At 38.9% G+C, this 72,089-nt stretch overlaps 1 protein-coding gene across 1 annotated transcript; it reads right to left on the bottom strand.

The window, feature by feature from the left end:
* Positions 1 to 28,009: 28,009 nt before the first annotated feature.
* On the bottom strand, positions 28,010 to 69,158 carry PUS7 (pseudouridine synthase 7). The gene is made up of 17 exons (XM_044679950.1): positions 68,978 to 69,158; positions 64,358 to 64,793; positions 61,400 to 61,484; positions 61,167 to 61,268; positions 56,497 to 56,641; positions 51,274 to 51,291; positions 49,590 to 49,701; positions 49,179 to 49,256; positions 46,465 to 46,593; positions 45,898 to 46,023; positions 42,684 to 42,745; positions 41,231 to 41,391; positions 39,409 to 39,535; positions 38,256 to 38,357; positions 35,451 to 35,580; positions 34,311 to 34,402; positions 28,010 to 28,465 (listed from the first exon to the last, which is right to left on the bottom strand). Exons 2-17 carry the CDS (start codon positions 64,759 to 64,761, stop codon positions 28,329 to 28,331), a joined length of 2,010 nt encoding a protein of 669 aa, XP_044535885.1. The 5' UTR covers positions 64,762 to 64,793; positions 68,978 to 69,158; the 3' UTR covers positions 28,010 to 28,328.
* Between the last annotated feature and the right edge of the window lie 2,931 nt (positions 69,159 to 72,089).

Genomic DNA, 72,089 nt, shown 5'->3' with positions numbered 1-72,089 from the left:
GACTCAGAAACCATCCAGCACTCCTTATGGCTCAGAGATTCTATGCGTTATGCATTTAATGATTATAAACACTGTATCTCCAGGACATAGGAAAAACAAATTTGAATCATCAAAAGTCTAGAGGCATTGTATTTTCTGTTGATGGCCTATATCTTAGTAATTACTTCTCCCATGTAGTGCGGAAGAACTCATCTCTTCCCCTTATTTAGTTCTCAGTGGAGAGATTTCTCGATATAGTTACAAACAACCAGATGCATATATTTAAAAAATAACACGTTCCTTACTACAAGTTTCTCTGATTTACATATTCGTTAAAAGCCTTTGGAGTAGTGACCCAATTCTGCTTTCATTTGATAGAAAGTCACAAAGAGTAGGAAACTTTCTCCTTCTATTTAGACAAAAGAAAAGCCAATCAGAACTACACAGTTCTCATTATGAAAATCATCAGTATAAATGAAAGTCTATTGAATTCCTACTGTGGAATCGACCTTGTCCTGAACCAGGTCAACTTGTACAATTGATTATCTGCAGACAGGACATTCTGTCTTGACATTATACCTCTCAGTAATATGTTCCATGGAGAACAAGTGGTCACAGAGTGTGACCATAAAATGGCTACACTTGTAAGCCCAAAGTACACGGTGAACTCAGAAATAGATTTCCCTTCCACCTGGCTTAGTTGGTGAGAGAGGCTGAAGAATAGTTTCCATTCCTTTCCTGCACACTGCCTCTGATTGAAACCATAGCTCTGCTCTGAGAAGGGGAAGGGAAGGGAAGGAAAGCGAAAGGAGGGAAGGGAAGGGAAGAGAAGAGAAGAAAGACAATTTGGATCTTATAATTTCGGAAGGTGTGTGTTGAAAATTGTTATGTGTAATTGGGAAAATAAAACATCTTTGAATTAAAAACATTTTTTAAAGAATCTCTAGATCTGTATCACAATAGAAAGCATCAGATACAGCAAGGATGCTATTACTGAGGAACTTGTAATTTGAACAAATATTAGGGTCATCTCTGGCTAAATGGTTCATACAGAGAGATAAGTGACTCCTGTAATGGTGGCATTGACAGAGATAGATGATGCTTCATTTTAAAAAATATACCAGGCATATGATGCTCATTCTTCTGTGAACCCACTACTGAACTCTCCCTCAGGCTCCTGGTATTAAACCTTCCAAAACTTGCCAAGTCCTTCCCATTCATGCAATTATAGACCATCTAGTTCAACTTCCTCACTTTGGAGAGAAGGTTAAGTGATTTACCCAAACACACAGAGAAGGAAAGTGTCAGAGGTGAGAGTTGAACCCAGAGGCCTCCTAGGCCTCTTTAGAGGTACTCCATCAATCATGTCACATCTTGTTCAGCCATTCTCCCACTTCCTAGAGATCTCCTCTATCCATGATATTCTTTCCAAGGTATCATGACATTTTCTATCTTAGAAGCATTTAGTGCTTTTAATCTATACCTATAGCTCATGCTCTAGATTCACTAAGGCCTTATCCAAAAGATAAGGCACAGGAAATTAGCACTGTTTGGTAAAGCTAAAAAGGAGCTTTTATTTTGAATAGTTCAGTCTGGATGATGTTCACATATTTTTCACCAATGGAAAAATGGTGAGATTGAAGGCATGAAGGATAGCAGCTCTATTTCTCTCCTTTATTCTATCCATTTTTAGCATCTGCCAGGATGTACAATGGTGCCTTTGGTTGAGGTTTATAGTCACTTGGTAAATAGACTCTCCTTTTTAAAATTCTTTTAAAAAAATTATTATTTTTTTGCATACAAAAAACTTTTGAATTCCAAATACTTTCCCTCCTTCCTCTCTCTCCTCCACTCAAGAAAAAGCAATATAATATCAATTATACATGTAAAATCATACAAAACATATGTCCATATTAATCATATCATAAAAAAGCAAGAAAAAAAAGAAAGTGAAAAATTAATTATACTTCAGTATTCACTCATAGTCCATTAGTTCTCTCTCTAGAGGAAGATGACTTTTTTTTTGTCACTAGTCCTTTGGAATTGTCTTGGACCATTGTATTGATCAAAGAAGTTAAATTTTTCACAGCTGATCAGCATTACAATTTTGTTGCTATGTATAATGATCTCCTGTTTCTACTCACTTCACTTTGTATCAGTTCATAAAGGTCTTCCTATGTTTTCCTAAAACCATTGCCCTTGCCATTTTTATAGCACGATAGTACTCCATCAAATCATGTCACATTTTGTTCAGCCATTCTTCCCACTTGATAGAGATCTCCTCAATTTTCAATTCTTTGCCACCTTGAAAGAGAGGCTATAAATATTTTTGTACATATAGGTCCTTTCCCTTTCTCTTTGATTTTTTTTTAGATACAGACTTAGTAGTGGAATTGCTAAGTCAAGAGTCTGCATAGTTTTATAGTCCTTGGGCATAGTTACAAATCGCCCACCAACAATTCACTGGTGTACCTCCTTTCCCCAGATCCCCTCCAGCATTTGTTATTTCTGATAGATGTGAGGTGGGATCTCAGAGTTGTTTTAATTTACATTTCTCTATTCATTAGTGGTAATATATTCTTCTGAGTGGGACAGATCACTTCCAGGGGATTAGAAGGTGCCAGAGTCACGACCACACAAGATGCCCAAGACATATAGCATAGCTTACTTCTAGGCATACCTTCTCAGTTGCCCAAGAGTGATTGGGACTGAAGTTGTGCTGGCTCACTTCATCAAAGATGTAGTTTTTAAACATCCAAGTTTAATGACTTTAATTATTAGTATTTAAAATGCCAGATTCATATCTAATGATTTATGAGGAGACATAATACTAGAGGAATTAAATGATAGATACCATAGTGGATTCCTTGCTACAAAAGAAGATAGCAGACAAGGAAGTTGCAGTTATATTGAAAGATGAGTTACAGGAAGTGGTTTCATTACACACCCCAAACCAATAAGAAACAGTCCTTATTGAGACATTTGGTCATCTCATCTTGCAATCCTTATGATAAACGTAAACAAATGACCAGCACAAAATGCAGCAGAAAATTCTCCTACAGTTAATGAGAGAATTCAATAGTATTCTAAGACTGCTGCTGCTGCAAGGACATGACTGGAACTCACTCACTAGTTGCAACTTTCCCATCTCTGGCCTTTTTATAAGCTGTTTTTAATTCCTGTAATATGTCTCCATCTACCTTCACCTCTACCTCTTGGAATCCCTAGCTTCTAAGGTTAAATTCTATTGCTATCTCCTATAACAGGCCTTTTCGGATTTCCCAATTATTAGTTTGTATTTACTTCATATATATTTACTTTTCTATGTACATGTTGTTCCCTACAGTAGAAAGTAAGCTCCTAGAAGGTAGAGACTGATTTCATTTTTGTCTTTTTATCTCTAGAATCTAGGGCAAATAAGAGGCACTTAGAAAGTACTCGTTGAATTGCATTAATTGCAAAGGCAAAAAAGCCTATGCCCTCCCCCCCCCCCAGGCTGCTACTGTAGTGAGAGCAAAAAGGCTGTTGTGAATATGAATTTAGCACCTTTCCGTGAATTAACTAATGAATCTTTTCTTTACTGGGAAATGAGACTACCATATTTGCATTTAATCATCTGAATATTCCATGTGCTCATTGAGAAAGAATTGTCACAAAGACAGGAAAGACAGCAAGAACAAACCAAATGCAACAGAAAAATTCTGGGGGTGGGAGGACTAAGATAAGGGAGTTAGTTATACAATCCTGAAATCATTTAGCCTTTTATGAGATATTTGAAAAAAGGGGAAGATACTGAAGTCTGAGGGAGGAAGAACAGGGAAGGATCATGGAAAGTAAAATGAAGTCTTAAGTTGAACACAATTAAGAGTAGTTTTATACTGTTAAAAGTGTCGAGGTGAGGTGGAGTGAGCAGCTGGGTGGCTCCGTGGATTGAAGGTCCTAGGTTCAAATTTGGCCTCAGACACTTCCTAGCTGTGTGATCCTGGACAAGTCATTTAACCCCTATTACCACTCTTCTGCCTTGGAACCAATACACAGTATTAATTCTAAGATGGAAGGTAAGGGTTTTAAAAAAAAGTATGGAGCTTCTGGTGTCTTTTTAACAAAACAAAAAGTTTACAAATGTGATTGCCAGAACTCTTTTGGGTTGTTTTTTATTGTCTCATTTTTCTATAATTTGAGTGTATGTTCATATCTAGAAACTTTAAACATTTCTAAAGAATAAATTCAACTCAAAGCAACAAATATGTATTAATAAACAGCTCATGTATAAGGCATTATGCTAAGCTATAGGAATATGAAGATGAAAAAATATAACCTTTGCCCTCAGTAAATTTATAATCTAATAGAAATATATCTTTAGCACCTTCCCACCTATAGTTCAATCCTCAGTTCTTAGATATCCAGTGGTCTCATTATATACTAAGCTACCCACAGTGGAGCCCCACTAAGACTTGATTTATCTTTCAATTGTTTTCTATTCCCCATTACCTTTTTACTGTCTCCACCAATCAAAACTTTCTTTCATTCTGTGCCTATCTGATAGGTGTAAGAAGAAAGGTAATCACATTAAACTGATTCATAATAATGTGTAAATGAGTGCTTACACTTTATAAATGATGTTTGCTAACCAAAACGAATCTCTGTTTAGGAGAATTTTAGATTACTGAATAAAAGTATAGTGAAAAAAAATAGGAGGTGAGAAAGGGAAGGAGGGTCACCCTTTATCTGAGCCAGACATCTGCTCCTAGGATCAGCTTTTTCACAGATTCTTCCTTTCTATTTCTAAGCCTAAGGGTTCTCTAAAAGCTTTAAGAATTCTTCCTGTTGACTTTCATGAAAGAAGCAAAGGAGTGTTGGGGGTGGGTAGAGTTGCAGTGAAGAGTTGGGGGTAAGTCTGGTGACCAAGTTATGTATGGAATGATGATGGATTGTTTGTAAGTCTGAGACTGCTGGTTTCTGAAACCCAGGATATTTAACTTCCAAAATAGGAGTATGACTTGTTTATTTGGGTTTTGGTTTTATATGATTATTCACTTACAAAAATGAACAATATAGAAATGTGTTTTGCATGAAAATACATATATAACCCAAATCAAATTACTTGTCAACTTTGGGGGAAGGAGGGAAGGAAAGAAGGGAGACAATTTGGATCATATAACTTTGGAAAACTTACGTGGAAATTTGTTATTACATGTAATTGGTAATAAATAAATAAATAAATTCAAAATAGGAGTGTAAGGAAGAGAAAGAAATAAGTACTTATTAAGTGTCTACTTTGTGCCAAGCACCGTGCTAAGTACTTAACAAAGATTCTCTCATTTGGTCCTCAAAACTATCCTGGTAAGTGGTAAATGCTAGTATGATCCCTATTTTATATTTCAGGAAACTATAAGATAGAAGTTAAGTGATTTTCTCAGAATCCTACAGCTGGTAAATGTTTCAGACCAAATTTGAATTCAGGTCGTCTAGTCTCTAGATCTGGGACTCAATTCATGGCACAGCTTACCTGCCTAAAAGTAACCATGATCAGGATGAAAGAATAGATGACCTATGATATTAGCCTAGGGCCCTGGTATTTAAAATTTTAAATTTAAAAGATATTTAAAGTGTTTCTCTGGCATTAACTACCTAAGTGAACCTGGGCAATTCACTCTCATTTCATAATCTGGACCTATATGTAAAATGGCTTGACAATGCTATTCTGTGACTCAAATGAGATAATTTGGGTAACGTGTCTTGCAAACTCTTAAAACCCTACATAAATGTCAGCTGCTATTATTATTAATGGCAATAGCATACTGGATACATTTACTACACTCTACACATAAAAAATAAGCCACAAATATGTAGAGAATTTACCATCCAGTAATGAAAGAAGAGCCTTAATCTTCAGAGAGGGTCTTGTTTTGATTCCTACCAACTCCTCATTTTGTCTTCTTTAATTCCAGGCCAGATAATGTATCTACCAATCATAAAATTGGCTATGGTAACCTTAATAGCAATTAGATAATGCACATAGGAACAAATTGAACAGCAAAATGCTCCTGCCCTTCCAAGTCAAGCAAGAATTATATGTGTATACTCTTCCTAGGATTGTAGATGGGCATAAATGTTTTAGAGAACAACATATTGATAAATAGGAATTCTCCAAATGGATCATTTCAATATGATGAAGAGTGAGCAGAATCAGGACTAGTTATATAATGACCCCAAAAATGTAAAGGAAAAGAAGTTGGAAAGATTACAGAACAGAACTCTCAGATCAATGAGCCGATCAATTCACTGACCAATTATGACTTCAGCCAACTAGGAATAAAACCTATCTCTTGAGAAAGAAGTGAGAGACTCAAGATGTAAACTGTGACCTATATTTCCAGATAAGACCTGCGTGTTGATTTGTTTTGTTGAATTGTATTTATTTTTACAGTGAGGGATTCCATTGAGGAAGTAGAGTTAATGGGTAGAGATAGAGATTCAAAAAAGAAGGGAAAAAAGCATCTATGAAATATTTTTAAATACAAGAGAAACCAAAAAGAAGTTCAGAGGACAACACAAAGAAAGAGGGCAATTCTGTTACTTCCATACTAAATTTAATAGAGACTTTTAAAAAATGTACATAAAAGAAACACACTGGTTTGAGTCTTTTTGTTCTTTATAAGTTAAAATGTTCATATTTTTGATTGTTAAATTTATAATAAAAAGAAACTTTAAAAACTGACCATGCCTTTAAAATGCTTTTGATTTTATCCTAAAAATCTCATATATGTGAAAAAAGGACATATCAGTAAAAACATGTAAAGTTGCCCTATTTGCAATTATTAAAACATTTAAAATTACTTATGTATCTAATAGAAAATAAATTAAATACTTTTGCTATTTTAGTGCGATGCCATAGTACTAAAAAAATAATGAGTATGAAGACCAGAGAGAAATATGGAAAGTTCTATAAAAAGTGAAGAAAAGGAAATTCAGAGATAGAATTGTATACACTTTAGCTATGATTATGTAAAATATAGAGAATAAGGCCAAAAGTAAAATCAAAACTGTAACTAGGATGAAGTCACCAGGGTTTTTCCCCCAAGATGCCCATATCCAGAAGATTTTCCTTCCTGAAAGTGGTTGAGAGACTTCCAACCCAAGCCTCACATATCATAGTCCTTTGTTGTCCTGCACTACATGAATCAGCCCTATTCCCTTACTTGCCTCAGCTATCACCTTCTTATTCATTATGGCAAACTATTTCTTGGAGTCTGCATTTATATATCACATTTGTAGTGGCACCAGCCAGATTCATTAAAGGACTGGGTCCCCTCCTCCCAAGGTAACTGTATTAGTGCTCAGACTATCCTCTGGGCCTCTCACCCCAATTGTTTTTGCAAGTGAAAGGATTCCTAATTATAACTCTGAGTAAAGTCTTCAGATAGACTTGGAAGGGTATATAAAGTAAATAGATAGTTTTGTTCCATCTTGTTAAATTCTAAGAGTTTTTGTGAAAGAATATATTTCTTATTTGGCATGCTTATTTGTTTTTGTTTATGATCATTAAGTTTGTAATTATAAAATTTCAAAAGTAAATCTTTATTGAGCACAAATAGGGAATAGAGAGCAGGGTGTTAGGTACTTAAGATATATACCTAAAAGAACAAAACACTAGATATGGGCTCTAGTTTAAAAGGAAATTTGAAATCCTGTGAATCATAAAAAAGCTTATCTATACTTATGTTATGTGTATATAACAGACAAAGTTCATTCAGTTTGCAGGTATCAGGAATGGCAAACTGAAGAGTAAAGCTGGACCTAGTAGTAGCCAAATCTTATGCTTATTCTCTGATTGGAACAAAGAATCTAATGGGGAAACAGAGAAAATCCTTCAAGCATGTTCTAAAACTCAAACAAAAGAGAGTTGAACTAAATCTTTTATATAGCACTTGTATGTGCCATCTATATTATACACCTAAACAGAACCCAATAAGTAAATAAATAAATAACATTCCTACAACTACTAAACCTGTCTACAAATAAACAAACTAAAAGTTACTGAAAAATCATATGGGTAATTAAGTAGCTTGCAAAACATATAGAAACCAATTTAGAGGTGAAGAGTACTCACACACATGATTGTGGTCAGAAAATAAGCTGTTCTTGGATATACAAATACCATAGTGTTAAGTCTAGTATGGCAACATTTATCAAATTGTAAATGTCTTTCAAAGTTGTTTTAGACAAGAGTACTAAAACCTATAGTCCCAACTGCCCTAGTTATAATAGGCTCTAAATGCCAATAGCTTCAGAAATCTCAAGTTGCTGCAGCACCTTGGACAGTGGATGTGGAGGGTTTCACTCCTATTAGCAAGCAGGACAATATTTCATGCTTGGGAATTTTGGCATAGTATCCTGCCATCATGCAATTTCAATTCCTAATAATTTTTGAAGCCAGGGATACATAAGAAAACTCTGTATAGGATTTACTCCTGAATCTTTTGTTCAGATGTTTAGATGTTAGAGGATTTTGAAGGGTGGGGATATAGTCATAGAAATATATGTTTTAAAGGTAACAAAGATCACATTTCTTCATTATTTCAAGTAGACAGAATATAATGGTAAGATCTGTTTTCTCACATCATTCTACTCTGTGGTTACTCTTCCCTTTTTACTGAACTAATGTCCAGCCTCTCCTTATTTAAAAGCATTTTGCAATTATTCATGTTTCATGCCTACTGTCATGTGAGTCTGATACTCACGCCTGCAAGACAACTCTCCATTGAGTCTATAACCTCTCCATTGAAAAAGATTATTTCCTTTAAAGATTTCTACTAGGTATTTCCAATCTAGCTCTTATTTTTTTCTCTTTCATCAAATCCTCTTCTATATGCCATACCACAATCTTACTCTCCTTTTAAAATCTCTAGTCCACTCCCCTTTGGAAAGCTCTCCCTTATTTGTAGAACCATAGCATCAAATTTATTCTTACACATTGCATAAATTATTGTTTAAAGATCTAGGAACTCTAGAAAACATCTCATAAGAAAAATTGTCTCACCTTTCAATGTTTGCCATGATTCCTTAAATTCTAACAATAGATACTCATCTCTGAGTTTAGACATAACATTCTTAGGACACATTGAAAATATCTCTCAAAGCCATTATCAATTATTAACACGTTTTAGCCTGCTTCTCCAAGATATAGAAGATGTTTCAAAAGTATTAGCGCAGGTTGAAGCTATTAAGGTTTAAATTATTAAGGCTTAAAACTTTCCCAAAACTTTTGGGACATGTTAGAGAGGAAGTTAACACAAATGTATGTGAATATGAGCCATTCCTGAATGGATATATAGTCAAAAGCTATGAGCAACTATTTCTTAAAAGAAGAATCCTAAATTATTAATAACTTCCTGAAACACTGAATCATTAATAATATAAATTGTAAATCAAAATAATTCTGCACCTTTATCCCATACTCAGTAAAATATAAAAAAAGATAGAGGAGTATAGAAAGTGTTGGAAGAATTATGAAAATAAACTATGAAAATAAACATACTAATATAATGTCAAGTGTATCTATGATTTGGTCCGGCCATTCTGGAAAGCAATTTGGAATTTCATATATGTATACGCACACACACACAGATATTTTAAAATGATTCAAATATTATACTCTTTGATCCACTGCTAGGCATATTCCCTTCTTTTGTCCAGGAAGTCAATGACAGAAAGATCCCACATATACAAAAATATTCATAGCAGCACTTTTTGTGTCATGAAAAAAGTGGAAACAAAATATGTGCCCATTGATTATGGGATGAATAAACAAAATGTAGTACATGAATGCAATGAAATATTATTTTCTCCTAAGGAATAATGAATATAATGAACTGAGAAAATCACGGGAAGACTTACATGAACTGATTCAGAGCAAAGTAGGCAAAATCAGGAAAATATTCGTGACAACTACAATAATATAATTTTTTTTAAATTGTGGCCTATATAAATTATAATGACAATACTTGACCCTAAAAAAGAGATGAAAAAATAATAAAGTTTTAGTTGTAATGAATTTTTTTTCTCTTTTAAATTTTTATTGCAGAGGATGACTTATTGGGGGAAAGATGGATTTAGACAGATTTGGAAATGAATAGTATGTAATAACAAGTAGTATCAATAAGAATAATTTTTTCAAATGATCAATACTTTAAAGATGATTAATTTATTAAACTACTAGATGAAAGGGCTGAAATGTGTCATAAGCTTTGGTGGGAAGTGGCCTGATGTAGAAGAAAGATCCCTAGATTTGGAGTCGGATAACCTGAGTTCAAATTCAGGCTTTATTAGTACTTCTATGACTAAGCCATTTAATGTAACCATAGGCTTTAGTTTCCTTATCTATAAAATAAGGAAACTAAGCTAGATGATTTCTAATGTACCTTCCAGGATCAAATATTTTGATCCTTTAGGGGTGTGCTGCAGCCAGTTCAAACCAACTCAGGAGAGTTGATTGTTAACTTTTGATGTGAGCCTCAGAAAAGAGGCCCACAAATCAGTGCTTTATTTGTTGTTTTGATTATCTAGACTTAAGGAAGTGATGGAGAAAATAATCATAATGCAGATTAAACTTAAAAAATGTAGATCACATACATTTTTCTCCCAGTGAGCTGGTTGTTAAATATTTACCAGCACATTCCTGTCTATAGATCTCAAATATCCACAATAAAAGGTGTTGCCCAGGAAGGACAAATCTAAAATGTAGCACCACAGTATAAAGCTCTGGATCTTGCAGTAAAGTTATATAGTTTGTAGAAGAAAATAGTTTTGTGGTTTGTAGGACAAAATAGTATCAAAAAGGGAAATGGGGCAAAGACAATTTTTTGCCTAATTCACCATTTTATTTAGAACTATCACCAGATTGCCAGCACAATCTCTAACCTTCATCACATTTGTTAAGTGTCTTATACATCTACAAACGAATTTTGCTTCCCTTCTCTAACCTAACAATTTATTAATATCTTGAGAATGGAAACCAAAGCATATATCCTACTCAAGTATCTCATATAATAACTCTGTGCCCATGTAGTTGATAAATATTTATTTACTGACATATGATTATTTAAAATCTCTTATTTTGTTTTCAATTATTTTAGAATTATAAAAAATGTAATTATATTATACAAAAGCTATAATTCTAAAACATTTTACTTTCAAATCTATTTTTCTTTTTCTCTTTTTCCTACCCCAATTAAAAAAAAGGAAAGACAAAACCTTTCTAACAAATATACAGTTAGACAAAATTAATTCCCACATTTGGCCATGCCCCCAAATATATGTTTTATTCTGTATTTTATTTAAAATTCTTTTTTTTCTGATTTCTTTTTTTAACCCTTACTATTTATACTAAGTATTCTTTCTAAGGTAGAAGTGTGGTAAGAACTAGACATTTGGGAGTAAGTGACTTGCCCAAGGTCACAGAGCTAGGAAGTATCTAAGGCCTGTTTTTTTTTTTTTTTTTTAAGGAACATAAAAGACTCCCTGAAAATACAAATGCCCATAGAGAATTCTTGTAGGATGTCAGGCTTATCATCCTTCACTCTTTCAAAGAAAGGAGATATATAGATGGGCACTAAACACTGAGCATTTCTCTGTTAGGGATCATTATCCATTAATTCAATCCCACCTTTTGGAATCTCTCACAACTTCAGTCAGGAGTTAAAATGTGCAAATTCATTTTTCTCTTCTCCAATCTGTCCTCCACACAGCTGCCAAAATAATATTCTTAAGGCCCAACTTTGCACATTAGGTGGTTATCTACTTGCTCAAAAACACTGGATACCTTACACAGACCTCTACAGTTAATTCCAATCTTCCTTTCCAATTTTATTTCACACTCTTCTTCTTCACACACTCTTCCAATCAGACTGAATTGATCGATATTCTCAGATCTTGGCCTACTTTGTCCTATCTCTGAGTTTTTGGATAATTTGTCCTCTTAGAATATATTTCTTCCTTAACTTTGCTTTAAAACAACAACAACAACAACAATTCTTACTTTCTGCCTAAATAACAACTCTAAGAAAAAAGGGCAATGGCTAGGCTTGCCCAAGGTCATACAGCTAGAAATGTCTGAGACCAAATTTGAACTCAGGACCTCTTGACTCCAAGCCTGGCTCTTTATCCACTGTATCACATAGCAGCCCCCTTTACTTTTACTTTTTGAAAATTCTCTCTTCCTTCAAGGCTCAGTTTAAATTCTACCTTCTCCAGAAATCATCTCTGAAATACTTGAGGGTAAAGGCAATCTTTGATCAAAATTTCTTGTACCTTTTCTGAGCCCTTTCTTTGCCGTCTTAGGTCTAACTTATGTCATATTTATTTCTGCATATATATCATACTCTCAGGATTAAATTGTTACTGAAAAACAATAGTCCGGATGTGGCCTCATGAGGACCACTAGGACCAAGAGGGGCCATCACTTCCTTAATCCTGGAAGCAAGGCATCCCAAGAGACGTTTAGATGGATGCTATTTAGGGCAATGAGGTGGCTCAGTGGAGCACACAGTCAGAAAGACTTGAGTTCAAATCCAGCCTCAGACACCTTCTAGCTGGGTGACCCTGGGCAAGGTGTTTAACTCTGCCTCATTTTCCTCACCTGTAAAATGAGCTGGAGAAGGAAATGGCAAGCCACTCCAGTAACTTTACCAAGAAAACCCCAAATATGATCATGATAGACATGATTGAAAAATGACTAAACAAAAAAAAAGAAAAGAAAAAAGAAAGATAAAAAGTAAAATGAATAGTATGGAAATAGGTATTGAGCGATAATATATGTATAACTCAGTGGAACTGCTTGTTGGTTCTGGGAGGGAGGTGGGGAAAAAGGGAGGGAAAGAACATGAATCACATAACCATGGAAAAATACTTAAATAAAAAATGTTTTTAAATGGCTGAACAACAAGTGAATATCCAATTTATCTGTTCCTTTCAGAGTAGAATAGGCTCTCACATACACATTCATTCCAAAACCAAATATAAATGATGTTTGGATTATTTATGCCTTCTCCTTACTACTCTGACATTTTCCCCAAACCATCGTGGTTAATACTGAGTTCCACTTATGTCCCCTCTTTGAAATATATCTCTTTCAATATGGAATTATATACACATGTACATATCTACATATAAACACATACATATCAGCCCAGTCCCATGACATTATTGGTGGAGGGAACTTCTGGCATGAAAATTCCCTCCCCAGAAGGTCAGAAATACACACATAACTTAGAATTACACACAAAGTTTCTTGGGGGCATCGAGGGGGAAATTCTGTTGCAGAGGAGGGAGCCGAGTCCAGGCTGTTCTGATTCCAAGAAGGCCAGCCCTTGATCCACTACACTGTGTTGCCAGTTTAAATGTTCTGTGTTGACTATATTGGGTTTTTTTAACTTAATGAATAGTTTGCTTTGGTTTGAAATAAGACTTTTCTAGCTTTGCTAATAATGGGATGTATTTAACCAAGGATAGCATGGAAGGAGATATTTAAAAACTGTTAAGCTATTTTAAAAACAAAATATGCACTTTTAATACTTGGATTTAAACATGACATCATACTCTCTAAAATAACCTTTTCTTTTTCATCAGAAGCATGTTAAACTAAAGACTATATTAGGTAGAAAAAATGATTTTTTTCCTCAAATTCCCAACTGGCTTATGTGAAATTCCTTGAGAAATATCATCATTACAATACATTTGGTAGGTGACAGCTTAGGATAGAATATGTTCACTTTCTTATTTTGATGACTAAAAAATAGCATACACTATATATATTTCATTGTCCATTACAGGCTGGCATGGTTGCCTGCTAAAAGGTATATATCTCCCTCTGGTGGCTGCATTTACAAAGTGATAAAAGCTACATTTTTTAGTAGTTGACATTAAAGTTCAAGGCCATCATCAGTGGGACTCACATTTGTAGAAGGAAAAGTTTGCTAGCTTAGGAAAGGAAAACAAACAAATACAAAGAAACTAGAAAGAAACAAAATTAACCCATAAAAAGTTTACACATAGACATACTCATCGGCCAAAATGATGTATTTTGGTTGAATTATTTAGATAGTTTCCTCTGTTATCTTCTGTAGATAACTGGCCATAAACTGTAATATTTTTATGGAATTTGAGGAAAAAGGAACTAAACAAGTCTCAACTCAGCACTAATCTTCTAACTAGTGATTAAAAACTAAGGGAAAAAAGTATCATATCCATAGGAATATATAGCCACCAGTAAATAAAGGGCACTTGAAAAACTGGAATGAAAAACAATTAAGGTGAATATATGGAATTCCAAGAATTCATTGTATATTGTCCAGTTTTCTCTTTACTGGTTAAATGAAAGGATAAGATGTCAATATAAATAAATAAAATGTTTGATTGGCTAGTTCAGGGACAAAGTCTTTTCCTCTGTTGACATGATTTTGTTACTTAAATCACTAAATGTAATGACAGCAAATATGATTTGGGAAGTCTTGTTAGGGGTCACTTAGAAAGTTGTGTAACTTCCTTGCTAAAAGTAAAAAAATGAACTGGTTTTATTTTTGTTTTTTATTCTTTGTTACAAAGTATGGCTTCCTGGGTAGGTGAAAAGGGATAGATATATTTGGAAATTAATTCGATGTAAAAAATGAAATCTATTAATCAACACTTAAAATTTAATTAAAGGGGTTTCAAAAATAATAAAGTAAAACAAAACTTTTTTTTAAAGGTTCAGCTTTTCTTTTAATAATAAGGACATGGAGCTAAAAATCACAAAAAATAGCAAAAGACTACACAAATTTTGCATTATTCTTTTTCATTGTATTTTTTTTCTTTTCATTGAATTTGGGAAGTGGCCATTAGACCACCAAACATATGTAAAGGGGATTAGGGAGAAGGTAGAGGATTGGAGGAATGGAAGAAAGGAGAGAGGAAGGTAGAGGAAGGGAAAGGAAGGTAGTGGGTCCCCAGCCCAGCCAGTGGGAAATTAACCAGAGCCCTTCAGGGGCTCAAATGAAAGATCAGAGAGCAACTTAGGGTTTAGAATATCTGGGTTTTATTTTATTGGAAAGGGAAGGTCTAGGAAAAATTAGGAGGTAGATAGAAAGGGGAAAAGGTGCCAAGTGCAACACAGAAAATGGCAGGGTAGAATTCCTATACTGCAACATGGAAAATGGCAGGGTGGAATTCCTGCAAGATACAGGGTCAAGCCTCACCCAGAGTTCCAGGGGACCCCCACCTAGAGAACTCTGGGTGAGGCTTGACCCTGTATCTTGCAGGAATTCCACCCTGCCATTTTCCATGTTGCACAAGAGAGAGTGCTCAGGATCCTAGAGGGTAGAGAGTGGAGCTTCCAGCATTGTGCCAAACTTTCCCTTTTATACTTTTTCTAACACCTCCCACAAAGGAAGTGGGAGGTGTCAGGGGAAGTTGTAGCAGAGAGTCTCCTAGGAAAGGACTTACAACCATTCCAAATGACACACATAATTGTGGATTAATAATTTATTTGAGGATTTGATACCATTCTGTTATTTCCTCAAAGAGCTTGTTCCCACTGTAGACACCTCTCTCATTCTTCCACAGTAACCAGTTCTCAATGCATCACCAGTCTCTGCCTCTCCATTTCCTGCTTTCCTGTATGCATATATACACAGTCAGATCTCCTGAATTTAAAAACAAAACAAACTTTCCCTTCATCCTTGTATCTCATCTTTTCTCCCTTTACTACTAAGTTTATAGAAAAAGTTGTCAACACCTGCCTCTACTTCCTCAGTGTTCATTATCAACTATCTCCTTAGGATTTTACAAATCCCATTTCCAAAGATTGCTTTGAAATCATGACTAATTTCCTAAGAGCTCAGAACTTATCCTCCTTGACCTCTCTGCAGTTTTTAACACTGTTGACTGCATCATCTTCAAATGGAAAATTTCTCCTCAGCTTCAGAAAGCCCTGTGGTCTCCTGGCTATCCTACCTCTCTAATCACTTTTCTTCTGTCTCCTTCACTGTGTTGTGATTGGACACGTAAACTAAGAGGAAGGCACAGGAAGTGATGCAAAAGAAGCCCCTTTAAAAGAGTGACAACTTCCTGTAGCTCTCTTCTTGTTCATGACTTGGACCTGGAGGAGCTCTGGCTAAGACCTTGGACTAGGTGAGACTACTCTTAATCTCGCCCTTGGAATTATATGTGATGAGTATAAAGACTAAATCTTCCTGGACTTCTCTAAAGGAAATGTTCTTTAAAAAGAGACTCTGTGACTGAAGCTCCTGCTTCATTCATCTCCGGCCCTCCAGGGCCCTCTGGTCTTGGGCTCAAGGCTGAGCCCCCTTCAACTGAGGACTAATTAGATCTGCCTGGGTTAAACTAGGGTGCTGGAGAAAATTACCTAGTGTGTTAGTTTACTTATCCTATCTTATCCTCTTTCTGATTTTCTGATTTTCTCTTCCTCTTCTCATTTGTAAATAAACTTCCATGAAAGTCATTTTGACTTGAGGTTATTCTTTAATTGGGGATTGATAATTGTTCAATTCCCTGGTGACCAAACCTTTTAATATTCTCCTAACCAAAACCCTTTTTTACCTCTTACAACTGGCTACTCATCTATCTGACCCCTTAACCTAGGTATTAACCAAAGGTTTGTTTTTCAAAAAGTCATAAGATATTTATAGTTATTGTTCATTCTTTTCAGTTGCAGTCCTAAGCTTTGCTATTCCATTTGGGATTTTCTTGGAAAAGCTATTAAAGTGGTTTGCCATTTCCTTCTCCAGCTCATTTTACAGATAAGGAAACTGAGGCAGAGTTAAGTGACAAGCCCAGGGTCACACAGCTACTAAGTGTTTGAGGCTGGATTTGAACTTAAGAAGAGTCGTCTTCCTGATTCCAAGCTCAGCATTCTATCCACTGCACCACCTAGCTGCCTAAAGGCAATCTAGAAGAACACAACACCTTGGACAAGACAAATATTTGTTGTGATGGAGCTAGATATTTATTAAGTGTCCACTCTATGCAAGGCACTGGGCTAGCCACTGGCGATAGGATGACAAAAAATAAAAGTCTTTGTCTTCAAGGAATTTATAGATAATATAATATATAGATAATATATAAGTGGGTAAGTAGATAGAGTACACATATATGTAGGTTATATTGAGAGAGAGAAAGAGACATATGTGTGTGTGTTTATATACTAGTATTTGGGGAGATCGTTTGGGCTGTGCTTTGAAGAAAATGAGGGTTTCTCTGAGGTGGAGCTGAAGAGTGCATGCACTTAGGACAGGATTGGACCCTGTTCTCTGTCACCTCCTCATGGAGCTTGCTCTCACTGGAATCCCTAGTCACAGGCACGGGAAGGCTGGAGATTGTTTGATGACAAGGGAGGGACAGAAAACCAGTAAAGGTGGCATCTTGACTCCTTTATTTGTTTGACTGGAATAAAGAATATGTCTCTCCCTTGGCAATGCCATTTACTCCCACAACATCACCTACTAACTCTTGGCAGAAGACTCCCAAATGTTTATTTTCAGACGGACCTCTCTTCTGAGCTCCAGGGTCAGAATTCCAATTTTGTCTCCAGGATCTCTCTTGGATGTCCCACTAAGGCAGCTAGGTGCTGCTAAATAAAGGGCTGGTCCTGGAGGCAGGAAGATCTGAATTCAAATTTAGTGTCAGGTACTTGCTCACTGTGTGACCCTGCGCAAGTTGCTTAACCTCTGTCTGCCTCCATTTTATCCACTATAAAATAGAAATAGTAATAGCAACTGCCTCCCAGGGTTGTTGTGAGGTTCAAATGGGTAAAGAGCTTAGCACAGTGCCTGGCACCTGGTTTAATCAATGTTTCATCCTTTTCCTTCCCTTCCTGCCTTTGGCACCTAAAACTCAATGGAAGTCTAATATAGTAGAAAGGATGCCCAATGGGAGTCAGGAGAAAACTGGATTTGTGTCTGATTTCTCATTTGTAAAGTGGGAATGGTACTTGTAGCAGCTACCTCACAGGTGTAAGGATGGGATTTGTGCAAGGGGGACAGGACAAAAAGAGCCAGAGAAGGCAGTTGCTGACAGTTGCAACCAGGAAGGATTCTGGGAGATTTTTCTCTGAGGAAGAAGAAGAGAGGACTTCAGGGGAAGGACTGGGAGGAGAGAGGAGGAGGACAACCCAGCTCAGATCCAGTCCTGAGGTCTTCCTGAGGTTCTTTCTTTTGGAAATTGAAACCCTGATTCCCTGATCAAAGCCATTTCATCGCATCTCACCCATCAAGACTTCAACCATAGAGTCAGATAAGTTTTTGGACTCCATTTTGGTAGCAATTTCTTAATCTCCTTCTCCCATTACCCAACCTTGCTGAGACACCCTTTCAGCCAAAACTTACAATAATAGAAAAGGATAAAAACAGAAAAATAGAAATGGAAACAGAAGGAGAAGGGGCGGGGGAAGAAGCTTAGGAGTGGGAACCCCAAAGGTTCCCACCCAAGTGACAGACCCCATAGAAATAGAGAAGAGGGCACCACAAAAATCCCTCTGCCCTTCACCCCTTTCCCCAATCCCTGATTTGCAAATAATAAAAGCCATTCATCAGTCAGATAGCATTCCAGTGTGCCTGAGAGACTACAAGGGAGAGGGGAACCACAGCTTGGTCTGGCTGCCTCCATCTTGAAGCCAGATCACCTGCTGTGAATTTAAATGATCAGGTGGAGGTTTGTGTGAACCTCGTCCTTATTCAGGATTGGACTGGGGTACCACATACCTCCTCTTATAGGGAACCCTCACCCCCGACTCCTGAGGAGTGGCACGACCATCCAGGTCACCCAGTTTTGGGGTGACACCCCCTTAAAGTATCCCAGTGTATATTTGGTCCCAGGGGAGAGCTGGAAGACTCACCATATAGACTTTCTCTATCTCCCATCTATCAAACATCCTATGACTGGCTCCTTTATTCTTACACAGGGTTATTATGAGGATCAAGAGAGACCATGTATTTCAAGCATAATTATAATAATAAACCTTATACGTTCAAAACCTAGCTAATTACGTTTCCTACTTAAATAACTTCTGCTACTATTTCTGCTTGGTGGCCTCACTACTCACTTGATTTTTGATTTTTTAATTTTGCTGTTGTTTTTTTAGTTTCTTTTATTCAATTCTCATAACTAGTCAGTTTCTGAGACCTGTCCATTTCATCTCAGCAAAACCTCTCAAATCTGTTTCCTCTCTGTTCCCAGTGCCACTTCCCAGGACTGTCATCTCTTTACCTCGAACATAGTCCAATTGGTCTTCCTACCTTTGCTTTTTTCCCCACTTCGATCCAACCTTCATACTGCTGGCAGGACAAACATCCTTCACTATAGACATGCCTACCTTACTTTCTTGCTCATAAATCTGCAATAGCTCCCTATTGCTTACTGAGCAAAGTTCAGACTCTTCTACTTGGCTTGCAAGATCCTTCACAATGAGTAGCCGCCTTTCCTCTCTAGCTACATTCATGATTCCCTTCTAGACATTCAATTCTTCACCCCAGTTTATTTATCACCTCAAACATTCATTGCATTCTCAGACCATGATTTTGCTCATGTTCTTCCCTAGCCAGGAATTCCTTTCCTCCCTTTGCCTGTTGAATTGCTCACACAGCCTTTGGAATTTTAGACAAGTGTCAACTCCCCATTAGTTCTTTCCTGATCTTTCATGGGTAATAACCTTCCTGTTAGACCACACCGAGTATTAGGTTTTGTAACTCTCTATTGCACAATGTAATATTGTTTGTTATAGCTGGCTAACCTAACAACAATAACTCACATTAACGTAGGGATTTAAAGTTTACAAAGTATTTTCCTCATAACCTCTGAGGGAGGTAGTGAATGAATTGCAAGTCACATTTCACATAGTATGTATGGTATTTGCCAGTCATGGAAGGTATACAGAGCCAGAATGGACAAAGTCTCTTTAGGGACTTGAGCAATGATTGCCCAGTATGTACTTAATAAATGTTAGGTGTATTTTATTATTTTATTTTAAAGTGGTTTATGAGAAAGATTATCAAGAAACTTCTCATAGCATGGGTCTTCAGTGTCCCTCTCAAGGGTACTTCCCAGGTGATTATATGATAGAAATGAGAGAAATTCCAGCATCATGAAATAGAGCTCAGGTAAGAGAGACCAATTATAACATTAAAATTTTATAGGGTCAGTATTTAAAAGATCAGCACATATGCTTATTTTTTTAAAAAGATATTATAGTGGGGCAGCTGGGTGGCTCTGTGGATTGAGAGTCAGGCCTAGAGATGGGAGGTCCTAGGTTCAAATCTGGCCTCAGATACTTCCCAACTGTGTGACCCTGGGCAAGTCACTTGACCCCCATTGCCTACCCTTACCACTCTTCTGCCTAGGAGCCAATACACAGAAATTAAGGGTTAAAAAAAAAGAAAAAGAAAAAAAAAGGTATTGTAGTTTCTCATTAAAAATTTGCTTCTGCACTGTTTATGAAAAGTATAAATCATTAAAGAGCCTCTAGAAATTGTTAGTAGGAAGGAGATTGTGGCATGTGTTTGTAACCAACTAGAAGAGAAATGCATTTGCAATTTGTTGCTTCAATGACAAGGCCAACAGTTAACAACCAACTCCTAATTAAAGTCTAATAGATGCTAATTTAATTGCTTATAATTATATAGCTATTTAGCAATGAATGCATGATTTCTTAATCAGCTGTTTTTAATTTGATTCATTATTTTAGATCAATACATATTGCAACCCATACACGTCTTAACTTGTATCATTTTTATCTATATGAATACTGGTATTAAAAAGGTATATCTTTATGGAAGAAGTCTGCAAGGTCATTAAAGAGCTTTGCAATTTCCTAAAGGTAATCTAGTCCATTATCTTCTTTCTGTTTAAATATGGGCTCATACATTTCATGGGATTACTCAAACTAGAAATCTGTGTGATTTACAAATGAGATTATGGCAAGATTGAGAAACAGAATTGCCTTGATGGATAATACCCTTATTGTGAAATCTCAAGGTAAATTTGCAATCACCTCTATTTCTAGTTTGGGTAATCCCACTAACTGAAGCTTTGGTAAGTTTTAAGAAACACACCATTAAAAAAAAAGAACACACCATTGATGAGTTTTGTAAAGATGCAGAAGCTGCGAATACCTGACAGCCACTGATACTTCTAATCCTGACCGCACTGACTAGTATGGATTTTGTCACTTTGTCTAGCCTCATTCAGCAGCACGTAGAGTGCGGCCAGCCCTCCTCGGGCATAGAGCAAGGGAGCAAGGAATTGAAGAGTGGAGGGCAGCTCATGGCTGAACTAGCTAACCACAGGCCGAGGTTGTGAAGGGCTGAAAGGGAAGCCACAGCATAAGCGATGGATGGCCTGGACCGGCGTGGAGGAATGGAATAAGAGAATATGGGCGAAGGAAGGATATTCAGATTTCTATATAATAAAAATGGAATGATTGGCCATGGTGGCGATTCCTGTGTGAGACTTAGGTCATGGGAGTGGAAATGAAGAATTGGGAGAAGAGGATGATGGAGAGAACAGCAAGAACTCACCTTAGCTATAGGCAAGAAGACTGAGCTCAAGACTGAACTCCCTGAAAAAGGTGAGAGAATGATGGAGAGGGAGTCACAGGGAGCCACCCATAATATTTTGGCGCTCGCTCCCTCATCCATCTAATTGGTATGTGCTTTGGAAAGACAGACTCATTTCAGTACTTGCCTAAACAAAGGTAATTGGGAAAGGAAACATGCAGCAAAAAAATCTAATATACTGCATTATGAAGCTATGTACGAGTATGAACAAGATTCATTGTGTTTATCTGGACTTCTGCTTCCTTCCACTGGCATCGACAATCAAGAGCTCTCAGTAAATCTAATAATTATGTGGGGATTGTAAAAATATTAGTATGCCCTGGAAAGTAATAGGTTTATAATATACCACTATCTCGTCTTTAGAACCTCAATAGCGGCTCCTAATAGCATTTTAATATTTAGAAAATGCATTCCTCACAAGAATCCTGTGAGTTTGCAATCACACTTATAGGTTTGATGTAAGAAAATTCCAAATAATCAGAGCTTCTCCAAATGTAGAAAGGGTTACCACAGTAGTGGTTGTCCTCACTAGAGAAATCTAAAGTAGATAACTAGATGACCACTTATCAAAGACACTGTAGAGGAAAATTCTTATGCAGGTACAGGTTGGTATAGATAACATCTGAGATCCCTCCCTACTCTGATGTTCCAATTCTGCAGTGCAAGTATTATTCCCATTTTGTGGAGGAGGAAACTAAGACTCAAAAAGGTTAAGGAGGGGCAGCAGGGTAGTTCAGTGGATTGAGAGCCAAACCTAGAGACAAGAATTCCTGGCTTCAAATGTGACCTCAGACACTTCCTCGATGTGTGACCCTGGGCAAGTCACTTCACCCCCCACTGCCTAGCCCTTACCACTCGTCTGCCTTGGAACCAGTACATAGTATTGATTCTAAGACAGAAAGTAAGGGTTTAAAAAAAAAAGTGAAGGAAACTTCACAGTCACACCTTGTATCACAGCCAAGAGGTGACTCCAAGTCTAGAGCTCTTTTGTTGCACAGGATTAGAGATGCACCATCATATTTAGAGAATATGTCACTTCATTGGTGGGAGGGCTCCCTTCATTCTCCACACCTTAGTAGACAATCTTTATGTGTCTCAGCACAGAAAGTGTTACCTTCTAGCCAATACTCTGGTGATATTTTATCACAATGACATTAGAAAAATACACAATGACACATTTTTTTGGCAAACTTGTCAGTTCTCGAGTCTAGTCTAAGGCTTTGAGTGTGACCTCTGGCAGTAGAAGAGAGAAGGAGCCCTGGCAGATGGGAGGAGGCAGCTAGGTGGCCCGCTGGATGGAGCACTGGACCTGCGGGTCAATCTGGCCTCAGACACTAGCTGGGTGACTCTCGGCAAGTCCTTTAGCCTGTTTGCTTTGATCCACTGGAGAAGAAAGTGGCAAACCGCTTCCATTTCTTTGCCAAGAAAACCCCACAGACAGTACAGTCCGCGGGGTCCACAAAGGGACAGAAACAACTGAATGAACAACGACAAAATCGGGGAGAGCCGGGCTGCAGAGAGCAACACTAGGGAGGGAGCTCAAGGAAGCAATCCACATAGGGGAGATGCTGAACTGGGGCCAAAGCAGCTTGAGACCTCCAGCAGATGAGCCCGAACGTCCCGGGCCTCTGGTGCTAGAGACGAGGCGCCTTGGCCCGCTCGTGCGTGTGTACCCCTCCTCCCTCGGAGATATGGCTACTATTCTTCATATGCCCGTCTGAGTAAATGCCTTTGCTTTGAACTAAAAAACAAAAGCCCAAACCCAGCAAACTCATTCTCCCTGAAGTGGGTGACTTGATTAAACAAGGGGAACAACGTCATTTAAACAAAAACTTTACTGTAGGGAGAATTAGGTGGCTCCTGCGTCCGCGTCTGAACGGGGTGGGGGGAGACTTTACATGTTGAAAATGGCCTTTGTGAAGAGTAAGCCAAGAATGCAGAAAACTGATTAGCCCAGCCTAGAAGGAGCGGGGGTGGGAGGGTGTCCGCCTGAGAAGAAAGTGGGGGTATTGTTCTCCACACAGTCACCGCTTGTGTGAAAGCAGTGCTAACTGGCTGTAGCTGGAGAGGTTCCAAGGGGAAAAAGCAAGCAGCCCCAAGTGAACTAAATGCCTTTTGCCTTTCCCAGTCATTACTGCTCCGTAATGATCTCTCGCCTATTCAGCTCCCACTCTCTCCTGATGACATGCCTCCCCTTCCCAGCAAGCCTGGCTCGGCTTCTCACTCAGGACGGCCACACTGTGTCCTTTAGCGAGAAGCCAGTTTCCACGAGATTTCGTAAAGGTCAGCCGCTTGGCTTTAACCTCTTCTCCAAGTTGCCTCGCCTGTGAGTCTGGAGATGTGTTTGCCTACTCGGATGGATCAAAGGAAGGAAGATGAAAGGCAGGAAATAAGGGCAGGACAAGGAACATAAATCACTAAAACAAAATAAAAAGCCATTTTATGATTCATCACACAGTTTTCTTTAGGGATAAGGTAGCTGAAAGGAAGAGAACAGGAACCTTCCAATTTACACCCTCCATCATTTGTGCGAGTTCCAGACATAAAGATATTAAACTGTAGAGTTCATTGAGAGTCAAAAGGCTGTTTTTGGAGTCAGCAAGACCTGGGATGGAGACCTACCCCTGCCTGGGGGATCAGGGAGCCTTCCCCATGAGATCAGGAGTGAAGCAGGGATGACCATGATCACCTCTATAATGGAATATTGTACTAGAAACACTAGCGGTAGCAATTGGAGAAGAAAAAGAAATGGAAGGGATTAAAGTAGGCAGTGGGGAGACTGAACTGTCCCTCTTTGCAGGTGATATGATGGAATACTTAGAGAATCCTCAAACATCCACTAAAAAGCTAGTGGAAATAATGAATCACTTTAGCAAAGTAGCAGGATACAAAAGAAACCCATCAGTATTTCTATATATTTCCAACAAAAATCAACAGCAAGAATTAGAAACTCCACTTAAAATCACTCCATCACTTACCGACTCAGTGACTGGGGCAACTTTCTTAGGCCCTCGGTTTTAGCTGAGTCCCTGATCTGTGTCAGTGAAAGGAATTACCATGCTGGAAATTTCTCCCATGAAACCATAGATCCAGGCCACAAACACTTCAAAAAGATCCGTGTTAACACTGCATCCAATAAAGTGAGAATTTAATAGTGCTTTAGTTGCACTTGATTGATCAGCAGACAATCTATTTATCAATGGAGATTTTCCTTTCTTTCTCTCTTCCTTTAAAAAAAAACACAAATCGGTACCCGTCTTAATATCAATTCTAAATCAGAAAAGTGGCAAGGGCTAGGCAACAGGGGTCTAGTGACTTGCCCAGGGTCACCGCTAGGATGTGTCTGAGGCCAGATTTGAACCCTGGATCTCCTGACTTCAGGCCCGGCTTTCTATCCACTGTGCTACTAGATTTTTCTTTATCTTAGAAAAGAGGATAGAAACCCCTTAAAAACCCATACTTAAGGCTTTGCTAATCTGTCTCCTCTTCCCTCAGTCCTGGCTTCTGTGATCTGTTCCAAGTTTCTAGGGTTAACGACTTCCTGAAGTCTTAAGGGATGTCCTGAATCACTGTGGACCAGCCATGCCTCAAGGGAAGAAGCTACTCCTTATTTCATGCCACCACGAAGGAGCACACAGGACACTCGTTTAATGGCAGTACAAAATGATGAGTAGCCTATTCTACTCTGTGCGTGTGTATACATAGATGTGCGGATGTACAGATGCATGCACAGATATGCACATATCCAGATGCATGTGTATGTATATATAGTCATAAAATACAAATATGTTGATTGCCTTAGATTTTTTCTGTTTCTTTCCTGCTACTTTAGATTTGCACATACACAGATACATATTATAGATAAAATATTTAGGTTTTTAGTTTGATACAGCCAAGAGCACCCAAAAGTAAAAAATATGTATAATGAGCATATAGTATATATATAATATAAAAATGAGTATAATGTGCAATGGACTCGGAGTCAGAAGGCTAGCTAGCTATGGAATAAGGCTTGACTTGGCCAGCTACTAGCTGTGTGATCACAGCTGTTGCTTAATTCCTCTAAGCTTTAGTTCCTCATCTGTAAAAAAGATGAGATGTAAAATGGGAATAAATAATTGTCCCAGCTCTGTCATAGGGCGGCTTTCAGCAAAACACTTTGTATCTGTGATAAGTGGGGCATATTGGAGTACAGTGGAGGTACGCTGGGCCTATGATCTTAGATAGTTCCTAGCTGTGAGACCCTGGGAAAGTCACTTAACACGTTTCCTCACTTGTAAAACAAAGATAATAATAGTGCCAACCTCCCAGGGTAGTTGTGAGGAACAAATGAGATAATGATTGCAAAATGCTTAGCATAATGCTTGGCATATAGTAAGTGCTATGTAAATATTATCATAATCTGGAAAGGCACAAACTATTCTATAGTTAAATAATTGATTAATTATTCCAAAGAAGGAAGGAAAACCTATTATCATTGCTAAGTGCAGTATAATTTCTTAAGGTCAACAGATTTTTCAAAAAGGCCTACGAAGTAGTCTGACACAAGTTCTTTTAGTGTCACCGACTTCTCATCCTATTGTGTCCACCACTGGAAGTGGGGTCAAAAAGAACCTTCAATTTATTCCAACGCAACAAAAAGTCTAGAGCCCATCTCCTTGCCATTACCCAGTCCACAAGGTTCATTCTCAACTGCATTCTGTTTCAGTTCATTGCATGGCTCAAACACAATCAAAAAAGAAACAGGCATTGACCTGTTTGCTTAAATTTAGAAATGATAAAAAAAATAATAATCAAACTGAAACATGAATGCAACATGTCAGAATGGCTAATTTACTCCTTCATGTCAGAAAACACATCAGGGTCTTCCACTGCCAGCAAAGGAAACCATACCAAAATGGCTGATCTTTCTTAAAGGACTTGCCTCTTCAACATTAAAATACTTGTAATAAAAATTATACCTTAAAATGATTTTTTTAAAAAGCTGTCCATAGTTTCATCAAGTTTAAAAGTCCTGTCACAGTAGAACTCCAGCATACTGATAACAAAAGCTTTTATACAAATATGGAGCAGCTCAAAGGCCCTTTTAACAAATAGGTGATTCTAGATAATGGAATCATTGTTGTACTTATGACAACCCCAGGGTCATTCATTGTGACTTAAGTACAAGTGAATTCATATTTCTGTGTAAAGGCTCTTGAATTACAGGTGAAGAGGGACTTCAGACTCATTCTTTATGTATCCCACCACTGGTAGGTGCCCTATTTTTTAGTCCAAATAATTCTTTACTGCTTTTGGTACTTAAATATTGTTTTCAACTTCTGTGGATTATTAAAAATTTTTGCTATCTCTTTAAGGAAACATTAAGTCTCTGAAATCTCTACTTTAATCCAAGACCATTTTTCTTACTGAAAGCAAATATAACTGCCATTTTTTGCCTGTTTGTCCTAACCAGACCAGTCATTTCATCTACTCGTGGAACTATGACACTGTTCTGAAAATCACAGCCTCAGAGCTGTGTGAGGGTCTGAGAGGTTTTGTAGCTCCCTAGGGGTAATGCAGTCAGGATGTATCAGTGGGACCTGAAACCAGGTTTTTAATCAGTCAATCAATAGACATCAAATACCTATTATGTGCCAGTCACTGTGCTAAAGAGCTAAGGATACAAAAATGACAGATGGTTCCTGTTCTCAAGGAGCTCACAGTCTAACAGGGAAGACAACCTGCAAATAATTCTGTACCAAAAAGCTATCTATAAGTTGAACTGGAGAAAGGTAACAGAGGGAAGGCACTAGAATTAAGGGGGACCAGGAAAGTTTTCCTGTAGAAGGTGGGATTTTCGCTGAGACTTGAAGAAAGCAGGAAGAGGGGATGAACCTGGATGTTGACACTTTTCCCCCTATTTGGATCTTTGGAGAGGGCCTCAGTGGAGTGTTCCAGGCATGGAGGACAACCAGTACAAATACCCAGAGCCAAGAGATGGAGTGTCTTGTTTGGGGAGCAGCAAGGAGGCCAGTGCACTAGATCTCAGAGTTCTGGGGGGGTGGAGAGGATGTGGGTGGGTGTAGGGAGACTGGAAAGGTGGGGACAGCACCTGGTTATAAAGAGATTTGAAAGAAAAAGAGAAGTTTTCCTGATTTAGGCCAACATTCCACTCACTATTCCTCACACAACAGTGATTTGTCCCCAAGCCCATAATACTTCTTCCTTCTTCATTCTTGGCTTCTTTCAAGATTCAGGAAGCCACCCTGGTCTCTCTAGCCTTCCTTCTCGTCTGTATGCATTTTGTAGGTTCCTAATCATCTATTCTGTCTACCTCATCATCCCTTAAACTCCTTGAGGGAAGGTCCTTTTCATTTCTGTCTCTTTTTCTTAGGCACAATGCCTGACACACAGGAAGCACTTAATAAGTGTTTGTGGATTTATTCTTTATTCCTCTTTCACCTCTGTGTCACCATCTGTGCACACGTGTGTGCGTACGTGCGTGCATGTGAAGACACACACACACACACAAAAAACAAACCAACCAATTTTTTTTTTTAACTTTAGTTAGGATCTCCAAAATTTGTACATTTGTACAAACATTGCAAATGATTGATTTAAGCTAATAAAAACTTGGAAAAAATACAAATAGTATTTTACTACAAATTATCAAAACCCACCTAGGGTTTGTATTAAGAGGACAATGAATAGTGAACCAGTGTGCTAACGCGTCCCCCCATATTTGGTTCTTCAGAGAGAGCATCAGCGGAGCCAAGTCGTGTTCAGCTGCGTTTGGTTCTTGATACTTGTATCCATTTTTAGTACTTCTCGGATGGCCATTGTTGCATATGTAGAAGGAGGGAGAGAAAAATCCATCTTCAGGGCCCTGTATTTGCCTTCTGTCACCCAAGAAAGAAGAGGAGAAGAGTCAGGAAAATAAAGGCAGCTGCAAATGAGCTAGAGGGTCATATAATCTCCACACACAGACAAAAAAGGTGATAATTCCCTACTCTTTCAACCATCAGAATACCTTATTGTCCTTCTGTAGGAGAGACAAGCATGGACAAGAGATCTGTAAATGTATACTCTTAGTGAGTGAGTAGCTGTGGTAATTCTACCTCTGAACTTTCTTGGCACCCTCTAGTGCCAGAAGAACAAGGAATAAGTAGAAAACGAAAGAGTGTAAGGATGATCTTGTGGTCAAATTACAAGGTTTGTCTTTTAATCGGTGCATAATGAAAAACAAAAAATTAATTCAAAAGGGAGAGGTTTGAGAGGAGTCAATTTTTAATGTCAAGAAATGGAAATCCAGTTCTGAAAACTGTGTTCCTGGCCTCCCACCAATACTTGCTCTCTGGGGTAGATACAATTCTACCACTTGTATCACTTATTTGTCTAATACTACTCAATTCCTTTCTCACTAAGTTTTGTGTTAGTGCCAAACAACTGTGTACTGGTCCAGCTCACAGATGTAAGCCACTTTGATATACGATGTAGTGAAAGAAAGGCCTGGAGAGAACAGGAACCTGTTGACTGGATTTATAAGATGCTTTACAGAATCTAGAGACTAACTCAAGAGTTTATGAGTTAAATCAGAAATTTGGTCCTTAAACAAACTATGGTAACTTTGTTCTTTGTTTTGCCATGAGGGCCTGTTATGAGCTAATGGTCAAGATGGAGATGGAACTTCCCAGTAATATTCACACCCACATCAATTGCTTATTATTCCACATACTTGGCACTTGTTGATATTTTTTGCTTTGTGTTTCTAAACCACCAGAACAGAGTCCCCTATCTTCAGTGATGACTTCATCTAGATAAGTGTGCACCTGGGCCCAAATGACTCCATTACGGAAAAAATACTTTTGCATCTTTTTGTTTAGTAGCCGAAACAAGCAAGCTTTCCAATCTTAAGCAAATCGAATCCTAAAAACAGTGCTTCCACAATTAAAATGCTCAATGGTTCTAAAATGCAGATCTAGGAATGGTGCTAACAGTTAATACCTTATTTCTGCTCCACTGCTTTAAAACCTTGGGGGAAGCAAATACAATTGGCTGGCACCCCTTCAGAGAAAGCATTTCATCTCATGTAAAGAGGGGAAGTCTGGGAAAGCCATCTTCAGAACTGATATATCCATAGATACTTCAGTAAATTTCACTCAACTCAGACCTCAAAATTTGCAGTATCCCCAGTTTTAGTCCTCCTGAGGTCTCATTCAGCTATAAATAATATTCTTCAAGAAATCTTATTTTGATATATAGTTTAAGTTTTGTACATGAGTTCATGTCCTCTTCCATCACTTGTATGGTGTGTAGCTAGAGTTTGGAATCTCATTTGGAGAGGGATTTGCCATTTAGTATAGGCAAAAAATATTATAAATGTAGAAAAATATCATTAATTCAATTCTGTGCTTCAGTTAGTAGGTAGAAAATCTGAAGTAGAAAATCAAGGAAAATAGTTTAATAAAAAAGGTTAATAAAAGCAGTGGACATCTTGATAATTTCACATTTTGATATGAGAAAGTTTTGGGGATGTGCAATATTGGCACAGTGGAAGAAGAGGCACCATTTTAAGGAAGGGAACCATGACACTGAGAGAAGACAGCTCAAGAGAATAGAAACAGCAAGGGGACTCGGGGCTGAACAGACCCATATTCAAGGCCTGACTCTGCTGATGGATAACTAATGTCAAGTGAATTAACTTCTCTGAGCATCCACAAAATGGGGGAAATAATGCTATCTCATTAGGATCGCTGGTAGGAAAAGTGCTTTGTAAATGTTAAAGTTTTACATAAACAGGAGTTTTAATGGAAACATTCTGTATCCAGCAATGCCAGATTGTAGGCAGTGAAGGTGTAAAGTAGGAACCTAAAATTAAAAACTTTAAGCCACCAACATAGAAAGCTAAAAAGGGAATGCTGGAAAGAGGGAGAGAACTTTAGCAAACCTCCTTGATTTAGCGTTCCAGACCTCAGAAAGACATTCTGCAGTTGGGCTGAATCCAAGAAGATGAAATTCAATGGAGATAAATGTCAAGTCTTACTCTTTGGTTCAAACAAATAACTTCAAAGCTTGGGGAGAGAATGGATAGACTGGTCTGAAAAAGATGTAGGGGCTTTAGCCATTAAAAGCCCAATGACTCAGCAGTGTGATAAGAGTACCAAAAAGGGAAAAAAAAAAAAAAGTGATTTTGGACCACATGAAGTGAAGAGCTTCTGAGAGGGGAGAGTTCTCCTGTACCTTGCCTTAGACAGGTCACATCTGGAGATTCGTGAGATATGGTTTAAGAATGATAATAAACTGCAGAACACCCAAAGGAGGTCAATGAGGATGAGGATGATGAAGGGCATTTAGTCTATGTCATGAGGTCTGGGACTGAGGAAAAAGGAAGAATGCTTACCCTGGAGAAGACATGATAAGTGCCCAGGGGCATGGAGCACACTGGATAATCCTCTTTGCATTTTTGAAGGCCTATATCACATGTTAGAGGGATCAGACTTATTTTGTTTGGCCAAAGAGAACAAAATTAGAGGCAATGGGTGGAATTTGCAAAGAAACCAAATTTGGCTTGATGTGAGGGGACAACTTCCTAATGAAGAGATGTTGTTGAATTGTACAATCTGTCCAACATTGCCTATTCTGCCAGGGGGGAGACAGTTCCCTCCATTCTCCAATAGGTTGGAGGCACACTGGCTACCCTTAAACAGGTTTAGCCCGGTTTTACATAGGCTATGCTTCTCCGAGCCACGGGTGAGAGCTGGGGGGGCAGACATCAGACAACAAAGGATGGAAGTAGCCTTGACAAAGGGCTTGGTAAACCCTCAGTACCAGAGGCACTAGTCTTCCCTGAACATCTTGAATGCCCGTAAACATAGCACTCACATTGCTAGGGCAAAGGTTAAGGAAAATGTTGCATCTTTTTTTGCAGTTCCAAACTGCTCTCCAAATTGGCTGCATCCTTCTTTCAACCACTGGCCATACCTTCACCATGGAGTCACTGGTCCTCTTCAAAAACAAAGGATGAACAAAAACCTGTCGTCACCCACACCCTGAGATTAGTCCCAAAGGGAGAGTCAGATCATTTCTGGTTCCCCACTGGCAACCTTCAAACTTTCTTTTTGTCATCATCATTCAATAGTGTCTTCTCTGAAGTTTACAATATCAGTTTTCCATCCAAACTAGCCCTCAGATCATTCTTCTTTTCTTCAAGAGGTCAGCTACCATTTTGCTCGTCTTACCTTTATACCATGTGAATTCAATATCCATGCTAAATGCCGTAAATTCCCTAACCTCTTGGTTCTTCAGTCTCCTTATAAGCAGCACCTATAGCTTTTACTCCACAGCAAGCACAGATAAGTGCACCTCACCGTTCCCTACAAGGGCTCCATTCTTCTCTAATTAAAAGACATTCTTCTATTTGATCCTAACTTCCAATCATTTCTCTCTTGCTATGCCTTGTTCACCCACCCTGTTCCTTGCCCTCATTGACACCTTCAATCCCAAGTCCTCCCCTTACTTCTTTCTCAAACCCTGCTCTGACTTCCTTTCCCTCATTCTCTGATCTTGAACCCACAGTTCACCGCTATACTTAGTCTTCTAAACTCAAATCTCTTTCTCCCTTATCCTGTCTCCAAACCTCAGCTCTGGATTACTTCCACTGTCTGTCTCCTCTGCTCCCACTCACAGGATGCTGAACGGAGCCAGAGGAATAAATTCATGTTATTGACTTGAAATGGGGCCTCACTACAGTAAGACAATCCTTCAATTCTTTCCTAATTAATTCCCTATTGCGTTCCCTATAAAAAACTTTCCCAAACCTTTTCTTTATCCCTCAAGTCTCTCATATTTCCTCAGATTTCTTTTCTCTCAGCTAAGGATGTTTCGTCTTACCTTACTGAAAAAAATAGAGACCATTCCACATGCCCTCTCCCTTCTTCCATTTTAGTCTCAAAACTCCTTCTTTACAGCAGCCCCCGCTCTCTTCTGCTTTCCCACAGTCTGAGGTGGCCCCTCCTGCCAAAGCCAATTCCTTTGCCCTTGATCTCATCTCCTTCCATTTTCCTCCACAGGACTGCAAATGCAATAGTCCTCCCACTTTTAATCTTCAGATTTTTCTTATCTACTGCCTCCAACCAAGCTCAAGTGTCCCTCATCTTTAAAACTTTCAAGTCGGCCCTATAATTCCCCCAGTCACTGTCCTCTACCTTTCCTCCCTTTCCCAGCCAGAATGCATCCTCTCACTCACTCGGTAACCATTTGCAGTCTGGCTTCTGAGCTCACAGCTCCCTTGAAACTGCTCTCTCTGAGGCCAGCGGGACCCCCTTAATGACCAAATCTCTCTCTAAAGCTGTGTGTAATCCTTTAATGACTATATCTGGTGCTCTTTTGGGCCTCTGGGCGGCACTGGGGGCTCAGGCCACTCTCTCTTCTGGCCTGTCCTGGCTCTGCTCTCCCTCCCTTCTCTCTTGGGCTCCTCACAGCTCCAGATCACTGGGCTCAGCGTGGAAGCGCCTCAGGGCTCTGGCCTCCGCTCCCTGCTCTCTCCACAGCCTCTTCCAGCTCTCCCTGCCTGACTGGCCTCTCCATGCCCACAACAACCAGATTTCCCTTGCCCTTCAGCACAAGGCCAGTCTCATCTGTGCTCCTCACTCACCCACCATTCCTGTGGGCTTAGGGGCATTCCCTCCTCACCATGGCCTCTCAGAAGCCCTGGCTTCCTGCTGCCCTTTGCAGGGGCCCCTTCCCAGGATCCCCAGGGCCTTTGGCTCTATGGCTACCTTCCATCCTGAGGTAGAGATGGCTAGGAGGAGAAGTGGACAGAGCCCCGGGCCTAGAAGGAGGAAGACCCAAGTTCAAATCTGACCTCAAACACTTAGGAGCTGTATAACCCTGGACAAATCACTTAACCTATCACATGAGATAAAAATCATAAAGCATATTATGCCCCTCCCGAGCCACCTAGCTGCCCCCCAAAGTGTGTTAATTATATCATCCTTTTCCTTCTTTTCTGCCACTCTTACTGGACAAAGAAAGGTCTACCTAGAACTGGGGCCACCTTCTCTTTTTCATTTGCTGCCAAGAACTCTCTACTGATAAACCCAATGGTTTCAAAACCCAAGATAGCCTCTACATCATGAAGAAATGAAAAAGTAGGTTTTGTGAGGAAATGAATTTCTAATTGGAAGAATTCCAGACAAAATAAATGTATCTTAATTTTCAGGGGGCAGAAGAGGTAGTAGAGGAGAGGGAAAGATTCTTCCCTGAACAGCATCCAATAAGAAGCCAGTCTGGACACATATTTTCTCTTCTCTTCTACCCTATCCCTGCTGGGTTTGGGGCATCATTCAGAAGAGCCATCTCCTCCTTCTCCACTACTTTAGCTCTCTTTCAAAATATATACACAAAGGAATTCCTTTGAATGCAAAGTCTCATAAGGCATAAGAAGCCCTTCATCATTAAATCTTCAAAGTAACAAGGTAGCTGAATTTTAAATCCTAGATTTCCAGGCCCTTCCTGCTGGCTCAGCTGTCACTCTGTTCTGCTACTCTCGGGCTGATTTTTAAGTCAAGGAACACCACCTCCAGTCCTAGTCCTACTCCAGGTCAGCCTAAGCTAATTCCCTCCTCTGAGCCAATAACGAATTTCCATTCATATATGAAGCTCACCTCATAACTTATGGCAACAATCATATCGCAATTATTATCAAGATGCTCATGATTTAAAGGTAGAGGTAATCCTACTTACCAGTGGCAAAGACAGGTGGTGGTTTCCCTTCTAAGTTGTCCAAGTCTGTGTTGAAAAGTGGAATTCTAGGGTCATCGTATGAAACAACCTCCCTTTAAAAATATATACACACAGGAGTTAATTTGAATGCAAAGTCTCATATGGCATAAGAAGTACTTCACACACTTAATCATCAGAGTAACCAGATAGCTGAATTTCAAATTCAACATAAAATTGAAGGTTTTCAATAAAAGAATGGGGTAGGTTTCAAATATATCTCAATTTAATAACTGGCCGCATTAAAATACAAAAGGTGTTTTCCTGCCTCTCCAACTCCTCTTACCATCTATCAAAGTCTATGTTATGAGACAAAACATTCCTTCAATTTTCTGTGTCGATAGCATGTTACCTAAATTACCTATATGCAGTTTCTTAATATTAAGCTTCATTTTTAAATAGCTGAGATAAAATTTTATCTAGGCAATTAAAACTTTTTCCACTGGGGGAAAAGCCTCACTCATAAGTACCTCTCCCTGAAACAGTAGAGGAAGGAGGCAATGGACAATGCTTGACCTAGAATTTAGAAATTTTCTATAGGCAATATGGAGATTAGAAGAAAAATAATCACTGGAAAAAAGTATGTAGCCTTGCTTTGTTCTGTTTAGTCAACTCCATATTTCTGGTGACCTGGAATTAGAAATTTAAAGTTTCAATATGCCAATTACTAGGAATAAAGCTTTTGACAAAGACAGGAATTCAAATATTTTAAAATGGGTTAAAATTTAAAAGGCACCTTCTTGCCTCTCTGCCCCCTCCACTCACCACTGACATAAAAACTACCAGATGAATTCTTAGAGATGTTTCAGTCAATTTGGAATTAAGAAGATTCTTTTTGTTATCAATTACTAAAACAAATCTAGTTTTGTTTTTTTTTTTGCAAAAGGAAAAGACTTTATACACATCTCACACATATTTTAATAATGTTATTTCATTATCACTTAAGTTTCCTTTGCACTTATCTGGTATTCCAGATGAGTTTATTTGTTTCTAAGTTTACTGAGAAACATTCTGATCACAAAAATATTAAAAATTCTTCTAAATATTGTCAATAGTTCAGAAGGGACAGAATTTGATCCCGTTCCATTCCAAAATATTACTCACCAACTGACATTCTGAGGTCGAATAATGATCTTACGGTAGGCCCCTGATAAGGAATAATCTCGGATTTTATGTCTCATGTTATCGATATTTAGACAGTCTGCAGTTAGCATTTCCTTGTAAGCTTCACTAACTAAAGTAAAACAGAAAAGAATTTACAGGAATGTAGAGAAACCTGTTAAACCAGTATGTGAGGGACTAAAAATAAATTAATTGGACCCCCTCTGTTTGAACAAAATCCTTCTCCTTATTCTGTTAAACATTAACATATTCTTAGCATTGCATAAAAATGCATCTTCAAACTACCTGAATGAGAACATCTGGAATTATACCACCTCAAAGAATTGATTATTGATTTATATTCTAAGAGTTGATTGTCAATTTTTTGGAAATTAGAACTCATTTTCTCATCCACATGCAGATGAATATGATCTCTAGACCAATATATAGTGTGTCAGAGCTAGAGCTTGAACCTAGTCATTGCTGGTTTTTTAGACCAACTCTCTATCCAATATACAACCAGGTTGTATAAAGGCTCTGTATTTGGGCCCAGTGAGACCCCACAAATGAGTGATCCTATCTGACTCCCTCGGGACATCGTGGCAGAACAGGATCCATTTCCTTCAAAGTAAAAAGTCCAGTAGTGCTATCAAAGAGCTGCTATTAGGAGCCAGCAAATGAACAAGGAGGAAGCTAGTCACCACCTACTCCTCTGCTCTCTGTCTACTAGTGGGGTGCATTAGCTAAGACTCCAGTAGAGGAGAGATGGAGAGGCTGTCAAATGACCTCTTTTACTTCCCTTTAAACTCGTATACCTCGTGGCCACAGAGGGGCAAGCTTTTCTGTGTCACCAGAAGAATGAGGAAGGCTTTCTCAGTATCCTTTGTAAGCAGCACTGAGCTTGTGACTTTTTTCAACCCTTTAAATGGCAGTTTGCACAGAGATTCTTGAGAATATCATAACGACAGAATCAAAAGCAAACAATGCCCTCTGGAACAGAGTGAATAGTCATGTTTTAATTTGCCATCTATCACTATTCAAGGTGTCCCAGAAGTTCTGGTATAATTTCCATCTTTCATAACACAATGAGACTTCTGGAAAACCTTGTAGATGCTAGCAGAGCCCCCTAGTGGTTACACTACCAGGCAGCCATTCCTGTGTTTTAGAGAACAGTTATTCAATATTTTGTTTAACTTCCTTCCTTCCTTCCTTTCTTTTTTCCTTCCCTCCCTCCCTCCCTCCCTCCCTCCCTCCATCCCTACCCCTCCTCTCTCTATCTCCCTTTCATGTTAATGTAGTTATAGAAGGGACAAGGAAATTCAGGATACAGAGCACCAAGCTGGAGGCTGAAGTATTAAGGGCTGAAACTCAACATAACTCGACATTGCCCTTACACATCAAATCCTATTTTCAAGGGCTCCAAAAACTTCTAAGTCACTTAAGTTTAATTATATAGCAAGCTTGCAGAATCAAGACTTAAAGTAGATCATCAGTTCCCAGTTAGGGGTTTTTGAATCCCTTGAGGTTTCTCAATGATGGTTCAAGAGATCCATATGAAAAATTCTTTCTTCAGTCAATTTAGTCATGTCTAACTCTTCGACATCCCATTTAGAGTTTTCTTAGCAAAGATAATAGTTTGCCATTCTCTTCTCCAGCTCATTTTATAGATAAAGAAACTGAGGCAAGCAGGCTAAGTGGTTTGCCCAGAGTCATACAACACAACTAATAAGTGTCTGAGGTTACACTGGAACTCAGATCTTCCCAATTGCAGGCACAAACTCTATCCACTGTGCAATGCTAACTGCCCCCCAAAAGTTATTAATGGCACTGTAAACAATAAATTATTACAGAATATTATGAACAGCATATTTAATGATTGGGGGGGTTCACAACACATTTTTTTTTTGATGAAAGGGGTTCATGGTACAAAAACCACTGGGAACATGCTGCCTCTCAGAAGTAACACATTCAAATTTTGACATTAATTCTTCTCAATTTGTTTTGTTTATCCTATGCATAGCTGAGTTTTACATATTTGTTTGCATGTCACCTCTGCAATTAAGACTATAAGCTCCTCGAGGGCAAGGACTGTCTTTTGCCTCTTTTGTATCTTAGCACTTAGTATAACACCTGACACATAGGAGGTATTTAATAAATATTTAGTGAATGAATGAATCCTAGAGAGGAATAGATTTGGGGGGTACTTTATTTCTAAATGAAAGTTTATTTTATTACCTTGTTCACTTTTTCAGTAGAGGCCATTGGCTAGCTTATGATAATTTTCTCTACTCTTAAAAGAAGCCTACTTATAACGTAGCATATTAAAGAAAATCACATGAAAATTGTTTGCTTACACCTCCATTATTACTTTTTAAAAAAATATATTTTCCTATTCTTAATCTACCCTGGTTTAGCTATAATGATTAGAACAACCATATTAGCTGGTTCCTGATTAACTTTATTTAACTAACAGAAAAGCAAATCTGTAACATAAAGGCCACGTAGAGGCTTTGCATATATGATAAATGCTTAATAAATACTTCATCCATTTATTCATTCATTCCAACAAGTATTTAATCAATGGCTTATAAACTAAGCTATTTTACAACTCCTTGAGTTCAGAATAGATTCCTAATCTGAGATCCAAAAGTGGCATATTAAAGTTAAAAAACTAAAGGAAGTGAATTTCTTTTGCCCTTCCCCCTTAGCTTCTGCTTCAGATACTGCAGTAGGCAGCTTCGAGCTAAGAAAGCCTAATTATTACTAAATGTATTTTTCATTTCTTAAAAAGAAAGCAAAAGAGCTTACTTTTATGTTTAGGGTAGATAACATCAAAACCAGGTAAAGGCATCACCACATCGTGGATGGAGTAAGAATTAACATCTGCTTCTTCAATGTGTGTGGCTGTAGCTACAAATTGACAAATACGCAAACGTTTAATCAAACGAGAAATAATTCTTGTCTCGGGCTTCTGAAATGAGCAATTTTATGGATTCATTTGGGAAAGGGTGTTTTAAAAAAAAAGACAATTGAAAAGAACCCATCTGGAGACTGGTTAATGATTTTAAGACATCATAAAAGCTTCAGAAGGGAATGTTTTTGTGAATTATTTGTTGTATGGCAGTTTTAAATGACTGTTTTTTTTAAATTAGCAATTTAAAAATGGAGTCAAGTTGACAAAAAATCTGTCACAGAATTCTGAGAACATTAAAACAAAGTCTGATATCCCTTCCCCAAAACCATGACCCTATATGCAAAATTACATCAAATGAATGTATGGGGGCAGAGAGGAAGAGAAAAGGAAAGTTCATTTATCCTTAGAAAATAAAATACAAAGACCCACTTCCACAATCTAAAACAATTTTACATAAGAATAATTATTCATATTTACATAAGAATATTTCATAATTACATAAGAATAAAAATTCATAGAGCATGGCTTAAAATTTGGCTTGGCTAATGTAACATGGAAAATGGCAGGGTGGAATTCCTGCAAGATACAGGGGCAAGCCTCGCCCAGAGTTCTCCAGGGGGGTAACCATTTGGAGATGAAATTTCTCTCTTCATGGAAAGGGGCTGCATGATGCTGTGCAGATCAGAGACATCTGCTGTCTGAGATGAACAATATGAAGAAAATGCTCTGGCCTGGGTTATTCAAGAAGCCAAATCTAGAACACTGCTATGAGCCACAGTCATTATTAACTAGGAGTATACCTAGAAGTGTCCAAATAGCAGAAAAGATCTCCCCATGAACTTGCATACTATAAAATGGTTTGCAGCTCATTAGATTGTATGTTACTACTAAATACTGGACACACACATGTCCTCAACCCAGTTACCAGATTCAACTTGAAGTTATTTAGTGGTAATCTAGCAGGTGTGTATTCCAAAGCTAAGAGTAAAAGATAGGCTACCAAAAAAAAAAAAAAAAAGATTGAGGCTGACAACTTTATCTTTTTACCTCCTTTAAGAACAAGATCCCCTGGAACAGGTTTTAGTCCATATTCTTCAATTCTCTTGCTCACCATGTTATTCCACACATAACTCTGATAACTATGAATATACATCAAACGATTATTTCTTGGTATCTGAAAAGAGGAAGAAATCAGCAAGACACAAGCATGAGTGAAGAAATCACATATGGAAAGCATATTTCATTCTCTTTTTTCCTCTAAATGAATTTTTAAAAATCATCTTTTTTTATAATTATTTATAAAATTTTTTAACAGTCATTAAAAAAAATCTTGAATTCCAAATTTTTCCCCTCTCCCCCTCACCCTTTACTGAGAAGGTAAGTAAATTGTTATAGATTTTATATGTGTAATTATATAAAATATTTTTCCATATTAGTCTTTTTGTGGAAGAAAAAACGGAAAAAAGTAAAGAAGGTGAAATACAGTATACTTTGGTCTGGATTCAGACTCCATTAGTTCTTGGAAAGCATCTTTCAAATCATCTCAAAGGGTTCTTAAACTTTCTTTATGTCATGGACCCTTTGACTCTAACAGATTGATGAAGCTTAGAGAGCCCTTATCAGAAAAATGTATTTGAATGCATGAGATAAAATTAATAAGATTACAAAGTAAACCAATTATCCTGAAATATGGTTATGAAAAAATTTTAAAAAACAAGTTCCTGGACCCCAGATAAAGAACCTTTGACAGATGATCATGACCATCTCTTGTTGACCGTTTGTTATTCCTTTTTCTACTAAATCCTTACCTTTCAGGCTGTAAAAAAATTCCCAAATCCCTAATTCTCACTATATCCTACAGCAGTCTATAAACAATTAACATTAATCTTCTTTCTATAGATGAAGATGCAACAAAGCTGAAACTGTACAATAGGCATTTTCATCAGCTAATGATAATGCAGATGAATTGTTTGTAGTTTACAATCAAATGTACCAAATGTTATAGTAATTTTAAAATAAAAATCCTTTCCCTTCAAAGGACTTGTAAATGTATGGCAAACATGAGAGGGCTTTCACCTCCACATTCTAAGGTGTTCCTAAGTAAGAAACCTTGTGGTCTAATTAATAACAAGACCAAAGAGGCAACCAAATGGCTTTCTGTTTGCCATGCCAGGAATAAAGAAACCATTACTCAAATGAGTCTCCTCTGGATTAGAAAGAAAGCTAATGTCAAGGGAAGTTTATCTCAAAAAGATGTCACGATCTTGCCAGATGCTTAAATACAAAGTAGGAAGAGGGCAAAAATATGCCTCCAGTTTAATTTATGACAAATGTAAATTTGTTTCATTTCAGATATGTCTTTTTAGTCTTCTGAGAGTCCCTCCCCTTTTTTTGGTTTTAATAAAGGAAACACAAATACGAGTGACTTGTTCTTTCAATGAGAGGAGGCCTGGATTTTGCAACTTTCTATTTTCTAAACTACCAGGAAAGTTTGTCTAATTGCAAAAGTCACATGAAATTAATTAGATATGAAATGTCTATTAGTATAGACTGCTTTTCCATACTCTTAAGTCTCCTGAAGCCAAACGGTATTACTTTTAGCCCGTCTACATATTTCCTAGCATGCTACATTGCTCATAGTAGATATTCCTAAAAATATTTACAGAACTGAATTACTACTTTCTCCTATTAAAACTATTTTGCCCATTCGACTAAACATAAGTGATATAAATTCACCTCTGGAGTGAATTTTTTTTGTTTACTTCTTGCCCTTAAGAAAACCAAAAAGCCTAAAACATCTGAAGGTCAGCACCTAAAAGATCTGTTACACCCTTTAAAATCATTGCCTGACTTCACAAATCACACTCACTATGCCAAATGCAGACACAATATTCTTCAGTCCATATTTTGAAAGTCCTCGAAGCAGCTGCCCTTCCACACACCTTTTGACAGGTAGTTTTTTGAGGGCAGCATCAGGATCTTTGGTCTTTGCCCACTCCTCTCTGCATTTGACCAAGTACCCCTTTTCTGCTGCAAAAACAAGTTGGCAGTAAACAATTTAATCAATACAAATTCTTCTAAATCTTAGAAATAAAAATACTCTTCACAAAACACCTCCTTGGAAACTTTTCAACCAAAAAAGAGTCCTGCAGACACACACCCATTTTATAGGATGAGTGAAAAGAAGAGTGCTTATACATTTTCTAAAATGGCTGAGCATACCATAGAGCTGAGAGCTAGAACAAACTGGTATTCATGTCATAGATGAATACACAGACATGTCTGCTTTTTCTTTTTTAATTCAGTACTATTAAATAAATAAAAATTCATTATACAACAAACCAAAAGAGAATTATAGGTAAAACTATCAAATTTTATTACATATCTTTTTTCTTTTTGTATATTAATGTGTATTAATATATTATATGTATATTAAATATATACATAAACATATAAAATGCATATTAAAATTTTTTGTTATTTATTTCAGTCATGTCTGACTCTTCTTGAGGTTTTCTTTTTTTTTTTTAAACACTTACCTTCTGTCTTGGAGTCAATAGTATGTATTGGCTCCAAGGCAGAAGAGTGGTAAGGGTGGGCAATGGGGGTCAAGTGACTTGCCCAGGGTCACATAGCTAGGAAGTGTCTTGAGTCCAGATTTGAACCTAGGACTTCCCGTCTCTAGGTCTGGCTCTCAATCCACTGAACTACCCAGCTGCCCTCTTCTTGAGGTTTTCTTGGCAAAAATACTGGTTTGGTTTGACATTTCCTTCTCCAGCTCATTTGACAGATGAAGAAACTGAGGCAAACAGGGTGAAGTGACTTGCCCAGGGTCCCAAAGGCCAAAACTGAATTCAGGAAAATAAGTCTCCCTGACTCCAAGGCCCTGCACTCTCACCACTGCAGCACCTAGTTGTCCACTGAACTCATAGATAGGAAAAGTATTCTTTTAATGAACTGACTAAGCCAATCCATTCTAGGATCTGGTGCCCGAAGCTCAAAGTGGCCTTGGGGACTGTTTAGTACGCTCCCTCATTACAGAAAGGGAAGCGAGGGTGCAGAGATGTTCAAGTTTGACCAAGGGGACACAGGTAACAAGTGGCACAGTCAGGATTTTATCTCAGGCAAGTTCTATCATTCCAAGTTCAGTGCTCTTCCACTGGCTTTTGATAAGTACTGGATAATTAGCAAAAAATGTTAGCACTGTCAAATTAATTAGAAATTAAAATTCTTTTTAAATGAGGTCTAGTTACATAAATGGATATTTAGTAAAGTTGTTGTTTTAATATAAGAAACAAAAGTTTACTTCTAAAATGTCTTACCTCCAGGACGAGGTTTTAATATTAAATCCACGACTTCATCCCAGCAATTTTGTAAGATGGCTCTGAAATTGAGCAGATCATTTACTTTACTAAATTTTGTATTATATTGAGTTTTTTGGCATTCAGATTATGTGTTTTGTTTCCTTTGTTACATATAGTATGATAAAGGATAAACATGTAATGACGTATTCTAACGAAAAATACAAAAAAGATTATAAATGGTTCTAGAGTTTAGCTTTCCAGTTGGTTTAGCACTAATTAGCACATCATAGATTTAAAATGTTAAAGCATATTTATAATATGTATCTCAATTATTTGGCTTCAGCAGTTGAATAAAATGTTCTGGATAAATAATATGACTCAGTGCTGAACCTAAGACATGATCTTAAACTTATTGTGTTTAATCAACAAATTCCTGGTGATGTAACCAGGATTTCTTGTCATTTACTTCATTCTGATTAAAGAGGTCTACGGAATATGAAATGTAACATAGCTCCTTCCTGAGAAATTAGTCACTAAATTAAAGGCTGAAAACAGCTTTCTCAAAAATTTTCTTTTCTTTAAAAAAAATCACCACCTCCACTATTCTTCATTACTGTGCTCTGACATTTTAAGCACATGTTTCAAACATTCTTTTTCAGTAATCCCTGCATCTTCTTTAGTCTGTTTCAATTCATTCTTTAATTATGTTGACTAAACTTCATGGAAAGAATGACTACCGGTATAAAGGGAACCCCTTCCTCCCAGGATCATGAACTTTCTGCTCATCTGAGCCAGCCCGTAAGTGACGCTTTACATACTACTGCCACTAAAGACCTTTAAAGACAGATTTTGTGTTTTCACAACCAAAGGAAAAAAAACCCAACTTGATTCTATATCTTTAACTGATCAAGCCCTTGGGACTGGATTTGAGGGGATTTGGGCTCAAATCCTACTAATTAGCTCATTTCAAAGTGAAAAGGCTTCTCTTATACCCATTTATACCACTTCTAGGCTTATAACCCTGAAGAAGTAAAAAGAAAAATTTTGTGGTACATGTACAAAAAGTATTTAGAACAGTGATTTTTGTAAAGGCAAAAAACTAGAAATGAAATTGGGAAATGACTAAACAAATTATGCTCTGCAATGTAATAGGATACTGATGTATTATAAGAAATTCTGAAAGAGAAGAAACTTTGGAAGATTTGTTTTAAAGGACACAGCATGAAGTAAGCAGAACCAGGAGAACAAATTATCCCATAATAATATTATAAAAATGAACAACTGTGAAAATCTTAAAACCTCTGATTAATGCAATGACCTACCTAAAATGATTTCATGTTTAACCACCTTCTGACAGAAGGGATACACTAACTGCAGAATGAGACACATATTTTTGAATATGACCAATGTGGGAATGTTTTGCCTGACTATACATATTTATTATAAAGATTTTGTTCATTTTCTTCCCTCTTTTCCAGGGATGTATGAAGATGAGAAGAAAAAAAAATGTTTAAGTTAATTAAGAAAAATATTAAAAGGCTAGAATATAGGTCCCTTCCTGTTCTAAAATTCTGATTTTAAGTAGGTGTCCCATGTACTGCATTATTCTTATTTTTTACTCATGAAGGATCATGAATCAAAATATCAAAAGGAATCCCAATCCCAGTATTGCTATAATCTTAGTTGTTGAAAATTATTTTTAAAATGTCAAAGGATATGAACAAGCAGTTTGTAGAAGAAAACAAAGCTACCAATAGTTGTATAAAAAAATGCTCTAGTCTAGGGGGCAGCTGGGTGGCTCAGTGGATTGAGAGCCAGGCCTAGAGACAGGAGGTCCTGGGTTCAAATCTGGCCTCAGATACTTCCTAGCTGGATGACCCTGGGCAAGTCACTCAACCCCCATTGCCTAGCCTTTACCACTTTTCTACCTTGGAACCAACATACAGTATTGATTCTAAGATGAAAGGTAAGGGCTTAAAAAAAATGTTCTAAATCACTGCCGATTAGAGAAATGCAAATTAAAATAACTCTGAGGTACCACCTAGCATCTAAAATGACAGAAAAGGAAACTTAAAATTGCTAGAGGGGAAACGGAAAAAATAGGCACACAAATGCACTATTGGGAGAATTGTGAATTGGTCTGATCATTCTGGAGAACAATTTGGAACTATGCCCAAAGGTCTTACAAGTGTGCATACCTTTTGGCCCAGCAATAAAAGTATGAGGTCTGTATCCCAAAAAGATCAAAGAAAAAGGAAAGGATCCTTTATGCACAAAAATACTGATATAAAATTTTTTGTGGTGGCCAAAAATTGGAAATCAGATGGAGAATGGCTGAATAAGTTGTGGTATATGATTGTGATGGAATAATATTCTACTATAAGAATTGATGAGGGACACAGTTTCAAAAAAACACTTGAAAACACTTATATGAAATGATGCAAAGTGAAGTCAGCAAATCCAGGAGAGTATTATACACAGTAACAGATATATTGTAATGATGATCAACTGGGAAAGACATAGCTACTCTGATCAATACAGTGATTCATTACAATTCCAAAGGGCTCATGACAAAATATGCTATCTACCTCCAGACAAAGAATTGATTGATGGACTTTGAGTGCAGAATGAATCATATTATTTTTTGCTTTCTTCATTTTTCTTCCTCTTTTTGGACAACATGGCTAACATGGACATTTGTTTTGCATGACTTTGCACATATAATGGTATCATATTGCTTAGCTTCTCAATGGATGAGATTGGTGCTAAGGGGAGGAAGAGAATTTGGAATACAAAATGTAAAAAAATTAATATTTAAAAAATTAACTAGTTGCAGTTTTAAAAAATGTCCTAAATAGCTAAAAATAAATTTTACTAATTTTTAATTTTAAAAATTACATGTATTCCATATAACACTTTTAGGGAAGAAAAGGTCTGTTAAAACCCTGAAATATTTGGGAATCATAATTTTCATGAGAGCTTTTAGGCTACAGAGGCAAAAACCTTTAACAAATGAGAAACACATTCAAGATCTGACTCAGAGAGAACAAACAGTTAAGTGATATGCACTAGGTGACATGGGTAAACAAGGAATAGATCCATGAAAAAAAAATCAGAAGATTCTCCCACTTCCTCTCTTACTATTTTCCAGAAAGACATTAAAACAGATTTTACAAATAAGGTCCTTTAAGATAAACAAAGGGAAACAAATTAAAATGAATTAAACACAGACCTTCCAACCTGATACGTGGGGACGGCCGTAGTTCCAAAGCGCTGCATCCCATAGTAATTAATGAATCCAATTTCCTTGAGAGAGTTCATTGCTTGCTGTACTTGGTGGTCAGTTCCTGTTATATTCCTGCAAGTATTTGAATCACCCAAAGAAGTTTTATGCCATGAACAGCTTACAAGACCAGGTCACCACAAAATGGTTCTGACTAGGCCTCTATTCTTCCAATTTCTTTCTTGTTTTACTTTCTAATTTTTTTATTCTGACTCTTCTTCTTTCTTACATAATTCAATATTCAAGATATATTGAATACTTTTCTAGGTTTTGTAACAGAAATTAAAATTCCTATTGAAATGCTCTATTCACTTTTTAGAGGAAGGGAATAACAGCAATTAAAAAAAAATAGCATTAACTTTTCAAGTCATTTCCCTCCTTTGCATTCCTTTTTTCTCCCTTGAATCAACTGTACATATTAACCTAAACATGTCATTTTCCCCTATCATTCATTGAACACACTGACCAGGTAGACACATGAATGAAGATCTCTATTCTTCTTGATGAGTTTTTTACCTGAGGACAACGGTGAAATGATTTCCTTGGAGTTCTCCCAGTTTCAGAGGGTTTTTCTGGTAGCTGAAGTTGCCCAGCTTGAAATTCATCAAACACTTGTTTAAATGGGCAAGTCTTTGTGCAGTTATTCTAAAAAGAGAAAAGCAAAGAGGTCTTTGTCTTACTGGGAAATTCTAGGATTTGGATAGATCCCGGGAAGTGAGAACTAACCAGGGTAATGATGGCCACTAAAAAAAGGAAGAGCAACATCTAAGGGAAGAGAAGTTAGTTTTTTATTCTGGATACAAACCTCCCTGCAAACTCACAAGGCTGGAAGTCTAGAAGATTTAACTTGTGTACTTTGTACTAAAAACTTCAGACTTCACCTATTGCTGAGGAAGAAGCAGACTGATGGATCATTTAGAAAAAGATTTTGGATTATTTTAAGGAACAATCTGTCATGGCTAAGGAATATGTGAAAGAAAATGGTTCATTTGTTCCCCTTTTTTTTAAAAGAATAGGTTTTAATGACCAACCTGTGATAAAGTACCCACTGCCTGACAGACAGGAGGGACTCTTGGGGAGTATTGCTTGCAAGGAATTTTGGAGGAGGGCAGGGAGAGACAAGAGACAGAGATGTCAAAATTAAAAAAGAAATGGAAGGTCAATGTTTCATTTAAAAAATAAGAGCAAAATTCTTACCTTCCATCTTAGAAACAATACTATATATTGGTTCTAAAGTAAAAGAATGTTAAGTTCTAAGCAAAGAGGGTTAAGTGACTTGTCCAGGGTCCCACAGCTAGGAAGTATCTGAGGTCAGATTTCAATGTAGTATTAAAAAAAAAAAATCACACCAAAGAACAATAGGAGGTTCAAAAGGGATCAAGCCAAACAATTCTGAAACAAGAATATTCAATCTATTCTGTTCTTTAGTCAAGTTGTGTGTTAAAGAGATTGGTGGGTTCATGTACGATCCTATTTCTGTTCATGTATGTGGAAATGGTTGTTTGTTGATGTATGACTGCCAAGTTCAGAATTACAAGAAAAATGAGAAGGAAGGTCGATAAAGTAAACCATGAAGAAATCCTTTGTGATTTGCCAACGTCCATCCTATCCAAGTCAGTAATTTTAAGCTGTGGTTGCTGTTTATCCCAGACATTTCACCCCCAGCAAGGCACAGCAATGTCCCAGCTCTGCCTGAGGGCACAGATCTCAGAAGACTTCTGCGTGGATGTTGTTTTCTCTATTCTGCCCCCAAAGCCCTGCTGTGGAGGCAGGCCAGCTCAAAAAGGCAGAGGGGAAAATGCAAGGAGATTCATACAAGAATGTGAACCCTGCTCAGAAGAGCCTCTTCTCAACATTTCACACCCCAAAATTGCCAATTTTCCCTAAGAATTTCCCGATATGTATCACAATAATCAAACCCTAGGAAAAGTATCAAAATCAAGATTTTTACTCTTCTTTCTAATTATAAGAGCATAGGATTATGCAAATTGCTAAAAAATTATATTAATAGCAATTTGGTATTTATACGATAAAACTTCCCTTTCTTTGCTCACGGTTTCCCTACAACTTTCTTCTGCCAATACTGATTTTTAAAAAGTCACATGTATGTAGGTCAGACTCTTTCTCTAATGAGCTTAGGATGTATGGTTTTGATTATGAAGGCTCATACAAAGAAAGTCAAATCAGAACTACTAATCCAATAAGCACATCAATTAATTAATTAATTAATTGGCGGCATTGTAAAACTAACAATTTCGAGATCCTTAAGAACTCCATCAAGATAATGCCCAACCACGAATCCAGACATTCCATGAATCCGTGTTTCGTACACGTCGTCCCCCTCCTGCCTGATGCAGATTGGGACACTGGGGCAGGGTGGGGATTTGATTTGCTTGACCATGAGAAGTTGCCAGAAAGTGGAGCAACTGGACTGTGGAGAGGTTTTAGACAATGAGATAAGCTGAAATCTTTCAGCAGTCTGTCTTGGAATCTAAGCAACAAGCTCCACAGAGGGGAGCAAACCCAGTGTGTTGGCAAAAGAAGGAGTGAGTCCGGTTCTATCACCAGCACTCTTCAGGCCAAGCAGATTGACTCTAGAGGCAAGGCAGCAGCATTTAGTAAAGGTGGTTTATGTGCAAGGCACTGTCAGAAGCAGGGGGCACCCTGCTGCCAAGAAGTGTCCAGAATGCTACAGGAGACCCGCATAAAAAAAAAGGAATTATCCACAGGATCACGTGAGGAAAGGAAATGCTGACAGTCAGGAGCGTCACAGATTTCCCAGGAGAGACAGCACACAGTAAATGCTGAAATTCCTGAAGCCAGGAAGCAGGTTAAGGATTCTAAGAGGCATTCCAGGTATGAGGGCAGGAGATGGAATCCTGAGTTCAGGATTCTCTGAAGGCCCCTCTTTGGAGATCAATCAGACAACAAGCATTTACTAAGAAAAGCAAAAATAGCCTTTCCCTTCAAGAAGCTTACATTCTAAAAGGTAGATGGGAAAACAGAAGTAGACTCTTGAAAGTATGTAAACCCTGCTCTGAAGGGCCCTCATCTCAACATTTCACACTCAAAAAGGATGAAATTTTTAACAAGAATTTCCCAATATATAAATTAATGAGAGCAAAGAAAAGCTACTGAACAGCAGCAGAAGTTAATCTGAAAATTCATCACGTAGTCTATATTTAAAGTTATTTACCATGAACGTACAAGTACCATTAATCTATACTTACTTAAGAACAGCAATCTCTTGAACAGTTATAGCCCTTTTGTCTTTGGTTCCCATGTAGGAAAATATGTTTGGTTTAACTCTGATAAAAAAAAAAAAAAGAAAATCAGTTAAATAACCAATATACCTGCTAATGATAATTATCTGAAATTAAATGTCTATGTTCCAATAGTTTTGAACCAAAGCCTTCCAACTCCAAGTTCAGTGCTCTCTTTTTTTCTTTTGTACCATACTGATATAAATATTACTGTACTGTTCAAGAAATGATGCTTTCATTCCAAATCCAAATATAAATGATTTTTCTATTATCTATTTCTTAAGATTATCCTTACCATGCCCCTTCATGTAATCAGTTTAATTCAAATTCATCTATGTTTTGACAGTATATAAGAAAAAGATTTTTAAAAAAACTAACCTCAAAAATTTTGAAAGTACATTAATAGCATCCATAGTGTCCTTGTTTTCCTTGTACAATACAAAGTGGCAGTAACTTCCTCTAGATTTTGGCCAAGAATGTTTTCTTGGATCTTTAAAAACAAACAAACAAACAAAAATTAATATATTTAACCACAGTGTGTATAGGTGCTTCTGTTTTAAGTTTTTTTTTTTTAATATTATGAATCCTCAATTATTTGCTCCTAAATCCTGGAAGTAAGAAATTAAACTAAATAACCAGCCAATATGGGTTATTGGTTATAGTTTAAACTGACCTCTTGGGATCTTCAAAGACTTGTTGAATGACTCTGGACAATCACTTAACTTGCCATAAATGCTATAAAACAGGAATGCTGTGAAGATGTCTATAAAGTGATTAGTGACCTTCACCTGTAAGGTACTAGAAGAGGCACCATCAATTCTAGGAGAGTTACTTTACAAAAAGTGTTTCTGGCATCTGAGTATCAACACAGGGCCATAGGAAGCCATGGTTAAAGGGGAATTTAATAAGAATAGGTTTTCCTAACATGTGGTGGTCTGTAGATTTTCACAAGTACTAGACCAAGTCCTGTGCTTTGTTACAAGAATAGAATTAACTAATAAATGACATGAAATTGGCTTTTTAAAAATGTATTTCTACTTGCCCCTTCTATCTCAAAAGTTAAACATCACCATTAGATAAGTTATATCAATTTGGAGCTCTCAGAGAAATCTTTTAGACATATGAGAGGCTGAGAATGAAACATAACTAAATATATTTTTAGGTGCTGCTGCACTAAATGTTCACAACAATTTTTTCTTAGCAGAATGACATACATTTCACAGGCTGCTAGATCTTAGTTTTTAAAACACTCAATTAAGCTATAAAACTGCATGGCTACATATAAATTCACCTTAAGATCTAGGATTAAATAATTTACAGGTTTTGGTTTGAGCTGCCCCAAAGCTAAAATTTCAATGAAATAGAAACATTATATTGCAGCCTGGAGAAATCTACTAATGAACAGGCTACATCTATATGTCAAATGTTGTATGATATACATTGATCTTATGTAATATTTCATTATATGTTACCTATGACAAGAGAGCCACATATTTCTTATATAGTCATTATACATCAGGAAAAACGTGAAAGGATATAAAATAAATAATGTCTTAGGGATGGTTATTCTTATGGATCTTTGTTCTTCCAAAAATAAGATGCCACTGTCTGCTGAAGCTACAGCTAAAAATGATCTTGCAAAAGAATCAACTGATCTTCTTACAGACTTATGGTTTTAGCCGAGGAATAAGGAAGAAAAGAATTATAAGATAAATGTCCTGAATACTGCCCTAGCAGCTAAGTGAAAGGATTCCTTACTTTTCAAAGTAACACACAAATGCAGTAATAGGAGTAGGAAATGCTGCCTTATGGAGAAGTATATAAGAATGTTTTTCTCAGCCTTAGTTCCTGGCCTTGGCTCTCCCCCAAAGCTTCCCCTTCCCACTCCTTCCTCTCCAAAAAAATTCCTCAGAAAATTTGAGCTATAAACATTGTCTTCATTTTTCTTTCCAATTTCATGTTACTGAAGCAGAAATTTCTTTGGCTTTTATCAGCTTTCTAGACAGCACATCAGAATTACTGGCATTTCATTTTACCTCCATGGAATGCCAGCAGCTCTTACCTGTGGCGGTTCTGACCTCTGTCCAAATGCAAAGCATAAAGAGCAGAAGAGAGCAACATTTAATTTATAGATGCATTAAAGTGCTTTAGAGGTGAACATGCAAATGTTATGACTATATGTAGAGTTCTACAGCATCTAGCAACTACGGAGTGGTAGTGGCAATTCAGACAACACTGGAGGCAAACGGTAACTGCATGGAGTGAAAAATAAATTACAGGTATAACAAACCCCACTGCAGACAAAATCAACTGATCCCCCCTGGCTTCCTGACATGCAAACCCTTCACAAGAAGCTTGGATGCGCAGGCGGGTGCCTGGGTTTCTGGGCATTAAAAAAAAAAAAAAAAAAAAAAGGATCCCTTCCCACCAACTTACTGCAAGACTTCAGTAAGAGTTTTCTGTGAAATAAAATACTACCCATTCAGAGTTTTGCTTTCTTAGATGTATATTTGTCATAAGAAAATAATTTTTTAAAGGGACCACTGATAACATTTCCGAAATTTAATTGGATCACCTCTTACGTAGAAACTACAAAAAATTATGGTCAAAGGAAAAGCCACCTACTGAGATTTAAGCTATTTTCATTTATACATATACATACTCTTATTAGAAAGTGCACAAAGATAACATGTAAAGAGTTACTTCCCACATGATACGCACGAAATATATACAGACATCATGGTCTAAGTAGACACTATACACAAAATTTAAACTTTATAAAATCCAGTGATTTCAAGATATCTAAAATTAAGATATACTACTAATATGCATTTTGCCTTCATGACATTCCAATCCCTCCATCTAAATAAAAGAGATAAGAAGTTTCTAATTTCAGTAATAACAATAAAAATTAGCATCTTAATTATTATATAATATTAGTCATTAATAATAGCAATACACTAACCCCTTTGCCATTTTTATCTCATTTGGTCCACACAACACCCCTGGGAGGTAAGTGTGATTATTATGCCTGTTTTACAGATAAAGAAACTGAGGCAAATAGAGGTTAATGGAACTGCTCACAGTCACCCAACTAGTAAGTATCTGAGGCCAATTTTGAAATCGGGTCTTCTCGACTCCAGGCCCAGCCCTCTGTGCACTATGGCACCATCTGGCTGCCTTTGTTCTCAATTCAACCATAAGGGATGTAGCCTGTGATTTTATTGGGAGATAAAGGATTCTCAGGTACAAAAAGCACCTCTGCCAATTTGGGTCTGCACTTGCCCATCAATTTATAGTCTTAGAGAATTACCTTAAACATTGGGAGGCTAAATGCAGCCAATAAATATTAGATGTGGAATTTGAATCCAATTCTTCCTAATTTTAAGACTAAGGTTCAAGGGAACAAAAGAAAATTTTCCCCTCAAATATTTTGGGGGAAAATGTTGTACTATCTTTTATGAATGAAAGATACCCTAAAATACCAGAAAATTAAGAGTTCAGAAAAACTGATCTAGCCCCAAAAGAATTTTTCAGGCTGGAGTTTGAAGTATCAGATCACAATCTTCCTCTGATAGTGGTCATGGTTCTCAGAGAGAGGTAAGCAGAGGCATGGATGGAATATGGTGACTTCAAGCATGAGAAGGATGTTTATGGTCCAAAGAAGGAAGTGGGACGCTCTGGGTTGGAAGACTAATGTTGAAAAAATACTGCCTGTTGAGTATGATTCCCTGTGCCAAAATTCCTACTCTACAACAGTGCTCAGGAGGGTGCAGGCTGCTGGGCCACTATTATTATTAATGCCAGAAGGATTAATACTTATATTATGAATAACAGCATTTTGATTGTGTTTTAAAGCTTGCAAAGCACTATAAAAATATTACTTTATTTTATCCTCATCATAATCCAGGAAGGCAAGGGTTATTATCTCCATTAACAGATGAGGAAACTGAGGCAGAAAGAAGTAAAGTGATTTGCCCACTAAATGCCTGGGGTTGGGTTTGGGTCTTCCTGATTCAGCACTTTATCCAGTACACAACTTTCTTACCTATTTTTACTCACTTAGTAAGGGTTTTAAAATTATATTCTAATGGAGAACAAGAAAAATCTTCCAATAAACATCTCCAATTTTATACTTAAAGTCGGTGAAAAATATTTTACAGAGATCCTTTAAAGTCAACATGGTTTGGAATGCATTTATCTTGCAAATTTGATTCAACAAATATTTATTAAGCAATAGGAGAGACATTATAAAACAGAGAGGAAAACTGGACTGAAACAGAGCTGAAAACTCAAAAAGAGGTATCTGGGATACATGGTTTCCAAAACATGTAATTTTTTTTTTAATCTTAACCTGTCGGTTACCAAACTACAGAAATGAAACCAAATAAAACTTGTGGTGGATCTGTGTTCCCCAGAGTGTCTAAAAAACTCCTACAATAATAATCAAAGCTCAGGACTTAATTCATTGTTTAAAGAGAGGTTGTGTGGCTCAGACTTTAGGATCCATCAGACAGGATGGTATAAAAAGAACAAAATAAAATGACCCAAGTTAATTTGAGCTAAAGTCCCAGCTCTGAGGCTTCTAAGAAGTATGGTAAGCCTTTAAATGTCTAAATATTTCAGTTTCCTCATGTGTAAACCAGGGCAGCGAGGTGCCAGCGCAGATGGAGTGCTGGGATGGCGCATCTTTCCCAGTTCCACTACAGCCTTGGACACTGGCTGTGCAAGCCCAGACAAGTTGCTTCCCCCTGTCTGCCTCGGTTTCCTTCTCTGTATCATGAGCTGGAGAAAGAAATGGCCAAGCACTCCAGAATCTCTGCTGGGAAAACCTTAAATGGCTGAACAAAGATGGGTATCAGATGCTTTTTAAGTATTAAAAAATAACAGGTTAGGTTATTTTATTCATTGTAGTTGGCACTTTTTTGGAGCTTAGGCTACAGTAGCTCTATTTAAAATATTTTTCTTATAGATAAACTGTACTCCAGGAAGGTGAAATAGTGCATGGATATGGATGGAGAACTCTTCAGTCCTCCTTTTAGGGCTTGGAAATAAGGGCAGTTTGGCACAATAAGGAAGGTCTTAGGGGAGAGAAAGAGGAAAAGCCCTGACCTGGGCCTCTAAGGTGCCAGGGGCCTGCTGCACCCAATTTAGAGTGCAGGGTTATCCCCTGTGGAGTTATGGGATGCCACCTTGGGGGCTTCTGGCATGGCCATAAGCCTATGGCTGCTGTTGGTCAGTTATGTCCGATTCTTCCTGACCCCTTTGGGGTTTTCTTGGCAGAGACCCTGAAGTGTTTACCACTTCCTCCTCCAGTTCATTTTACAGAGAAGGAAACTGAGGCAGGCAAGGATCAGTGACTTGCCCGAGGTCACCCAGCCAGTAAGTGTCTAAGGCTGGATTTGAAGAGAGGAAGATGAATCTCTCTGAGACTAGGCCCAACACTCTATCCTTGGGGCCAACTTGCTTCCCCATGTGTGGTGTTTAGGATCCTCCATGTTTCTGCTTTTGTTATACATCTAGCAAGGTTTCCAGGCTACTGTTACTACTTCCTACTACTTTTCTCCTTCCAAGAATGTAAGATAGAACATGTTGGATGGGTGGTCCAGTGGATAGAGCAGAGGCCCTGGAATCAGGAGGTCCTGGGTTCAAATCTAGCCTCAGATAATCCTCCTGTGGGACCTTGGTCAAGTCAAGTAACTCCATTTGCCTAGCCCTTTCCTTACTATCTTAGAGTTATTACTAAGAAAGTAAAGGTTAAAAAAAAAGAAATGAAAATTAGAACCTGTATCCAGTGAGATCAGAGAAGAGACAGATGCAAGAGGTAGTGCTGAGGAAGAACTGGTAAGAACTGTGGAATGATGATGTAGGATCACTGGTCAGGGAGGTAGAAGTGGTCATCTCCTGGGAGTACTGGTTAGATCAAATGACCACCGAAGTCCCTTCCAACTATGGAATAATTCTGTGATTCTCCATAAAATGAAGAGATGGATTTGGAATCTGAAGACCAGGCTTCAAATCCACCACAGACACTACCTCTATGCCCTGGGCCAAAGTGCTTGGCCTTCAGAAACTATGAAATGAAAAGTTAAAAAAAAAAGAGTGGAGGGGGTTGTTTGAGAGCCTCTGGAACATGAAAGGCAGAAGAGACAGAATGGAGAAATACAAAGGGAATGAAGGGAAAATTAATTTGGCTTAAGCAAAGGAAATGGGTAAGAAAGTGGCAATGACAAAACCTACAAAAACAGAACTTACAATTCCATTCACATTTAGTCACATATAATACAAGCCTAAGGAAATGGTCATTTCCAAGAAGCAATTATACAATACCAAAAGGTTTTATGGCTTTTTTTTCTTGTTTTACCAATTAGATTAAGACATCCTTTACTGATACGTTTTCCTAATCTTATTACTGGAAAAAGATGTTACTGGCTAATTATACAATGAACTAAAACCTCAATCTAAGTTGTATCGCTTAAAAGAAACACCTAAATGTTTCGATGCAGAAATGTCTTAAAATATTATTTCAACAATTTGCTTGTGGGCAGGAGAAAAATCAACATTTCCTCTTTTTTTTTTTTTTAATTTTTTTTTTTTATTTTAAACCCTTAACTTCTGTGTATTGACTTATAGGTAGAAGAGTGGTAAGGGTAGGCAATGGGGGTCAAGTGACTTGCCCAGGATCACACAGCTGGGAAGTGTCTGAGGCCGGATTTGAATCTAAGACCTCCCATCTCTAGGCCTGGCTCTCAATCCACTGAGCTACCCAGCTGCCCCAACATTTCCTCTTTTTGACCAGATGCCCATTTCATTTTCTCAGTACATTATTTAATTATCTTCTTTTTACAGACATTACCTTGGAATAAGTAAGATTTAGTTTATCACTTCCACATGAATTCCCTTAATATAGAGAAACAGCTTTCTTACTTATTAGATGTATACCCAATCCTCTTCACATTTACCAAAAATTATTTTAGGATCCATAAGAAATAAATTCATTGTCCACAAAGAAAAGGGTCTTGGCAAAGCAGATCATTTAGACCTAGCCTTCCAGCTTGGACCAACAACACACATAATACTCCAGTATTCCAAAAGACAATATTCAATTTCTCTGAAGGACTGACTGGTGTCATGCATATCTTTCACTGAATGAAAATTAAATGTTCCTAGACAGGAATAAGAAATGGACAAATATCGATCCCCTCCCCCACCATTCCCTGGAAAACTTCAGTGTTGAGGTGAATGAAGCCCCCTCATCCCCCAGCACACAAATAAACTCACTTACTTGCCAAAGCCTTTTTTCCAGCTGCATGGTAAGCCACGATATATTTTTTCCCCTCTCTATCCTCTGTTTTCGTCTCTAATCCAGGAAACAAAGACTTCACAGCTTGATGGATAACAGTTCTTTTCTCTTTGGTATCTTCAACAACCTAAAACGGAAACATTAAATCATGAGGATTTCTTAAAACATCTACTAATGTGCCAGGCACCAATAATAACAATAAATTATTGTAGCAGAGTTGTATAAATGCTATCATCATCAATACATTTTAATGAACTTGGCATCCAATTTGGAAATGTTTGTAATAATAATAGTTAACATTTAGAGCGGGCCTACTATGTATGAGGCTCTGTATTAAAGGCTTTACAAATATTATTTCATTAAATCCCTACAACCACCTAGAGAGGAAAGTGCTATTATTATCATATCCGTTTTCTACAAGGAAACTGAGGCACACAGGTTAAGTGACTTGCCTATAATCACACAAATAATAAATGTCCGAGGCTGGATTGAACTCAGGCACTAGTAGTCTCTGTTATCACAAAGTTTACATTCTGGGGGCAGCTAGAAAATGTAAGTTTTAAAATTAATAGTTTGGCTACATATATGAAAATTATAAATTATTTATAAAAGAGGTGAAAGTAGAGAAATACAAAAGGACAGAAAAAGACATTAGCCTATCTAACTAAATACTGTTCCAGTGCTTGGCTCAGCCAGGACTTATTAACCTTCAATCAGAATTAAACTGTCTCCAGAAGACAGGAAGGGAAAACCAGCTATTCACTCACCCAGGACAATGACTGGAGCTAAAGGTGACTCCTGAGGCCTACTTTGTTCTTTGAGCCAACTTTGTTTCTTGGAGTGACTCTCTTCTTGGAGTTCACTCTACTAGCCTCCTTCACCAGACTCCTTCACCAGCCTCCCTCCTCAAGGATTTTCATGGCTTTTATGGTGGTTTCCTGTCCCTGCCCCTTTTCATGGGGGCCAATCAGTTTCCAAATTATCTGAGTTCTCACCTTTGGAATCACAGCTTTCTGAATGTGTGAACTCTCAAGTTTCTGCCTTGTTCTCACCTGGCATCAAGTAAGGTACGAACTCACAGAGAACCAAGAATTCCCTTTCACAGTAGGTTGGTGGATAGAAAGCTAGGCCTAAAGACAGGAAGTCCTGAATTCAAATCTAAGTTCCTGGTAGTGTGACCCTGAGCAAGTCATTTTACTCCAGGTGCTTGACCCTTATTGCTCTTCTGCCTTGGAATTGATACTTAGTATCGATTCTGAGACAGAAGGTAAGGGTTAAAAAAAAAAAGTTGGCATTCTATTGAGAGGAAGCATATGCAAGTAAATACAAAATATATATAGTTTTTTGGTGGGCGGAGGTTGAAATAGGTAGGGAGGACAAGGATGGGAGATGATTTTTTAAAAAAATGAACAAACAGATCTAATAGAATATTAAATTCTTTACATTTCTGTCAGTTATGTGACCTGCTTAAAAAAAAAAAAAAAGCACAAAACCCTCCATCCCTACTCAGTGCCCCATTCAGGACACCCTGGATCCTTGAATGCATAAACTGTTTTCAAAAAACACATAAATAGTGGCTCATATTGATACAGCACTTAAAAGGTTTGAAGAGTACTTTATAAATTCCCCTACTTGACATTACAGACAAAAGGCTTCCATAAATTGTATTTTTTTAAGTCATTAAAGAGATTTTTAAAAGCAACAAAATGAGTCAACAGCTCCTGATGTCTTCCAATCTGCCTTTTGGGGTTAAATTCCCAGGCATTAGTGCGTCACCCACTGGCGAGAGAACGTCCAAAGTCCCGCGGCCTGATCTCTCCCGAGACGCCCTTAGGAGGCTCTCCTCCCCGAGCCCCCATTCCACATGCTTAGACGGTTGGGTCCGGCTCTTCCGGCCACTCCTATCCTGGCGACCTTGGACCCGTCGCATCTGCCAGTGAGCCTGAGAAGAAAGCGGCACCCAGGGCAGCCTCTCTGCCAAGAAAGCCCCACGGGGTGGGGACGAGTGGGCCGTGAGCCAGTGACGGAGGGGTGAAAGGATTTCAGACGAGGACGCCCGCAGAACCACCAAGGGCAGGGACTTGCCCAAAGGCCGTGGCACGATAACTAACATTTAAAGAGTGCGACAGCGCCAAGGTGCGTCCGCGAGGATGATCTCATCCGGTTCTCACAACCCCCAAGGGGGAGGCGCTGTTATTCTACCCCCTTTACAGAGGAGGAAACGGAGGTTGCGGGACCCCCCAGGATCCGTGTCGGAGGCCGCCTCAGAGAAGCCCAGGCCGCGGCAGAGGCAACATCATTCTCACGCCTTCCCACGGTGTGCCCAGGAGGAGACACCCCTAGCCGTCCGGCTTCTCCTGACCTGAGCCACGAATGCTCCGGCTCTCCCGGGGCGGCTCCCCTTCGGTCCCTTTTAACAGTCTCTGATCCGGCCGCTTCTCGGCGCCCTCCTCTGCTCTGGCACCCGCCGCCAGCTTGCCTGGGAGGCGCCATCCCGGCCGGGGCACGCAGTCACCAGAGCCCGGGACTTCTCTAGCCCAACCTTCTGCTGGTGGAAAAGGCCCGAGGCGGGAGCCTGAGACTGTCCCTGTGCAGGGAGTGCCCCGTCCTGGACCCAGAGATGCAGCTGTTGTCGGGGGAGGCCATGGGAGGCCCCCTGACGCTGCCCCGAGTGTGCAGCACAAGGGTGGGGGTGGCCTGGGATCCTCCTTCCCCTCCCAGAGGGCTTGGCCTCTCGCCCGGTACCCCGTGTGCCCGCTGAGGTCCTGGGGCGAAGGCGCCCCGGCGCTCCGTCTACAAGGACGCTCAGGCCTTCCCCACGGCCCGCTGGGCCCGACAGTCACTGGCACGCCGACGTGAGATCCCCAAGTGTCCTGTGGAGCCTCTCTGACCGCCTCGGCGTCCTGACAGGACCAACTCTGCCAACTCCTTCCTTTCTGTCTCAGAACCAAGGCTGTGTATTGGCTGAAAGGCAGAAGAGTAGAAAGGGCCCATGTCGGCGCCTCTCTGTGGGCCTGTGCGCCATCCCTGGCAGAGTTCATTACAAGAAAGGCAGAGGGACTCGGGCGGAGCTACTCCTCTGCCCCATTCTGCCCCCTCCCCCAGTGCTGGGCCATGCCCCTCTGCTTTCCCTCCCCCTGGGTGGGAGAACGAGGCGGAGCACAGCACATGGTCTCTAAAAGGCTAGGCCATGGGGTTAGGTGACCTATCCAGGGTCACCCAGCGAAGGAGGTGTCTGAGGCCAGATTGGAACCCAGGACCTCCCCTCTCCATGCCTAGCTCTCTGAAACAGTCCCCAAGTCCTTTATTCTCCCCTTTAAGGGCTTGCACAGTGTCCCTCCATTTGATGACGACCCTTTAAGGCTTGTTTTATTTTTAGCAACACTGCCAATATGGCCATCCAAAAGGGAGACGTGCGAGACAAGAACCTGAAGGGCTGCATTCTGTAACATGGGCCAGCACAAGGGAGCTCGGGGGAGCTGAGCCTGGATTATCCCTGTGGAGGTCCCTGCTACCAACGCCCCAGTGTGGTCATCCGCAGGTCCCTGGCTAGGGCCGCGGTGCCGTAGGGAAGGGAGGGCCGCAAACGGGGAGGGAGGCCCCTGCCAAGAGGGAGCAGCTTCTCAGACAGGCACAGTCTGCGCCTGGGCCCAGACCCGACAGCGTCCGTAGTTCTTGACAGGAGAGCCCCAGGGGCCTGGCGGCCACTGCCATCAGCGAGGCAAAGTGCTAGATCAATGGGCCTCAGAACAAGGACTGAGGTTAAGAGCCCTGACGTAGCCCCTTCAGATCTGCAAATTTACAAAATCATTTTATCCTACGAGCACCCCGAGATTGAAGGGGCGGGAGGAGAGGAGCATTTCCTACATACCTGCTCTGTGCCAGGCGCCGTGGCTTTACAAATATTCTCTACGAGACCCGTGCACGACCTGCGGAGGCAGGCACTACCACAGCCACCCTCGTGTGGCTGCGCAGGGAGCTAGGGAGAAAGAGCTGAAGGAACGTGCCGGCTGGCATCCTAAGCCACGTCGCCTCCAGGCCCCACGTTCTCTCCACAGCACCACCAAAGGCCAAAACATACTCAAAAAGCGGAAGGGCCAGAAATTCCAGTGCTGTGTTATTCTTTTTTTTTTTTTTTTTTTTTTAAAACCCTTACCTTCCGTCTTGGAATCAATACTGTGTATTGTTTCCAAGGCAGAAGAGTGGTAAGAGCTAGGCAATGGGGGTCAAGTGACTTGCCCAGGGCCACACAGCTGGGAAGTGTCTGAGGTCACATTTAATTCAGGACCTCCCATCTCTAGGCCTGGCTCTCAATCCACTGAGCTACCCAACTGCCCCCCAGTGCTGTGTCATCCTACAGTAGCCATGCTGATGATGTGCAAATAACACAATTTAGGTTAGCTGTGTTAAGGTCTGCCTTCCACGGGGCCTAAATTACATTCTACTCAAAAAGGATAATGCAAAAACATTGGAAAACCAGATCAAATCGTCTGCCAGCACTGGGAGGGGGGAGGGAAAAAAGGGAGGGAGGGAGATAAGCTCAATCTTATAACTTGGGAAAACTCATGTGGGCATTGGATATTACATGTAGTTGGTAAAAAATTAAAAACAAAAACACCGGTAAAATTTTTCACAATTTTTCTCCTATTTACCTCAATAGTTACACTAGTTTCCTTATTCTTAAAAAGCTGAAGTTCCTCCAAACGCTGCTTATCTTCTTCTGTCAAAACTGTAAATACATCTTCAGAAGGATCCTTAGAAATGACAAAAAAAAAAAAAATGCAAACAGAAAGAAATATATTTAAAACCCCCAGCAGTCACTGATACACCAAATTCCAAGCAAGAAAATAACATGACCTTACTAAGTCAGTAAGTATGTCGCTACCTCATCATCCACAGGCACCGATAAATTATCCAAATGGCTTATATGGCCATCTTTCCCTATTTCATGAACAACGAAGTCAGAGTATCTAATAAAAAGAAAACAGGTAAATAAGCTTTCAGTTTTTCATAAATTATATAAATTGCAAGCAGTTAAGAACATCAATAATAGTACTGAGCAAGCTAAAACTGTTCTTTTTCCCCACCTTCACTAGTAAGCTAAAGGAATCAAGCCACAAGGGAATCATCATTATGGTGTTGCTCTTTTTTTAAATGAATGCTGACCTGTGTATGGTACAAGCCTAGCACTAAACTTAATGAGAGGTTTTGTGAGCTTTTAAGTTACTTGTATGGAGAAGTACAAAAACAACAATTCAGAATTTTTTCCCCTCAGCCTATACAAGTAAGAATTAGCATTAAGGGGGCAGCTGGGTGGCTCCACAGATTGAGAACCAGTTCTAAGGATAAGAGGTCCTGGGCTCAAATCTGGCCTTAGACACTTCCAGCTGTGTGACCTTGGGCAAGTTCCTTAACCTCTTCTGCCTAGCCCTTACCACTCTTCTGCCTTGGAACCAATACACAAAATTGATTCTAAGAAAGAAGGTAAGGTTTTAAAAAAAAAAAATTATCATTAAATAAAAGGTGAAACAGTAAAATTGTATTAACTTGGGTCACTCTTTTTTTAAAAAATCTCAATTTTCTATTTATAGCTGCACTTTTCGTGGTGGCAAAGAACTGGAAAAGGAGGGTATGCCCTTCAATTGGGGAATGGCTGAACAAATTGTGGTATATGCTGGTGATGGAATACTATTGTGCTCAAAGGAATAATAAACTGGAGGAGTTCCAGGTGAACTGGAGAGACCTCCAGGAATTGATGCAGAGCGAAAGGAGCAGAGCCAGAAGAACATTGTACACAGAGACCAATACACTGTGGTAAAATAGAATGTAATGGACTTCTGTACTAGCAGCAATGCAATGACCCAGGACAATTCTGAGGGATTTATGGTAAAGATGCTACCCACATTCAGAGGAAGGACTGCAGGAGAGGAAACATATAAGAAAAACAATTGCATGAACACATGGGTTGAGGTGGACATGATTGGGGATGTGGACTCGAAACTACCACACCAATGCAACTATCAACAATTTGGAAATAGGTCTTGATCAATGACACATATTACAACCAGTGGAAATGTGCATCGGCATGGATGGGGGGGGTGCGGGGGGGGGTGAAGGGGAAAGTAGAAGCATGAATCATGTAACCATGTTAAAAATGAATATTAATAAATGTTTTAAAAAAATCTCAATTTTCACAAGAAGCAGTATAGCTAGAAGGCAATGGCTAGAGAGCTTCTCATGGAGTTGGGAAGACCTGAGCTCTTGTTTCTGAAGCCCTGGGGCCCTGTGCAAATCACAACCTCTCAATGCCAAAGACAATGTCCTAAAGCTATCCAGTTACATATTAGTTGCTGTGTTGCATGGATGGAGGGAGTTTCCACACCAAGAATTCCAGATAGCAATAAAATAAAATAAAAGATCCTAATCAGAAAAGAAAAAAAACCAAAAGAGGCTGAAACTTGTCTTGGTTCACTCTGTGAAAACATGGAGGAAAAGGAGCTAAAGAAATTAAGTTATAAAATTCCAGGAAAAAACTTTAACCTATTTAGTAAAATAAATTGTTTCAGAAATGATCAGCAGCATTGTTTGCAGGTTAATTACAAATTAAGTCATCTGGAGCAGGACTTCTAGTTGACAAGACCAATCAGAGCATGTAAATGAAGCCATTGATCAAACAGCACTTATCGAGCACTTCCTACATGCCAAGAACTGTGCTAAGGGCTGGGGGACACAAAGAAGGAACTTGAGGAACCACACGCTACCACAAACATCCAGGAATGGCAGATACAAGGGGATTTAGGAACTGAGGGCAGGAGCAGCGGAGGGTGAGGCACTGGAGGGGATGAAGGATGGCAGGACTTGAGTGAAATCTTGAAGGGATCAGACTCTAGGAGACAGAAGAGCACGGAGGACAGCTAGGACAAAGGCACAGGACGATTTGCCATTTGAAATGTTGAGCACCACAGCTGAGAAGCAGTAAGAAATTCAGTTTAATTGGACCACAGGAATGTATACTAAGGTTGGAAAGATAATTTGGGGGCCAGGTTGGTCAGTGAAAGCTTAAATGCCAAGGGAAGTTATATTTGGTCCCAGCAGTAATAAGGAGCAGCTGGAATTTACTAAGAAGAGTAAAGCACTATTGCTTGCACTCTGGGAAAACCACTTTTGCTGCTGGGAGGAAGAAGAATGAAAGAGAGGAGCCTGGAGGCAGGGCTCCTAAAGTGGAGGCTACTCAATAACCCAAATAAGAGAGTCTAAATTGGGGTGCTGGATTCATGGTGGGGAGATGAGTACAGATGAGGCAGACTTGTAGGTGGAGTAACATCAAGATTTAGCCAAGTGTAGGAGGAAACAACCCAGGATGTCACAGGGGTGGCAGACCTAGATGAAGGAAAGAGAACAGTGCTCTAGATAGAAAGGGGGACGTTAGAAAGATGGGGAATGCCTGATGGAAAAGATAACGAGTTCTATTTTGAATATGTTGAGTTTGAAATGACTACAGGGTATCCAGATCCAAATGTCCAGCAGACATATAGACAATAGTTGGTGCTAAGGATCCAGAACTCAGGAGAGTGACTGGGACTGGATATATAGACATGGGAGCTATTTGCATAGAGATCTTCATTAAATCCAAGTAACAAGAGAGCTCCTAAATAATATTTTGCAGACTGGTCTACCTCTTGGTTTCCCTCTTCCAAAATAAGGTCCAACATTTCCAGCGCTTAAGACTATCACAAATACAATGAATGAATTTACTGGCTATGCTTTCATAATAACCCTGGAGATGAATTTCAGCTCCACACACAGCCCTGCCAAAGAAACGATAAACAAAGTGAAGATGTACCTCTCCTTTAAGATTCCTGAGAAGCCTTGATGAGAACTCACAAACTTTGTGATGCCAACATCCACCTCTGAGAGTCCATGCTTCATCATGTCGGCAAAGCTCTCTACCTCTCCATCCTCCTCCTCCTCTTCCTCCTCCTCCAAAAATCCATCTTCCTCCTCCTCTTCTTCTTCAATCTGGGCCTCAACATTGTTTCTACCTTCTCCAGCAGTCGGGGTTTCTGGCTGCCTGGTCACAACTTCATTGCTCAGGGCACAGTCATTATCCAGAGTCTCTTGATCTTTAGCCAAACTGCATTCTGAGACTTTTCGTCTTTTAGCTTCATCGGCTTGGGTCAGATCATCATTTTCATCGATGGAAAGAGAACGTTTCATAGATACTCCAGTCACTTCCACTGTCTCCATTCTTAAGGTTCCAAGACAGCATCTAAAATAATCTTTGGAGAAGGGGAAAAAAGAGAGTAAAGAAATAATATAAATATTTTCAGAACTATGTTTGATTACCCTGTGGAGGATATGGAAGGAAAGGAGTCATAGAAGTAACACTGGTAAGCTGGATGTGGTTTAAACAGAAGATGAAAGATTAAATGTCAATGTCTTCTGTGTCAGGGAACTTAAATGGATAGGAATGGGTGAATTTAATTCAAGTGATTGTTATATATGCTACCATAGGCAAGAATCTCTTACAAGAACTAGAGAGTAGTTCTCATAATCAATAAAAGGGTGAGAAAAGTAGTTCTGGGGTTTGATCTCAAAAATGAGATTAATATATGTTCAAATCCAAGGTAAACAGTTCAACATGACAATCACATAAGTCTACACTCCAACCACCAATGCAAAGAGGCCAAAGTTGGTCGTTCTATGAAGAACTATAGCATTTTCTAAAAAAACACCAAAAAAAGAAGTCACATATATCATAGGAGATTGGAATGCTAATTTAGGAAATCACAAGATAATTGGCCTTGGAGTACTAAATGAAGCAGAGCAGAGAGTAGTAGAATTTTGTCAAGACACCTTATTAGAAAACACTTTTTTTTCAGTGACCCAAAAGGTGAGTCTACACATGGAAATCACCAAATGGTTAATATGAAAATCAGATATTGAGACATATGTATAACGCAGTGGAATTGCTTGTCAGCTCCAGGAGAGGGGGGGAGGAAAGAGAGGAGGGAAATAACATGAATCTTGTAACCAGAAAAATATTCTAAATAAATTGAAAAAAAAATTGTTTTAATTAGATATTGATTGTATACTTTTCAGTCTAAAGTGAAGAAGCACTATATAATCGGTTTTAAAACAAAACTTAGACCTGACTATGGCTCAGATCATGAGTTTCTTATTTCAAAATTCAGACTTAAATTGAAGAAAGTAAGGAAAACCACCAGACTATATAAATATGATCTAAATATCTTATGAATATGAAGTGGATATGATGAATAGATGTAAGGGATTAGACATGGTAAACAGAGTACCTGAAGAACTATGAACAGAAGTTCTAATTATTATACAAGGGGGGCAGCAATAAAACATTCTGGAAAAAAAAAGCAAAAAATCAAAATGGCTCTCTGACAAGGCTTTATAAATAGTTGAGGGAAGAAGGAAAGCAAAAAGGAAAGGGAAAAAAGGAAAAGATATCTGAATGCAGAATTCCAGAGAATACCAAGAGGAGATTTTTTTTAATGAGCACTGCAAAGAAATAAAAGAAAATATTAGAATGAGAAAAATAAGTGATCTTGTCAAGAATATTAGACATTAATAGAATGTTTCATGCATAAATGTGCATGATAAAAGGCAAAAATAGTAGGAACTTAACAGAAGCAGAAGAAATTAAGAAGAGGTGGCAAGAATATGCAGAAATAAATAAGAAAAATCTCAACATTACTGAAAACTACAATGGTATGGTTACTGATCTAGAGCCATATATCCTGGAGAATGAAGTCAAGTGAGCTTTGAGAAGTATTACTATCTGTCATAATAAACAATGCTTCCATGAAAATTATCATATAAACACAACTTAAAAAAAAAATTAAAGTAGTATACTCAGTATACCAACAAATTTAGAGAACTCAACAGTGGCCACTGGATTGGAAAAGATCAGTTTCTGCCCCAAAATTTAGAGAACTCAGCAGTGGCCACTGGATTGGAAAAGGTCAGTTTCTGCCCCAGAATCCTAAAGAATAGCCATGCCCAAGAATGTTTAAATTACCAGACTATGCTCTTTTTACTTGCCAGCGAGCTTATGCTTAAGATCCTGCAGGTTAGGCTTTAGCAATATGTGAACCAAGACTTATCAGAAAAGTAAATTGAGTTTCAAAGAGTCAGAGGAACTAGAGACCAAGTTTGCCAACATTTGCTAGATCGTGGAGAAAGCAGAGGAATTCCAGAAAACCATCTGCTTCTGTTTCATTGACTACACAAAAGCCTTTTGACTGTTTGGATCACAACAGAATGTGGCAAGTCCTCAAAGAAATGGGAGTCTCAGATCATCCTGTCTCCTGAGGAAACTGTACTAGGGCTAAGAAGCAAAGGTAAGAACCAAACATGGAACAACTGACTGGAAAAGAAAGACAACAAGGCTGTATATTGTTACCTAATTTATTTAGCTTCTATGCAGAGTATATCATGAGAAATGCCAGGCTGGATGAATCTAAAGCTAGAATTAGGGTTGCGGGGGAAAATATCAACTATCTCAGATAGGCAGATGATCCCACTCTAGTGGTATCAAAAAAAAACAAACAAACTAAGATTATGGCAATTGACTTCATCCCTTCCTGGTAAACAGAGAGAAGAAATGGAAAAAGCAACATCAGCTTTTATATTCCTGGGCTCAAAGATCAATGCATCCATGGAATTAAAAGAAGCTTGTTCCTTGTAAGGAAAGCTTCAACAAATCTGGGCAGCATACTAAAAAGCAAGAGAGGGTACCTTGCCAACAAAGGTCTGGAGAGTCAAAGCTGTAGTTTTTCCAGTAGCAACAATGGCTTTAGAAGATGGTCTCTAAGGAAAGCTGAGCACCCAGGAAGCAGAATTGACACTTTTTTATGGTGGTGTTGGAGAAGACTTTTGAGAGTCTCCAAGACAACAAGATCCAATCGGTCAATACTGAAAGAAATTAATATAGACTATTCACTGGAAGATCAAAGATCAAATACTGAAGAGCTGGATTTTGGGAAAGACTGAGGGCAAAAGGAGAAGAGAACAGCAGAGTGAGATGCCTGGAAAGTGTCAGGGAAGCTTGGACTTTTAGGAGAGAGTGAGGGACGGCTAGGGTCAGTTGGTCACAAAGATTAGGACATGAGTAAACAATGACTTCAAAAATGTCTATTACCAAAGTTTTTGTTTTCTTTTTTTATGGGGTGGGGGGAAGCGGAAGGAGAGAGGAAATAATCCCTACTGATTGAAAAAAAAATTCTTAAAAAAAAAGGAAATCACTCACATTTCCTAGAATTATAGAATCTTAAGAAGGAGCCTTAGAATGCATCTTGTCCAGTGCCTATCCCTCTATAGAATTACTGACAAGAAGTGGGCCAGCCTTCTTCAAATCACCTTTACTGAAGGAGAAATCACTCCTCAAATCACTGAACAAAACTAGTTCACTAGAGGGAAAAGCCATTCCAGGTTTAGATTGCTAGCTTGCTCGGTTATTTATTTATAAAATTCTTACCTTCTTAGTATCAATTTTTTTTTTAAATAACTCTTACCTTCCATTTAGAATCAATACTGTGTTTTGGTTTTAAGGCAGAAGAGCGGTAAGGGCTAGGCAATGGGGGGTTGAGGTTTGGTGTGATCATCATCCCCACTTTACAGATAGGCAGCTAGGTGGCCCAGTGGACCCAGTACTGAGCCTGGAGTCAGAAAGACCTTGATTCAAATCAAATGTGGCCTCAGACACTTCCTAGAGGTGTGACCTTAGACAAGTCATTTAACCTCTGGCTGCCTGAGAAAAGGATACCCTGGAGAAGGAAACGGCAAACCATTGAGGTACCCTTGCCAAGAAAACCCCACAGAGGGTCCACAAGAGCTTCAATAACAATAACAAATTTTACAGATAAGGAAAAGCAGAGAGGTTAAGTGACTTGCCAGGGCCACAAGGCTGGTGTCTGAGGTTCTGACTCGAGATCCCTCGAGCTTTCCAGGGGGCCGGCACAAGTCAGGGATTCCCATTAAAGGGACACAATCCATTTTCATATCTGAATAAGGTTTTTTCCTACTGGTTCAAAGCCCTGTGATCCACCCCCAATGCATGGGGCCCCGAGGTTCCCTCCTCTCCATTCCTTCCTCATCCATACACTATTTCTGCAAATAACAGAAACCATTTTTCCAGGGAACGCCGGCAGCCTCCTGCTCCGCACGCGAACCCGGGGAAGAGAAAGCAGCAGCGGAGCCCCCAGGAACAAGCTGCCAAGCAGGAGAGAAGAAAGTGCAGGAGATGGGGAAAGGCATGCATCCTGCAAACAGAGAGGACTGGAGAGGCCGGGATGGGAAGGAGGGCGCGACAGCGGGGCAGGGGGAAGCAGCAGGGGCGCCCACGATGACTCAGGCCACGTTCCCGGGGACATCACGGAGGCAAGAGGGCTGAGATTCCGGGTCAGGGCCGGAGGCGCACGTAGTTCTTACTCACCAGCGGGTGCGGGGCAAGGGCCCGAGGATGGGTTTGTGGAGAGACACTCGGGAAACGCACCGAAAGAGGCCGAGGTACTTCCTGGTAGCGCGGGGCGGCGGAGGGAGCGCCGCCCGAGGCCGAGAGGAGCGATGAAGGGGGACCGCAGGAGTCTGCAGCTGAGCCGCGGAACATGTACAAACGCTGCCGCCACCGCCACCGCCGCCTACACTTCCCTGGCCGAAGGTCCCCGAGCCCGCCGCCAGAGCTCGCGCACGTGCAGCGGCGCAAGCGACGCACCGAGGAGGAGGCGGACCCAGACCGGGGACTCCTGGCCACGGCCCTCCCCGATAGGGGGCGGGCGGAGCCGGGCGCCGCCACCGCCGGCACCCTCTTCTCCTACAGCTCTAAAAGCACTTCAGTTTGACCAGCCCTAGCAGCTTCCGTCCGGGAGCTCACCTCCGGAGCGCTCTGATGGGCTGAGGTCCCGCAGCTGCGGGCTCTGCCGCCGGCTTTGAGCTCCGAGCGCCCGAGACCTTGAACTTGTCTGCTGGAGGGTTGAAATGTCCCCCTCCCCCACCAAAACCAATCTACCAACAGCCAACACAACCCGATATTAGCATCCGTAAAATACTTCGCAAACCTCGAAGCACCGCCTAAATGCCATCTAGTTTTAATCGCGATGATAATTATTTGTCACTTTGGACTTTATTGATAAGTTTGCATTACCGACGTGTACAGAGGACTCCCACTTCACAGGAGGTCTCTGGAAACAAAGTAAAAATAGCTCTCATTACTACTAATAATACAATGACCTCATTACCGGGGAACGGGGATTTACCCGAGATAAACAGCAGGGGCAGCCTGACGCAGCAGGGGTCCCCGCGAATAGAATAAAGGTGGATAAAATCGAAGGGGCTGCTGCGAATCTTGCAATAGACTCAGCGACGGGACTTGGCGCCTAGAACTGCGCGCTCCCGACGGGGCTACTCCTTCCGGAAGAGTTCCCCTGTATTTATTTACCTACTTGGAGGTATTTACGGAGTGTATTGCAACTGAACTAGGAGTCATTATTCTTACCTCCTCCAAACCGCTCTGGAAGTGGAAACTTATTCAAAAATGAAAAATATTTACTGCAACCAAGATTCTGTTTTTTCTTCCTTTTTTAATGGAATGAGAAGGGTGGGTGGGTGGGAAAGAATGTGGATCTGAAAAGAAAAATAAGTTTTCATTTTTAAAAGTAGGACTTCTTTGGCAAGTCTAGACCCAGCGTTTAGCCCCGGAAGAGTGCCGAGAAAGATTTTTTAAAATAGGAGTTCCCTCATCTTCCCATGTTTGTTGTTGTAAGTGAAAGACAGCCTCTTTCATTCATTGTCATATTTTCGTTCTTCATTCCTAGAGTATTTGCAATGTTCTCTGGCACATCACAAATCCAATGTCATAATTCACTCTAATTTAGCTTTAATACAAGGAAAGACAATAATTTAGGTCCCAACACTGTTAGTAGCTGGAAATTTCTCTCTGGCCAAAGAAAGAATGAGGAGTGAAGCCTAGGCAAGCAGGCACTCCTGGGGGAATTACTTTCTACAGAAACAAAGATTATTTACACACTTACTGTAAGATAGTAAATGGCAGCTAGAGAATCATAGCTCTAGAAATGAAAGAGACCTCATCTAGTCTAACCCCCTAATTTCACACATCAGGAAACTGGTACATTGTCCAAATTTACACAAATATTATCAGAGGTGGAATTAATCTTTTGTATTGCTTTTGGAGATTTGATTAAATGAGATTTGATTAAATGATTCAGCATGGTTTTTGGTCATTGACTTGTATCACAAGACATATTGATGGCATATTTTCTCACATCAGCACATTGATTAAAAAAATGTAGGAAAAGTTCATTCACATTGCAAAAATATAGTAATTAGTTTGATTTAAAGACTGGAGTAAATGGTGTAAGACAACATGTGAAAAAGGAAAGCAAACAATTTTCTGTTGTGTTTTGAATTGTCCTGGATATTAATAAATGCATTCTTCAAGGCTCCTCTGACTTCAATCCCAAGGGTAGAGTCCTGTCAACTATGAAAATTGCAAACCCTTCTAAACCTTAGTAGTTTCCTGTGTCTGTAACCAACCCTACTCTGATGATTCTCTAGAAATTTAATAAAATAGTCCTCTAATGATAACAGATTCAGTCTATCACTGAGCCCATTTATTAAAAATTTATTTATTACAAACCACTTTATTACAAATTATCTATAATGTTACTCGCTTACATCCTTAAATGGAGAAGAGAGTATATTTTCCTGCCTCTTCACTTTATTTTTTTAAAGTATTATGCCACCTAAAGTATAGTTGTTGTCCGGTGCCAGTGAACTGGATATAAATAATACTGTTGGTATTTTCTCTTTTAAAAAAACATTTTCATCTTATTTCAACCTTGCAAAACTCTAACAGGGTGATTGTCCTCTTGAATATTATCATTTAAATCTACAAAAAACAAAGGCAGAGGATTTTAGGTGCATAAAGCAGTATTCTTTGCTACTACAGCTTTTCACAACCATCATCTGCATGATTTCCATTCCATTGCAAATAATAACTAACATGTTTATAATAAATAACATCTTAAAATTTGCTGTGTTTTCCATATATTATCTCTGGATCCTCACCATAACCCTATGAGGTAGTTATTATTGTGTATACATTTAAAGATGAGGAAATGGAGGAAGAAATAGTTCAGCCGGACTAGATCTAGTGTATTCTATTCACTGTCACCTCTCTTTAATTTCATATAGTATGCAGACTCATGATTAGCAAATAGAAATATTATATATAATGTTATGTAGAAGACTTGGAGTCAGGAAGACATTTCTTCCCAAGCTCCAATCTGGCCTTACACACTTCCTAGCTGTGTGACCTAGGGCAAAGGCACTTAACTCTGGTGGCCTCAGTTTTCTCATCTATAAAATGAGCTGGAGAAAAAAAAAAGAAAAACTACTCCGGTATATTTGCCAAGAAAACCTCAAATTGGGTCGTGAAGAGACTGACTGAAATAACTGAACAACAACAAGTAGCAAGGATTATTGTTATTGTTATTATTTATTACTACTATTAGTGCTACTAATTACTA

The sequence above is a fragment of the Gracilinanus agilis genome, chromosome 5 (assembly GCF_016433145.1).
Source record: "Gracilinanus agilis isolate LMUSP501 chromosome 5, AgileGrace, whole genome shotgun sequence".
Lineage (NCBI taxonomy): Eukaryota > Metazoa > Chordata > Mammalia > Didelphimorphia > Didelphidae > Gracilinanus > Gracilinanus agilis.
The sequence above is the reverse complement of the archived record's forward strand: the minus strand, read 5'-3'. Positions and strand labels throughout refer to the sequence as shown.

Excerpts from the sequence above, each read along its gene's own strand:
- PUS7 (XM_044679950.1), bottom strand. The coding sequence starts at position 64,761 with ATGGAGACAGTGGAAGTGACTGGAGTATCTATGAAACGTTCTCTTTCC. Across the intron at positions 49,257-49,589 it reads GTACTTTCAAAATTTTTGAG|AGTTAAACCAAACATATTTT; the intron begins GTTAGTTTTTTT and ends TTTTTTTATCAG. Across the intron at positions 39,536-41,230 it reads TTGTGTCTGCATTTGGCATA|ATACCAAGAAATAATCGTTT; the intron begins GTGAGTGTGATT and ends TCCTCTTTTCAG.